This window comes from Saccostrea cucullata, unplaced genomic scaffold (genome assembly GCF_032062105.1).
Source record: "Saccostrea cucullata isolate Sc308-1 unplaced genomic scaffold, CSIRO_AGI_Scuc_v1 ctg2540, whole genome shotgun sequence".
Lineage (NCBI taxonomy): Eukaryota > Metazoa > Mollusca > Bivalvia > Ostreida > Ostreidae > Saccostrea > Saccostrea cuccullata.
This window is the reverse complement of record NW_026920853.1, coordinates 40368-112456: the sequence shown is the minus strand read 5'-3', so window position 1 is coordinate 112456 and position 72089 is coordinate 40368. Positions and strand designations below refer to the sequence as shown.

Genomic DNA, 72089 nt, shown 5'->3' with positions numbered 1-72089 from the left:
GAAGATGTGTACATAATAGGGAATACTTGAAATTTATTCCCCCTGAAAATATAATCTTTATATAATAAACAATAATTGGTCCAATCTAATTCTGATTAATCCAGAGAATATTACTGTTTGTTGTAAACATTACGGTTCGAACTCAAGTGTCGCCCGTATACAGGTAAGATAAATAAAGCCCTTAATTAATTACATTGAAATAAATTATTTTATTATTTCACATCTCAAAGAAAAATTAATTAAAATGTTGCAGAAATACATTGCAATTTCATAAATTAATATCAAATAACAGACTGCCTCCTTCCTGCCAGTTATAAAAAGAGGTTTATGTAACCGCAAAACTTTACTCTTTTGAAACAAGACGTTTTATTATACTTAAAGTTTTATAACTTACAACTATAAATAGCAGTAGTACAATAAAATAGAAAGACCAATGTCAAGTGTAAGTAAGCTTAACAAATTTCTGTAAATACTTTTTTATTCGAAAGAACTTTTTTTGTGTGTCTACTTGAAGAAATAATTTCTGCGTATAAAAGTATTATTATTACATATGATATAGAAAAAAAAAACACGAACTCCAGAGAAAATTTCTTTTAAGTACAATATCTCTATCTCACTTTTAAATACAAATCATCCATATCTAAAAAATAAGTTGTCACAGAAAATTTGGCGATTAACAGTAATCACAAAAAAATTATGAAAAAAAGATCAATCGACACAAACACTACATATCTCTGAACAGGACACGAAACACAGACGCCGAGAAACTCCAGGGCAGAATCAGATGCTACAGAGAAGTAAATATCCCCTTTTGACCGGGATACCGGTCACATTTGCCGTGAGCCGTATGTTTTTCCCGATAGTATTCCGGAGGGATTGTTAAAAAAAGCCTATAACTTGGTATAATTATGTCTGCCAAAATAATACCCATTCAAAGGTTATATTTGCTAACAATGCCATTAAAAATACAATAGAACTTTCCAAAACATTCCAATATGAAACAGAAGTGACATATTTTATGGTGTCTTTGATTTCAAGTTCACTAGAATATAGCTAGTCGACATATCAATGAGAGTAAATCACTGATTCTCAAAGTATAGTCTCAATTCGCTTTACAAATTGTACCGTGATTTAAGTTATATAATTTTTCTATTAAATTCTATTTCCGGCTGTCATATAAAACCATTGTTGGTTGTTGATTAAAATACAATAATTGTTTGTTGTAACTTGAATGATTATCTTAGGAGAAAATCGCATTTTAAAGCAGAAATCGATATTTCCCTTACTGTCGCCGTTCATCGTTAAGTTTTTATTTTCAACCAAAAAGAACTTTTAAATCATTTACATATCTTTTTCTAAGTAATGTTGTCCTACATTTGAGCTATATTTTCTGAATATCACACCCTTCACACATATGCGTGTCACAAATTAAAAAAAAAATTAATATATTTATCAAATTTTGATGTCGTCGCAAAATTAATACTTTTCTATTTGGAAATTCAAAAGGACTTGAAGGACTGCTAAACTGACTCAATAGGATGAAGTGTCATTTTATAACATCATGAACACCTCTTCTATTGCATGGAACAGTAAAAAAAACACTGTTTATCTGTATTTATTAAAAAAGCCCCTCTTTTCTAATAATCCATTGGTTAAAAAATTCATCGATATTTACGTGTTACTGTAAAATCACATATTTTCTAGAATGAAGAAATTTTAATTTGTTGTGCATATGAAAATTTACATTTCGTTCCTCATACCACGAAAACAACGAAAATTAAACCCCCACGAAAATTAGTGATTTTGCAGTAGTATTTATTCACAAATTAAGTAAGAGAGTTGCACTGTTTCCTATGGGTTTAAATGCCTTACACTCGCGCACTAGAATATGCTTTTAATTAACATTCATTTGGAATAATCAAACAACAGCATTAAAAGTTACGATAAATCTCAGAAAGATATTTACGTTACCCATACTTCAATGGTACTGAAAATTCAATGTACGTTATATGAATGTAGAATGTAAATTGCTCTTTAGAGCACATGTAATATGCAACTGTGATTATTAACAAACTTTTTTAGGGTGGTGGGAGTAACTTTATTTTGTTTTTGAGATTTGGCGATAAAGTTTTCACAAGCAATTAAGCATTTGAAATAATTAACAGTGGATGGGGGGAGGGGGTTATAAATTAATTGATTGGAAAGTGGGAATAAACCATACAGATAGATCATAACTTGAATTATCAATTCAACCCTTTGTCAATAACACAGATAGGAATATTCATGAAATTCAATAATTTGAAATAGCATAATCATTTTCCACTGAATATACTTTTATTTTTGAATGATATCTTTGTGCGATATTTACGTGTTATTTTACAAACTCTTCGTAACCAGGTTAATGACGAAATATTTTACCTTCTAATTTTTTAAATAATGTGAATTTCATAGAGCAGATTAATTAGAATCAAATAATGAAGAATTTTAGGGAATATTGTCATTACATAGTTCATCTTCAGATTTTATAAAAACTTTTTAAAATAAAAAGAAAATAATTTCATTAAAATGAAAATTGACCCTGTTTTGTCTTTACTAATAATTGAAACAAAGATTTCACATCCCTTTACCTACGTGCTTAAAAGGATTCATAAATGTTGTTTATAGTTAACAAATTTGATGTGTATTATCTTAATTTTGTATTAAAAACTTTCTTTCGTTTCCAAATGTGGCTTTTCAACATTACGTAAATATCTTGTTTGAAATTTGCCCTACAACCGCATTCATTTCGAAGGAGGTCAACAAAACATAGTATGATGTATGTAAATGAATTTGTGATTTTTAATAACTATACTCTTTCAAGTTTCAAATGACATATATCGTGTCAGATTCAGTTCACAAATTTTTTTGACATTTCCCAAAGTCGATTTGGTACTATAAATTGAGAATCCGTAAAATAGTGATAATTGATAATACATCGTCGATATATCTGAATGTTGAACTGAAGGAAACAGCAAGTGCTTTCTTCTTTTTATGTATTTTTTTCATAAATGCTTTAAATTCTATATGATACTATCCCGCTCATTTTTGCCAGCTATATTCAAAGCTAAACTTTACTTTCATTCCATATTTCAGAAATAATGTGAACGCACGTGGTACTGAGAAACCACTGAATCCATTGTCAGAATAAAAACCCAGCATCACATTGTAGTAAGAGTTCAACGATACTGTCCTGACCATATAACTGTGTTATGGACTCTTATTGTATTTATTGCATAAGTTAACGCAAGTATCATTACTTTATAATGACACTTCGACCGTGCTGTACTGTCCATTTTCAAAGGCTATGTAGAGAGGACTGGTTCCCTCCTTGTCACAAAAATTGATGTCTGCCCCGTTGTTCAACAACAAAAAAAAATAACCATGCTGTCATTACCATTGAAACATGCTAGGGACAGCGGACAGCCGTTGCCTTTATTGCATAAATTTACATCAGCACCTGAATTAAATAGAAGTTCGATTGTGCTGCAAGGTGAGTTTTCACAAGCTATCAAAAGAGAACTATTTCCATCTTTTACATATAAATTAATGTCAGCACCGTTGTTCAATAACAGTTGTGCCGTTCTATCATGTCCATTTTGATAAGCTATTTAAAGAGAACTGGCTCAATTTTTTTTTCACATAAATTGATGTCAGCACCGTCGTTCAGTAACAATTATGCCGTGTTATCAAATCTCTTTGACTGAATCCATCACATAACATAAATTGATATCGGCACCGTTTTTAGTAGCAATTGTACCGTGCTATCATGTCCATTTTGACAAGCTATAAAAAGAGGACTGGCTCCATTCTTATTACGTAAATTGATGTCGGCACCATTGTTCATTAACAGTCGTACAGTTCTATCATGTCCCTTAAAACACGCTATGTGAAGAGGACTGAATCCCTCATTATCACATAAATTGATGTCAGCTCCATTGTTCAGTAACAGTTGTACCGTACTTTCATGTCCATTATGACAAGCTATATTAAGAGAGCTGACTCCATTCATCTCACATAAATTGATGTCAGCACCGTTGTTCAGTAACAGTTGTACCGTGCTATCATGTCCATTTTGACAAGCTATATAAAGAGGACTGGCTCCATTCTTGTACATAAATTGATGTCAGCACTGTTGTAGTAACAGTTGTACCGTGCTATCATGTCCATTTTAACAAGCTATATAAAGAGGACTGGCTCCATTCTTGGTACATAAATTGATGTCAGCACCGTTGTTCAGTAACAGTTGTACCGTGCTATCATGTCCATTTTGACAAGCTATATAAAGAGGACTGAATCCATCGTTATCACATAAATTGATGTCGGCACCGTTGTTCAGAAACAGTTGTACCGTGCTATCATGTCCATTTTGACAAGCTATATAAAGAGGACTGAATCCATCGTTATCACATAAATTGATGTCGGCACCATTGTTCAGAAACAGTTGTACCGTGCTATCATGTCCATTATGACAAGCTATATTAAGAGGACTGACTCCATTCATCTCACATAAATTGATGTCGGCACTGTTGTTCAGTAACAGTTGTACCGTGCTATCATGTCCATTTTGACAAGCTATATAAAGAGGACTGGCTCCATTCTTCTTACATAAATTGATGTCGGCACCGTTGTTCAGTAACAGTTGTAAAATGCTATCATGTCCATTTTTACAAGCTATATAAAGAGGACTGGCTCCATTCTTGGTACATAAATTGATGTCAGCACCGTTGTTCAGTAACAGTTGTACCGTGCTATCATGTCCATTTTGACAAGCTATATAAAGAGGACTGAATCCATCGTTATCACATAAATTGATGTCGGCACCGTTGTTCAGTAACAGTTGTACCGTGCTATCATGTCCATTATAACAAGCTTCATGAAGAGGACTGAATCCATTGTTACCACATAAATTGATGTCGGCACCGTTATTCAGTAAAAGTTGTACCGTGCTATCATGTCTATTTTGACAAGCTATCCTAAGAGGACTGAATCCCTCATTATCACATAAATTGATGTCAGCTCCATTGTTCAGTATTAGTTGTACCGTGCTATCATGTCCATTTTGACAAGCTATATGAAGAGGACTGGCTCCATTCATCTTACAGAAATTGACGTCGGCACCGTTGTTCAGTAACAGTTGTACCGTGCTATCATGTCCATTTTGACAAGCTATATAAAGAGGACTGGCTCCATCATTTATACATAAATTGATGTCGGCACCGTTGTTCAGTAACAGTTGTACCGTGCTATCATGTCCATTTTGACAAGCTATATAAAGAGGACTGGCTCCATTCTTTTCACATAAATTGATGTCGGCACCGTTGTTCAGTAATAGTTGTACCATGCTATCATGTCCATCATAACAAGCTATATAAAGAGGACTGGCTCCATCATTTATACATAAATTGTTGTCGACACCGTTGTTCAGTAATAGTTGTACCGTGCTATCATGTCCATTTTGACAAGCTATATAAAGAGGACTGGCTCCATTCTTCTCACAAAAATTGATGTCGGCACCGTTGTTCAATAACAGTTGTACCGTGCTATCATGTCCATTTTGACAAGCTATATAAAGAGGACTGGCTACATTCTTCTTACATAAATTGATGTCGGCACCGTTGTTCAGTAACAGTTGTACCGTGCTATCATGTCCATCATAACAAGCTATATAAAGAGGACTGGATCCATCATTTATACATATATTGATGCCGATGTAACGACGAAAATTGACCCCCGTAGAATAATGACCGGGGGGTCAAATTTCTATGTAGAAAAATGACCCCCGGTCATTATTCTACGGCAAGTAGGGTCATTTTTCGACTGTAGAAAACCCTTCCAGACCATTAATTCTACGACACCACACACGTTGAAAAATGACCCCATAGAAATATGACCCCCTACTTTTTTACCATATTATACAACAATATCTCATGAAATGAGATGTAATACTCAATATGCGTTCATCCCAGGGTTTGTGAGGGTCGGTGAAGATAACCGTGTTTCCTGATTTAAAAAAAATCCTTAAAGGCAGAGATTTTAAGCACCGCCTTCAAAAATACCTGGTCTGGGTAGCCCTGTCAATCAAGTTTATGAAGGTCCATCATTGGATGCTGGAACTTGATTGACACTTACTTACTGGTCCCTGTGTATACCCTGTACACATTGTTTGGGACTCGTGGCGACCTAATGAACTTTTGTTCCTTTGATGTTTTCCGAACATGTTATAGAGAAACTGTATTACCATGAATTTTATTTTTGATTGATAATATATGAATTAAATATACCTTTAGTATCTAAAAGGGTTATTACCGGGTACATACTGGGTAATAGCATTTAAAAAGAATAATCTTTGGTTTCTAAAACATTTTTTTACTGAATGAAATTTCTATATTAATTTTGATATGCTAAATGGTTAACCTAAAGTGTAAATAACAAAGTGCAGAGCAGCACTGTGTAGAGTAATAATTTTTTTTAAAATATCTATAAAATTAATGTTTGATTCTAATGATAGGTCACTTATATTTTTCTTTTTTATTCAGATAAGAGTTTTCATGCAATTTTTATGGTGACAAAGCCTAGGATAATCCTAGATTTTTTTAATATTTTTCCCACGGGAGCAAAGTTTTGAAATCAGACTCTGTTGTCACAATCACCAACAAAGACAGCTGGTAAACGATAAAAAAATAAATAAGAAAGTAAGAATAAGTAAGAATAAAGAAAACGATAGATTTTGAAAGGAATTTGTGAATTGAAAATATGAAGTTTAATTGCTATAGTTTGAGCCCCAAATCGGGTTAGCTAATATTTTCATTAATATAAGAAATCTCGGATTAGCAATAATTAAACTATATACATGCATTAGGTATTCGGATTTGTTCTTCATTCCTTGACACCACCCCCCCTTCCCCAAGAAAATGTTGCATTCGATTGAAATCAGTTATTAAATAACAAGTAATGTTTTATATTTGTGCACACCCAACATCAAATGTTGTAATATTGCTAATCATACACGGAAAAAAAATATTATGTATATTAGACTGGGAAGGTTTTTATGCTGTAAATATTCGGTTTTTCTATTGGTAAATATTATATACCGTATAACTAAAAAGGAAAAAGGCAATATAACTGTGTAAAGACTTCTGTAATTTTTTTGTATATGAAATATTTCTTTTATATGTATCAAATCTTTTTATATAAAATGTCACAATTTCTTTGGGCTTTGGTGGTACTAGCAAACGACAAAAGTTAAAATCAGGATTTAAAAAGGGGGGGGGGTCTCAGAAAAAAAAGCCAAAAAATCATTCTCTGTCCAAATCCTGGAACTTCCTAGTGATCAACCTTAGAGCAAAAAAAAGAGAACGTGTATTGCCGGATGATGGGGAAGGGGGGGCATCTAAAAGAAAATTTACTGTAATAAAATACTAAAAGTCATAACGTAGGGGCGCCCCCCCCCCCCCCCCTCTAACCCTCGCGTTTCATGGTCCTGTGAGTTAAGGTTTTAAGTTAGTTTGTGCTCCTGAGATTGAAGATATTTATGAGATATAATTTTTTTTTTCAACAATTGTCCATTTTTCATGCTTTAATTAACTAGGGTCCAGAAACATAAACTTTTCTTGTAACTTGTGAAGAAAAAAAATCGAGGCTTTTTTGTGAAATTTCGCATATAATTTACCCAAAGTTAAATCAGAGGATTACAATTATTGAAGCTGATCATTTTTTATGGTTGATCTTGAATTTTTTCAAAAATAATAACAAGTGTGGAAATATATTTTATAAATTAAATTTGATAAAACAAATCTAAGAAAGAAGGTATTTTTGCTCTAAAGTCATGGAACTGTTATTCGCTTTCCTTTAATTGGGATAAATCATTTTGTTTTATTAGCTCACTTGAGCCGAAGGCTCAAATGAGATTTTCTGATCAAAATTTGTCCGTTGTTTGTCGTCGTTGTTGTCGTAAACTTTTCACATTTTCATCTTCTTCTCAAGAACCACTGGGCCAATTTTAACCAAATTTGGTACAAAGTATTCTTGGGTGAAGAGGATTCAAGTTTGTTCAAATGAAAGGCCAGGCCTTTTTCCAAATGGAGATAATTATGAATTAGAGAAAAATTAATGGCATTTTTAAAAAAATCTTCTTCTCAAGAACCACTGGGTCAGGAAAGATGAAACTCATGTGGGATCATCCTGAGGTAGTGTTGATTCAAGTTTGTTCAAATCATGACCCCCGGGGCAAGGGTGGGTCCAAAATGGCCGATCAAAGTTTAACATAGGAATATATAGGGAAAATCTTTAAAAATCTTCTTCTCAATAACCACTGGGCCAGGAAAGATGAAACGCATGTAAAATCATCCTCAGGTAGTGTAAATTCAAGTTTGTTCAAATCATGCATGACCCCCGGGGTTAGGGTGGGGCCAAAATGGCCGATCAAAGTTTTACAGAGGGATATATAGAAAAAGAATCTTTAAAAATCTTCTTTTCAAGTACCACTGGCCCAGGAAAGATGAAACACATGTGGAATCATCCTCAGATAGTGTAAAAACATATAGGGAAACCTTTTAAAAGCTTCTTTAAAAGCACTTCAAAGCCAGGCTTCGTTATATTTATAGGGAATCATCCTCAGGTTGTGTAGATTCATGTTTGTTCAAATCATGACCCTCGGGGGGTGTAAAATTCAAGCGCCCCCTCCCCCCAGGGGAAAAAAAAAGATTTTTCAACCTTTTTTTTTTTTAAAAATATTTCATACCTGTTGAGCTTTCAACGACCTCCGGAGGTCATGATTGAAACACATTTAAATCTATACTACCTGAGGACCTGATATAAATATAACTAATTAAAGCTTTGCTATTGTTCAGAAGAAAATTTTTAAATGTTTATCCTTTAAATATCTATGTAAAACTTTGATCCTCTATTTGTTCTTAAACTAATGACCCAGGCAGTAGGGTCATCATTTAAACAAACCAAAATCAACACTTTCTGATGATGCTTCCATACATATCAATATAACTACTAGTAATCTTAGCTTTGCTGTTCTTGAAAGGGTTTTTAAAGTTTTTTTTCATGTGTGGAAAAGAAATTATTGATCCCTATGGGTAGCCTCATCCTAACCCAGTGTCATCATTTCAACAGATTTGAATCTAAGCTATGCGGGGATTCTTCTTTATTAATATGATCAACCACTGCTCTCCTCAGAAGAAGAAATTTCCAGATGTTTTCCTATTTGTTCCTTTATAAAACATTAATTTAACATTAATTGTGGCCTCATCCTAACCCTGGGTTTATCATTTGAACCAATTTAAATGTGCACTATGTAAGTTAAAGTCTTTTGGTCAATGGTTTTTTTAGAAAATAAAATAATAGAAAACAATGATATATCGAAAAATTTAAAACATGTTATGAAAAAAAAAATGTTTTTGTGATGTGATTTTTTTACTTCATAGTATTTTTGCATATCTTCATCAACGAATTGATACACAGGGGTATAAAAGACACATGCCCGTGAAGATGTGTACATAATAGGGAATACTTGAAATTTATTCCCCCTGAAAATATAATCTTTATATAATAAACAATAATTGGTCCAATCTAATTCTGATTAATCCAGAGAATATTACTGTTTGTTGTAAACATTACGGTTCGAACTCAAGTGTCGCCCGTATACAGGTAAGATAAATAAAGCCCTTAATTAATTACATTGAAATAAATTATTTTATTATTTCACATCTCAAAGAAAAATTAATTAAAATGTTGCAGAAATACATTGCAATTTCATAAATTAATATCAAATAACAGACTGCCTCCTTCCTGCCAGTTATAAAAAGAGGTTTATGTAACCGCAAAACTTTACTCTTTTGAAACAAGACGTTTTATTATACTTAAAGTTTTATAACTTACAACTATAAATAGCAGTAGTACAATAAAATAGAAAGACCAATGTCAAGTGTAAGTAAGCTTAACAAATTTCTGTAAATACTTTTTTATTCGAAAGAACTTTTTTTGTGTGTCTACTTGAAGAAATAATTTCTGCGTATAAAAGTATTATTATTATATATGATATAGAAAAAAAAAACACGAACTCCAGAGAAAATTTCTTTTAAGTACAATATCTCTATCTCACTTTTAAATACAAATCATCCATATCTAAAAAATAAGTTGTCACAGAAAATTTGGCGATTAACAGTAATCACAAAAAAATTATGAAAAAAAGATCAATCGACACAAACACTACATATCTCTGAACAGGACACGAAACACAGACGCCGAGAAACTCCAGGGCAGAATCAGATGCTACAGAGAAGTAAATATCCCCTTTTGACCGGGATACCGGTCACATTTGCCGTGAGCCGTATGTTTTTCCCGATAGTATTCCGGAGGGATTGTTAAAAAAAGCCTATAACTTGGTATAATTATGTCTGCCAAAATAATACCCATTCAAAGGTTATATTTGCTAACAATGCCATAAAAAATACAATAGAACTTTCCAAAACATTCCAATATGAAACAGAAGTGACATATTTTATGGTGTCTTTGATTTCAAGTTCACTAGAATATAGCTAGTCGACATATCAATGAGAGTAAATCACTGATTCTCAAAGTATAGTCTCAATTCGCTTTACAAATTGTACCGTGATTTAAGTTATATAATTTTTCTATTAAATTCTATTTCCGGCTGTCATATAAAACCATTGTTGGTTGTTGATTAAAATACAATAATTGTTTGTTGTAACTTGAATGATTATCTTAGGAGAAAATCGCATTTTAAAGCAGAAATCGATATTTCCGTTACTGTCGCCGTTCATCGTTAAGTTTTTATTTTCAACCAAAAAGAACTTTTAAATCATTTACATATCTTTTTCTAAGTAATGTTGTCCTACATTTGAGCATTTGCGTGTCACAAATTAAAAAAAAAATTAATATATTTATCAAATTTTAATGCTATATTTTCTGAATATCACACCCTTCACACATATGCGTGTCAAAAATTAAAAAAAAAATTAATATATTTATCAAATTTTGATGTCGTCGCAAAATTAATACTTTTCTATTTGGAAATTCAAAAGGACTTGAAGGACTGCTAAACTGACTCAATAGGATGAAGTGTCATTTTATAACATCATGAACACCTCTTCTATTGCATGGAACAGTAAAAAAAACACTGTTTATCTGTATTTATTAAAAAAGCCCCTCTTTTCTAATAATCCATTGGTTAAAAAATTCATCGATATTTACGTGTTACTGTAAAATCACATATTTTCTAGAATGAAGAAATTTTAATTTGTTGTGCATATGAAAATTTACATTTCGTTCCTCATACCACGAAAACAACGAAAATTAAACCCCCACGAAAATTAGTGATTTTGCAGTAGTATTTATTCACAAATTAAGTAAGAGAGTTGCACTGTTTCCTATGGGTTTAAATGCCTTACACTCGCGCACTAGAATATGCTTTTAATTAACATTCATTTGGAATAATCAAACAACAGCATTAAAAGTTACGATAAATCTCAGAAAGATATTTACGTTACCCATACTTCAATGGTACTGAAAATTCAATGTACGTTATATGAATGTAGAATGTAAATTGCTCTTTAGAGCACATGTAATATGCAACTGTGATTATTAACAAACTTTTTTAGGGTGGTGGGAGTAACTTTATTTTGTTTTTGAGATTTGGCGATAAAGTTTTCACAAGCAATTAAGCATTTGAAATAATTAACAGTGGATGGGGGGAGGGGGTTATAAATTAATTGATTGGAAAGTGGGAATAAACCATACAGATAGATCATAACTTGAATTATCAATTCAACCCTTTGTCAATAACACAGATAGGAATATTCATGAAATTCAATAATTTGAAATAGCATAATCATTTTCCACTGAATATACTTTTATTTTTGAATGATATCTTTGTGCGATATTTACGTGTTATTTTACAAACTCTTCGTAACCAGGTTAATGACGAAATATTTTACCTTCTAATTTTTTAAATAATGTGCGTTTCTCTGAACAGATTAATAAGAATCAAATAATGAAGAATTTTAGGGATTAATGTCATTATATAGCTCATCTTCAGATTTTATAAAAAAATTTTAAAATAAAAAGAAAATAATTTCATTAAAATGAAAATTGACCCTGTTTTGTCTTTACTAATAATTGAAACAAAGATTTCATATCCCTTTACCTACGTGCTTAAAAGGTTTCATAAATGTTTATAGTTAACAAATTTGATGTGTATTATCTTAATTTTGTATTAAAAACTTTCTTTCGTTTCCAAATGTGGCTTTTCAACATTACGTAAATATCTTGTTTGAAATTTGCCCTACAACCGCATTCATTTCGAAGGAGGTCAACAAAACATAGTATGATGTATGTAAATGAATTTGTGATTTTTAATAACTATACTCTTTCAAGTTTCAAATGACATATATCGTGTCAGATTCAGTTCACAAATTTTTTTGACATTTCCCAAAGTCGATTTGGTACTATAAATTGAGAATCCGTAAAATAGTGATAATTGATAATACATCGTCGATATATCTGAATGTTGAACTGAAGGAAACAGCAAGTGCTTTCTTCTTTTTATGTATTTTTTTCATAAATGCTTTAAATTCTATATGATACTATCCCGCTCATTTTTGCCAGCTATATTCAAAGCTAAACTTTACTTTCATTCCATATTTCAGAAATAATGTGAACGCACGTGGTACTGAGAAACCACTGAATCCATTGTCAGAATAAAAACCCAGCATCACATTGTAGTAAGAGTTCAACGATACTGTCCTGACCATATAACTGTGTTATGGACTCTTATTGTATTTATTGCATAAGTTAACGCAAGTATCATTACTTTATAATGACACTTCGACCGTGCTGTACTGTCCATTTTCAAAGGCTATGTAGAGAGGACTGGTTCCCTCCTTGTCACAAAAATTGATGTCTGCCCCGTTGTTCAACAAAAAAAAATAACCATGCTGTCATGACCATTGAAACCTGCTAGGGACATCGGACAGCCGTTGCCTTTATTGCATAAATTTACATCAGCACCTGAATTAAATAGAAGTTCGATTGTGCTGCAATGTGAGTTTTCACAAGCTATCCAAAGAGAACTATTTCCATCTTTTACACATAAATTAATGTCAACACCGCTGTTCAATAACAGTTGTGCCGTTCTATCATGTCCATTTTGATAAGCTATTTAAAGAGAACTGGCTCAATTTTTTTTTCACATAAATTGATGTCAGCACCGTCGTTCAGTAACAATTATGCCGTGTTATCAAATCTTTTTGACTGAATCCATCACCATAACATAAATTGATATCGGCACCGCTTTTTAGTAGCAATTGAACCGTGCTATCATGTCCATTTTGACAAGCTATAAAAAGAGGACTGGCTCCATTCTTACTACGTAAATTGATGTCGGCACCGTTGTTCATTAACAGTCGTACAGTTCTATCATGTCCCTTAAAACACGCTATGTGAAGAGGACTGAATCCCTCATTATCATATAAATTGATGTCAGCTCCATTGTTCAGTAACAGTTGTACCGTGCTATCATGTCCATTATGACAAGCTATATTAAGAGGACTGACTCCATTCATCTCACATAAATTGATGTCAGCACCGTTGTTCAGTAACAGTTGTACCGTGCTATCATGTCCATTTTGACAAGCTATATAAAGAGGACTGGCTCCATTCTTGTACATAAATTGATGTCGGCACCATTGTTCAGTAACAGTTGTACCGTGTTATCATGTCCATCATGACAAGCTATATAAAGAGGACTGGCTCCATTCGTGTTACATAAACTGATGTCAGCACCGTTGTTCAGTAAAAGTTGTACCGTGCTATCATGTCCATTTTGACAAGCTATATAAAGAGGACTGAATCCATCGTTATCACATAAATTGATGTCGGCACCGTTGTTCAGTAACAGTTGTACCGTGCTATCATGTCCATTTTGACAAGCTATATAAAGAGGACTGAATCCATCGTTATCACATAAATTGATGTCGGCACCGTTGTTCAGTAACAGTTGTACCGTGCTATCATGTCCATTTTGACAAGCTATATTAAGAGGACTGACTCCATTCTTCTCACATAAATTGATGTCGGCACCGTTGTTCAGTAACAGTTGTACCGTGCTATCATGTCCATTTTGACAAGCTATATAAAGAGGACTGGCTCCATTCTTCTTACATAAATTGATGTCGGCACCGTTGTTCAGTAACAGTTGTACCGTGCTATCATGTCCATTTTGACAAGCTATATAAAGAGGACTGTATCCATTCTTATCACATAAATTGATGTCAGCACCGTTGTTCAGTAACAGTTGTACCGTGCTATCATGTCCATTTTGACAAGCTATATAAAGAGGACTGAATCCATCGTTATCACATAAATTGATGTCGGCACCGTTGTTCAGTAACAGTTATACCGTGCTATCATGTCCATTATGACAAGCTATATTAAGAGGACTGGCTCCATTCTTCTCACATCAATTGATGGCGGCACCGTTGTTCAGTAACAGTTGTACCGTGCTATCATGTCCATTTTGACAAGCTATCCTAAGAGGACTGAATCCCTCATTCTCACATAAATTGATGTCGGCACCGTTGTTCAGTAACAGTTGTACCGTGCTATGATGTCCATTTTCACAAGCTATCCAAAGAGGACTGTTACCATTCTTCTTACATAAATTGATGTCGGCACCGTTGTTCAGTAACAGTTGTACCGTGCTATCATGTCCATTTTGACAAGCTATATAAAGAGGACTGGCCCCATTCGTATTACATACATTGATGTCGGCACCGTTGTTCAGTAACAGTTGTACCGTGCTATCATGTCCATTTTGACAAGCTATATAAAGAGGACTGGCTCCATTCTTTTCACATAAATTGATGTCGGCACCGTTGTTCAGTAACAGTTGTACCGTGCTATCATGTCCATTTCGACAAGCTATATAAAGAGGACTGGCTCCATTCGTGCTACATAAATTGATGTCGGCACAGTTGTTCAGTAACAGTTGTACCGTGCTATCATGTCCATTTTGACAAGCTATATAAAGAGGACTGGCTCCATTCTTCTCACATAAATTGATGTCGGCACCGTTGTTCAGTAACAGTTGTACCGTGCTATCATGTCCATTATGACAAGCTATATTAAGAGGACTGACTCCATTCTTCTCACATAAATTGATGTCGGCACCGTTGTTCAGTAACAGTTGTACCGTGCTATCATGTCCATTTTGACAAGCTATATAAAGAGGACTGACTCCATTCTTCTTACATAAATTGATGTCGGCACCGTTGTTCAGTAACAGTTGTACCGTGCTATCATGTCCATTTTGACAAGCTATATAAAGAGGACTGGCTCCATTCTTGGTACATAAATTGATGTCAGCACCGTAGTTCAGTAACAGTTTTACAGTGCTATCATGTCAATTTTGACAAGCTATATCAAGAGGACTGAATCCATCGTTATCACATAAATTGATGTCGGCACCGTTGTTCAGTAACAGTTGTACCGTGCTATCATGTTCATTTTGACAAGCTATATAAAGAGGACTGGCTCCATCATTTATACATAAATTGATGTCGGCACCGTTGTTCAGTAACAGTTGTACCGTGCTATCATGTCCAATATGACAAGCTATGTTAAGAGGACTGACTCCATTCTTCTCAGATAAAATGATGTCGGCACCGTTGTTCAGTAACCGTTGTACCGTGCTATCATGTCCATTTTGACAAGCTACATAAAGAGGACTGGCTCCATTCTTCTCACATAAATTGATGTCGGCACCGTTGTTCAGTAACAGTTGTACCGTGCTATCATGTCCATTTTGACAAGCTATTAAAAGGACTGTACAATATTATAATAAATAATACAACGTGACGTGAAAAACATGTACATATACAGATTGATTCAAGAACATGAAATTATATAACTTTTAGTTTCTACATGTTATAATGAATTTTTCTACATTTTTACGAAAAGTTTGTACAGTTGGTGAGAAACGGATATGCAAAGGTAATTTATTCCATAAATGAACTCCAGTAATGAAAAGAATTTTTAAATTGATTTGTTCGATATTTTGGTAGATGAAGGTCATAGTTCGTTTCAGATCCAAGAACATAATTATTAGAGGAAATAAATTCAAAGGAGTTCTTCAAATATGTTGGTGCCATCATGAAGTGTTTTGTACAGTAATTCATATTTATGAAAATCAATTAACATAAATTGATGTCGGCACCGTTTTTCAAATAGGTAGTACATCATAAGTACATCTGCCCTTTTTTGCCAATTTAAAAACCCTATCTATGCCAGCACCTGGCGCCATTACCCCAAATAGTGACAATAATTCAAAGAAGGCAGAATGTATGCATTATAAAATATTTTTCTCGTGTGTAAGGGAAGAAACTTCTTAATTCATAAAGTATACATTTATAAGTCAAAGATTTACAAACTGAGTCTATGATAATTAAAGCGCAATGAATGGTCAATATGTACTTTTGAAAAGCTTTTCAGATTCAACATTTTCAATTAATTTGTTTGACGCATATAAATTTAGTTCAGTAACAGTTGTCTCTGTTGCTATCCCATGTCATACATTTTGTCTTGTTGGATATTAACACCATTTGATTTTTGGAACACCAATTTTCTTCTGACACAAATTGATGTCGGCATTTTCAATTGTTCACATTTTTATGATATGTTGTACCGTGCTCATCATATCAATATCTGTTCTATTTACATGTAAAGGGAATCATTGATATACAATAAAAATAATAGGGGACCTAAGGGGGCACTCCTGCTGTGACGGGCAAAAAATCAGTATGTACCTATTTTTACACACTGACAATTGAGGTTAAATAAGATTGAAACCATTTAATAGCCATTTGGTCAATGATATGATTGAAGTTTACTTATAAGAATATCATGATTAACCAAATCAAATGATGCTAAAATCGATGAAAGTTATGCCCGTTTCCTTGTTCAGTAACAGTTGTACCGTGCTATCATGTCCATTTTGACAAGCTACATATATTGTGATTTAAATAAGAGATCAAAGAGAGGTAAAGTTACATATCTGATTGGCTATGTGTTTTTCCATTTTGATAATGTTGGAAGAATGGATATCGGTCTGTACATAAATGATGTCGGCGCCGTTTTTCAAAACAGTTGTAACTTTTGCTTGTTTTAAATGCTATCATGTCCATTAGTGATGCAAGTATTTATAAGATGTGTAATAGATTTGCATATAACATTTGCCGAAAGCTTTAGAAGACGATCCAATCAAATCTATACCGGCTGACTTGTTTACATCAAGTTGTATTCAACATATTTAATACTTCAAACTCACTTATATGATTTATACTGAAAACATTTTCTTTCCCTAGTTTAGTTTCTGTAAAACTATTTAATAATTCTGAATCAAAACCTTCTACTTACATATCTGCTAATAATTTACAGGATATTTCAGTAAAGTGTTTGTTAAAAATATCAACAATATCCTGTAAATCTTCGAAATCCGAACCATTTTGTGTTATACGGGTAGGTGTGAATTTTTTTTAATCTGATGCCAGTTGGTTTAAATAACTCCACATTTCTTTAGGACTTGAACTATCTTCAATTGCTGATTTGTAATACTTTGATTTGGGATCTAATAATTGTGTGACTTTATTTCTCCAAAATTTGTAATTTTCTGAATTTCTTTGTACATGGTAAATTAAATGTCTAGCATCATTTATTTCCTGAGTAAGCATTTAGTAATTTCAGTTGTTGACTCTTTTAGTTTTTACTTTGGCAGTTGTTAAGAATATCATTAAATAATTCATAAAATTTACTATCATGTCCATTGTGACAAGCTATCTAAAGAGGACTGATTTTCTCACATAAATTTGATGTTCGGCACTCATTTTCATTGAATTGTTTTAAATCTCGATATTGGAATTTCAGTATGTTTTCCTACCGTATACAATTAGTTTTCCGTGTCAAACATACAGGGTAGTGGTCATAGGGGGTACATATGTTTTCTGGTTTGTTGTATAAAAATGACAGGTACTTGAGCTATTCTAGTAGGAACAGTAACTATCTGTGAAAGTCCAAACTCCTCTAAAGCAGATGCTATTGTGGGGGGTCCATTAGATCAATATTGAAATCACATAAATTGAGTGTCACAGCAGCACCACCTTGTTCAGTAACAGTTGTACCGTGCTATCATGTCCATTTTGCAATAAAATATAGGTTTTGATATAATGTTACTGACTTCTAAATCAGCTCTACGTTTATATGAAATTTCATTTGAAATGTATATTAAGATTCCACCTGCCCTTATAAACGATCTTTTCTTTCAAAGACAAAGCCCTCAATATTCAATTCAGATGTGCTCGGCACATAAACCTAAAATATCTAAAGTTTGTCTGTTTTGTAACAGTTTAATTTGCTATCATGTCCATTGGGGATAACAAGCTATATAAATTTCCGAGGACTGTTTTAACATTCCTTGATTTTTTTGTGTTGTTTGACATATCATTGTTACGTCGAGGACCGTTGTTCTTTAGTAACAGTTGAATACCGTGCTATGACATGTTTGTTTTGACAGTGCTACTTTTAGAATTTGTGATCTTGATTCTTACATTTAACTTGTGGTTCTCTTGTCAATTTAGAATTTGTAGAGTTATAACAGTTATCAGTATTGTCACATAAACATTGAAAGTTATTGCATTCATTACAAATAATGCTACATAAAAAAGTTTTGATGTTTAGTACGGCAACGTTGTTCAGTAACAGTTGTACCGTGCTATCATGTCCATTTTGAATTCAAATCAAGCTATATAAGTCACAGACTGGAAAAACTGGCATCCATTCTTGTTTCCACATTTCCCCGTAAATTGATGTATTAATCCGTCACCGTTGTCTCAGTAACAGTTTCCAATACTGAATGCCCTTTGCCTAATTCACCTTTGTCGCTAAAGAGAGCTCCATACTCATAACAAACATATTTAAGTGGTATTCACATGTCCACATCCCGTTGAAATACATTTGATACGGAGAACGGTGTTTGATGCTGGAGATAACAGCGTCATGTTCAATCATGTCCCGATGAGATGAGGCATCATTTCCCCCAGCTTGGATAATTATGTGCAAGTATTCTGCTAAATTTATTTTGAGAAGCTTAGCTTTGATGTCGGCACCGTTGTTCAGTAACAGTTGTACCGTGCTATCATGTCCATTATAAGACAAGCTATTGGTCATAAAGTATCGGATGGTTCCATCCGTTTCGTGCAGAATCATGTAGACTTTGCGTTCTTTTCCGGTAAAGATGTCGCATTGTTGTTCAGTAACAGTTGTTCACCGTGTACGTCTGTTCCTTGTTTTTCACAACCTTTTGACAAGCTATATTTTTGTCAAGCATTATTGGTTTGTCTGATCCGTTTCTTTTCGACACTTTATTTTTCTTTCAGGTCTTGTAATTCTTTTGCTAAATTATTAATTGCCACAGTTGTAAAGATTGAATTGTACTTGCATGTCCAATTTTGACAACTAGCTACTATACAAAGAGAAGCACTTTTCACTGGTGTTGATGCCATTTGTGGTGTTGATTGTTCAAGAACATTACTAGTATTGTAATGTCCTTACTCTTGATGTCTTGAATGAATTTGTTCAGCTAACAGTTTTTGCTGACGTTGCCTTGATATGTAATTTTCCCACAAGAGTGGCTACAGAATCACAATCAGACTTGAAAATCTGTCCATTTTTTCCTACTTCTTTAATTGTTTTTAATTCTTCTTTCAAATAGTTCAAAATTGTTTCATATTTCTCCACCAGTTATACTGTACAGTAAGATAGTGTGGTATACTCACATCAGTAGCTATCATGTCTCATCAAATGATTGTGTAAGTCCAGAAAATGATTTAAATAAGCTTGAATTAATACTTTGATCCATATATTCATTAGACACAGCCATATATTTTGGCTAGGGAAACTTAACAGAATCACACATGGTAATTTAACAAAGACAACAGGTGAGATCAGAGCTACCCAAAAACACGTCTTATCAGTTCGGCTGCTTATCAGAATCTCCATTATTATCACATAAATTGATGTCGGCACCGTTGTTCAGTAACAGTTGTACCGTGCTATCATGTCCATTTTGACAAGCTATATAAAGAGGACTGGTTCCATTATTATTACATAAATTGATGTCGGCACCGTTGTTCAGTAACAGTTGTACCGTGCTATCATGTCCATTATGACAAGCTACATAAAGAGGACTGAATCCATCGTCATCACATAGATTGATGTCGGCACCGTTGTTCAGTAACAGTTGTACCGTGCTATTATGTCCATTTTGACAAGCTATATAAAGAGGACTGGCTCCATTCTTCTCACATAAATTGATGTCGGCACCGTTGTTCAGTAACAGTTGTACCGTGCTATCATGTCCATTATGACAAGCTATCATGAAGAGGACTGTCCATTCTTTCACATAAATTGATGTCGGCACCGTTGTTCAGTAACAGTTGTACCGTGCTATCATGTCCATTTTGACAAGCTATATAAAGAGGACTGGCTCCATCGTTATCACATAAATTGATGTCGGCACCGTTGTTCAGTAACAGTTGTACCGTGCTATCATGTCCATTTTGACAAGCTATATAAAGAGGACTGGCTCCATTCTTCTCACATAAATTGATGTCGGCACCGTTGTTCAGTAACAGTTGTACCGTGCTATCATGTCCATTTTGACAAGCTATATAAAGAGGACTGGTTCCATCATTATCACATAAATTGATGTCGGCACCGTTGTTCAGTAACAGTTGTACCGTGCTATCATGTCCATTTTGACAAGCTATATAAAGAGGACTGGCTCCATCATTTTCAAATGAATTGATGTCGGCACCGTTGTTCAGTAACAGTTGTACCGTGCTATCATGTCCATTTTGACAAGCTATATAAAGAGGACTGAATCCATCATTATCACATAAATTGATGTCGGCACCGTTGTTCAGTAACAGTTGTACCGTGCTATCATGTCCATTTTGACAAGCTATATAAAGAGGACTGGCTCCATTCTTCTCACATAAATTGATGTCGGCACCGTTGTTCAGTAACAGTTGTACCGTGCTATCATGTCCATTTTGACAAGCTATATAAAGAGGACTGGCTCCATTCTTCTCACATAAATTGATGTCGGCACCGTTGTTCAGTAACAGTTGTACCGTGCTATCATGTCCATTTTGACAAGCTATATAAAGAGGACTGAATCCATCGTTATCACATAAATTGATGTCGGCACCGTTGTTCAGTAACAGTTGTACCGTGCTATCATGTCCATTGTGACAAGCTATATAAAGAGGACTGGCTCCATTTTTATCACATAAATTGATGTCGGCACCGTTGTTCAGTAACAGTTGTACCGTGCTATCATGTCCATTTTGACAAGCTATATAAAGAGGACTGGCTCCATTCTTCTCACATAAATTGATGTCGGCACCGTTGTTCAGTAACAGTTGTACCGTGCTATCATGTCCATTTTGACAAGCTATATAAAGAGGACTGAATCCATTCTTATCACATAAATTGATGTCGGCACCGTTGTTCAGTAACAGTTGTACCGTGCTATCATGTCCATTATGACAAGCTATATTAAGAGGACTGATCCCAACCTTCTTACATAAATTGATGTCGGCACCATTGTTCAGTAACAGTTGTACCGTGCTATCATGTCCATTTTCACAAGCTATATAAAGAGGACTGGTTCCATCATTCGTTTTACATACATTGATGTCGGCACCGTTGTTCAGTAACAGTTGTACCGTGCTATCATGTCCATTTTGACAAGCTATATAAAGAGGACTGGCTCCATTCTTCTCACATAAATTGATGTCGGCACCGTTGTTCAGTAACAGTTGTACCGTGCTATCATGTCCATTTTGACAAGCTACATAAAGAGGACTGGCTCCATTCTTCTCACATAAATTGATGTCGGCACCGTTGTTCAGTAACAGTTGTACCGTGCTATCATGTCCATTTTGACAAGCTATATAAAGAGGACTGGCTCCATTCTTATCACATAAATTGATGTCGGCACCGTTGTTCAGTAACAGTTGTACCGTGCTATCATGTCCATTTTGACAAGCTATATAAAGAGGACTGAATCCATCGTTATCACATAAATTGATGTCGGCACCGTTGTTCAGTAACAGTTGTACCGTGCTATCATGTCCATTTTGACAAGCTATATAAAGAGGACTGGCCCCATTCGCATTACATACATTGATGTCGGCACCGTTGTTCAGTAACCGTTGTACCGTGCTATCATGTCCATTTTGACAAGCTACATAAAGAGGACTGGCTCCATTCTTCTCACATAAATTGATGTCGGCACCGTTGTTCAGTAACAGTTGTACCGTGCTATCATGTCCATTTTGACAAGCTATATAAAGAGGACTGAATCCATCATTATCACATAAATTGATGTCGGCACCGTTGTTCAGTAACAGTTGTACCGTGCTATCATGTCCATTTTGACAAGCTATATAAAGAGGACTGGCTCCATTCTTCTTACATAAATTGATGTCGGCACCGTTGTTCAGTAACAGTTGTACCGTGCTATCATGTCCATTTTGACAAGCTATATAAAGAGGACTGGCTCCATTCTTATTACGTAAATTGTTGTCGGCACCGTTGTTCAGTAACAGTTGTACCGTGCTATCATGTCCATTTTGACAAGCTATATAAAGAGGACTGGCTCCATTCTTCTTACATAAATTGATGTCGGCACCGTTGTTCAGTAACAGTTGTACCGTGCTATCATGTCCATTTTGACAAGCTATATAAAGAGGACTGAATCCATCTTTATCATATAAATTGATGTCGGCACCGTTGTTCAGTAACAGTTGTACCGTGTTATCATGTCCATTATGACAAGCTATATAAAGAGGACTGGCTCCATTCTTTTCATATCAATTGATGTCGGCACCGTTGTTCAGTAACAGTTTTACCGTGCTATCATGTCCATTTTGACAAGCTATATAAAGAGGACTGGCTCCATTCTTCTCACATAAATTGATGTCGGCACCGTTGTTCAGTAACAGTTGTACCGTGCTATCATGTCCATTTTGACAAGCTATATAAAGAGGACTGGCTCCATTCTTCTCACATAAATTGATGTCGGCACCGTTGTTCAGTAACAGTTGTACCGTGCTATCATGTCCATTTTGACAAGCTATATAAAGAGGACTGACTCCATTCTTCTCACATAAATTGATGTCGGCACCGTTGTTCAGTAACAGTTGTACCGTGCTATCATGTCCATTTTGACAAGCTATATAAAGAGGACTTGCTCCATTCTTCTCACATAAATTGATGTCGGCACCGTTGTTCAGTAACAGTTGTACCGTGCTATCATGTCCATTTTGACAAGCTATATAAAGAGGACTGGCTCCATTCTTCTCACATAAATTGATGTCGGCACCGTTGTTCAGTAACAGTTGTACCGTGCTATCATGTCCATTTTGACAAGCTATATTAAGAGGACTGACTCCATTCTTCTCACATAAATTTATTTCAGCACCGTTGTTCAGTAACAGTTGTACCGTGCTATCATGTCCATTTTGACAAGCTATATAAAGAGGACTGGCTCCATTCTTCTCACATAAATTGATGTCGGCACCGTTGCTCAGTAACAGCTGTACCGTGCTATCATGTCCATTTTGACAAGCTATAAAAAGAGGACTGGCTCCATTCTTATTACGTAAATTGATGTCGGCACCATTGTTCAGTAACAGTTGTACCGTGCTATCATGTCCATTTTGACAAGCTATATAAAGAGGACTGAATCCATTCTTCTCACATAAATTGATGTCGGCACCGTTGTTCAGTAACAGTTGTACCGTGCTATCATGTCCATTTTGACAAGCTATATAAAGAGGACTGCATCCATCATTATTACATAAATTGATGTCGGCACCGTTGTTCAGTAACAGTTGTACCGTGCTATCATGTCCATTTTGACAAGCTATATAAAGAGGACTGAATCCATTCTTCTCACATAAATGGATGTCGGCACCGTTGTTCAGTAACAGTTGTACCGTGCTATCATGTCCATTTTGACAAGCTATATAAAGAGGACTGGTTCCATCATTATCACATAAATTGATGTCGGCACCGTTGTTCAGTAACAGTTGTACCGTGCTATCATGTCCATTTTGACAAGCTATATAAAGAGGACTGTCTCCATCATTATCACATAAATTGATGTCGGCACCGTTGTTCAGTAACAGTTGTACCGTGCTATCATGTCCATTTTGACAAGCTATATAAAGAGGACTGTGTCCATCATTATCACATAAATTGATGCCGGCACCGTTGTTCAGTAACAGTTGTACCGTGCTATCATGTCCATTTTGACAAGCTATATAAAGAGGACTGGCTCCATTCTTCTCACATAAATTGATGTCGGCACCGTTGTTCAGTAACAGTTGTACCGTGCTATCATGTCCATTTTGACAAGCTATATAAAGAGGACTGGTTCCATTATTATTACATAAATTGATGTCGGCACCGTTGTTCAGTAACAGTTGTACCGTGCTATCACGTCCCCTATAACAAGCCATAGAAAGAGGACTGTCTCTATTCTCAGTATCATATGAATTGATTTCATCACCGTTGTTCAATAAGCAAATAATTGTGTTCTTACGTCTCTCTCCAGTTTTTGTTTCGATTCCGGCCTCTTTGATATGATCTTCATCATTTGCAGCAGCGAGAGATAACGGACTCCACCAACCTTTTGTTAACTTGTTAACGTCAGCACCAAGTCTTACTAACTCTTCAAGTATTGAAAAATTATGAAAAATCGAAGCAACATGAATTGGTAAAAGGTCATCCCATATTTCCATCATTCCTGATTTTTTATATTCTTCACTGAGAGAATTTAATAGGTTTAAATCACCATTCGCACATATAGCAGAAAATATAGGATGTTCTTTCAACTTTGTTTCAGGTATACTTTTCATGAAAAATAAAGAAATATCAGTATGACAAAATACAATAAATCCGACTAAAGGACATATTTCACTTTTAAATGAATAAAGGAAATCAAGTCTTGTGAAAAAAGATCTTTCAAATAATTTTTGAAATTCCGTTTTGTCTACTTCACATTTAATTTTTACAAGAAGCTTTTCGGACGAATCCACTTTTTCCTTAAAAGAATTGATCACACTCTCTTTCCTTAAGCATGGATTGAGTAGAACATCTACAATATGTTCTGTTTGCATGTCAATGATTAACCTGTCCACAAGATCATCAATGTACTCTTCAGGAAGGTAAACAGTGAAGGGATCGCGATCTTCCTCTTCTGTATCGTCTTCTATCCTTACCCGACGTCTCAGAAAACCACTGTCTGCGTACTGTATTGTCTCTTGTGGACAATCAACACCAAACACCAGAGTCGTTATCTCCATAATAAAGTCGTGAAGGAATTGGAAAGCATTTCCGACACGTTTGACATAAGATCCTTTCAATTCATGTAGAGTACTACGAATGACTGAAATATGTGTGTTTTCTTGTAACTCACACATACCTAAAATTTCTTTGAATTTCATCAAAGAAATATCATTTTTTACAATAGCATCGATTTTCAAATTGTTTTTAAAAGCCACTATCAAGATAAGTGAGCAAAATCTTTTCTTGTCTGTTTTCTTCCAAACTTCAATTTCCTTTTTAATAAATTTGTACGGATTTTTAAAGAAATCGACCCCCTTTTCTTTGTAGTTCGCCTCCCTTGAATAAAGCTTACAAAGCAATGGGAAGTAAGCTTCGTTTTTAATTATTTCAGTAACAACCTCCTCGGATAAATGAAGATTCTGTGAATACTGATTGAAAATCGCTCTTTTCTCTTTAACAGTCAGTCCATTTTTTTCGCTGTCAATTTCTACTGCAGTAGATTCGTCCAATAAGTTACCCTTGACTCTTTTGTCATAAAAGACACATCTTCTACATGATATCAACAATTTATTCTTCTTCAAGCAAATTTCCAGCGTTTTCTCTAAACATTTCCATGAATGATATAAAATTTCATCTAACGATTCCTTACCTAAAGGATCATTGAATACAAATAATATGCGATTTTCTGAGACTCCAGTTGAACAGATCTTTTTAATTTCTTCCACCTTATCCACCGGTAGGACATCCCATCCCTGCTCTTTGAGAATAAGTGCAATATGTTGAATTATTGCAGATTTTCCAGATCCAGAATTTCCAACAACTGTGATTAGGTTGAGGCTTTTAAGCTTTTCTTGAACCGCTTCACTTGCTCTTGTAGGAATGAAGGCAATGTCGTCTTCTCGCCAATTGTCCAGAATCTCTTTTACCAGAGTGTTTTCTGAAAAAGAATTTTTTTTAAGATAATAAGTATAAAAACAGAAAATAAGAAATTGTTAAATCAAATTGTATTTTTTTGTAAAACTGTATAATTGTCCACTAAGATTGTGCTCTTAAATTCATCTGAATCTGAATTAAGTATTGAAAAATACTGTTGCATTGTTTTTTGTGAATGCAACATATATTTACTACAAGAAAGTATGTAATTTAAAGTATTCAGATAAAAGAAAGGAATGTATGTACAGTCTTTAAGTTGTGGTTTATGGTGAAGTACAAATAAAAACTATAAAAAGGATTTTCATGCCATATAACAGAAAAAAAAGAGTATGGGGTTATTATCTAATGCAAACAAAAAAATATAAAATTGGATTGCAGGTAAGTTTTTTGTACGGTAATTCTTACGGTAATTCAAGTGTTTCACATAGAAAGAATGCAGTTAATCAGCCTATTGTTTTACATAGACATAAATGCAGTTACTCGACCTATTATACTTAAAATTTGAATTCACTTTGGAAAAAAAATTGTTAACTTACAAACATGATAAATTTGCTCTTTTTTTACCCTAGTTCATTCAAAAATATACAAGAGAAACGGATAAATGGCTGTCAGGGATTCCACGATTTTTGATGAATGCAACTTTACATAGACAAGTATAAGATTTATCTAGAGTGAATGTTGCACATGTTAAAAAAAGATTATATGAAGTGAAAGACCTACAACGTGGAAAGTCTGACTCTATATCTAGTGGTAGACTAAGTTTTATAAGTATATGAAAATATGCGGAGAAAATCTTCCTCTACGATTACAGCATGGTTCCTAGAAAAAGAGGTCTTCTCAGTTTCAACACTGGCATGTAACGATATATATGCAGGTCTTATGTTTAGTAGTTCGAGTACATCGAGAACTCTCATAGATGGAATTTTAAAAAAATGTTAAGGCTCTATCCCCGATAACAAGGCAGACATTTTTACATTTATTCGATCATAGTTTGCACCGTAGTACTAACGTTTCGTAGGTATCATTGAGATTTTTTTGCTTAGCCAACTTTTGTTCAAAATGAAGAATCTTAAGGAAACATATTCCACATAACTAATATTGAGAAATGTATTTGTCCAATTTATGAGAGCATGAGACATTAGTCTCCGCTATATATCGTATATAACGTATAAGTGGAATTTTTAATCTGACACTAATTTTGCGATTTGTCCTTAAAATATGGAAATTTGTTTAAGCGAGATGTAATTTTAGCGATTTTTAAAAAAACACACTAAAGAAGTTATCACAAATAAAGCACAGTTGCTTATTAGTGATTTTCAATTTCAGCGATCTTGGTACCCTCGCTAACAATGCCAAAATTACATCCTCGTAAAAAATTCTGTTTATACAGTAGTAAATATTTTAATAACAGTATTTATTATAGTCACCTTTGTCTTCAGATTTTCTTTTCAATTCCTGCAAATCCTTTTCCACAGAAGATAACTTTTCCATTAGAGATTGGTTATTCTTGTAATCTTCCCTAAGTTTTTTTAAGACTGTTATTTCGTACTCCTCTTCTAAAGCCTGATATTGAATATTACTCAGTCCAGACATGTAGTCTTTGTTTGTGTACGTTTGCAGTCTTTGGCAGATATCAGTTATGATTGACCACGTGTCGTCAAAATCTGTCTGTGAGGTAGAAGCCGAGCTAATGTGTCCAAACATGCTGTTTCTTATCATCCTGATCCTTTCTACGTCATCGCCGATAGTTATTTCTCCTACTGACGGCATCGTGTTTCCACCCCAACCTTTTGTTGGACAAGGAATCTTTGTACATATATTTCTTATCAGTGTATATAACAACGTAATATCAAATTCTTTATAACCATTAGTTTTTGCGCCTATAAGACGACGTTCTTGCTCGGGACGTATGTTTTTATAAATCGATGATGCCTTCACTTTGTTGTAAACAAGACCAGGAGGTACCTCCATTTCAAAGACATCTCTAGAGGCCTGGGTCAATTCTTCGTTAATTGCCATTCCGAGTTTAGCAAACCTGGAACGGCCGCCAGGGTCTGGTCCAGAAGCCATTCTTTGATTCCTTTCAGTTAATACTCTGAAATGACAGTGCAATGCTGTATTGATTTTCGAAATTAATGACAATCTTTTACGGTACCAATTTTAATGCACCAGTTGCCCATTCAGACAAATTTTGTCTCTTTGCTGATGCTCATGTCGAAACTTTCGAAAACAGATATATCTGAATTTAAAAAGGAAAGCTTTCAAGAACTATACAAATTCAAGGGGGATTCAGCTGATTTTTTTTTGTCAAGGTCAGCTGTTTTTCATTTGGTCTTTTTATAAGATATTGAGATAACAAACAGTATTCTAGCCTTAAATTAAAAAAAACACACACACAACCCACAAATGAGGTAGAGGACAAACTCAGACCCCCAAGAGGAGGAAATGGAGATAACGAAAAGTATTCAATATCAAAGTCCATAAAACAATACACAGCAGGATCAGAGCAAACACGGACCTCCCAAACATCAGACGTCTGATCAGATGCCACGGAGGATTAAGAATCCCCTGCCGACCGGTCACACCCGTCGTGTGCTACTTGTCATAATCGGGAAATAACACGAAAATCCGTCGTCAATTTAATGTACAAATAATCGACTAACAACTGGACTAAGTATGAAATTTGACTTAATGATATATTGTATTTGCTGATTTGATTTTGAATTTTGAATTTTCACAAAGTGAGCAATGCACATAAAATTCATTATTAGAACCAGATGTTATCAAAACTTTAAAAAATACTCTTCAGTATTCAACAATAATGTGCTTAAATACGGAAGGAAATAGGATGAAGTTCTACTCAGTATCAATATACAGGGAAAACACATATAGGATATATCCGTTGGAAATTCAAATTTTAATGACAAGGAAGAAACCCAGTTTAACAGTTTAACCCAGCTTCACAAGCAAACTTTTAATTTGTCTTAGAATACTTATTGGCATGTTTTAGTAATCCTTTCCAAAATAATTTTTTTCAAGCAAAAATCAAGTGTTAACAATATGTTTTACAATTTTTTTTTTAACATTTGCACAATTTGTTTGAAAAGAATCAGGATTTTATCAATATTTTTTTGTTTTCAAATCAGTCAGCAACTTGTGCGTGTATGATAAGATGAAGAAAAGTCTTGTTGTGATATTCAACCAGATATTCAGGTATTATCAATAAATAAAATTCAAGTAGTGGTATAAAAACTTTTAACTTTTCCCTTTGTAAATCCGAAAAAAAATTATGAATTATAAGAAATAACTTAAGATTTTTCACTTAATTGATTGAAATGGTTATAAATAAACCTTTCAATAAATGTATTTAAGGCAGATTACATGTTTAAAACTTTGAATTGTTCACAAATAAAGGAGCTATACTCTTAGAATTCATCATCGAATAAAGGGTCATTGAATACTGTTCGTTATCTCTACATCCTTCATCACAGGTAGCATCAGGTGCCATGGAGGAATGAACATCCCCTGCTGACCGGTCACACCGGAACAGGCTGCTGAAAAATGATTAAATGTTAAAGGAAATTCAACAAACACGTTTAAAGTCAGCATTTCTTCATTTTTATTGTCGGTGTATTGTCTTTGTTAGCAAATATCATTTTTCATATTTTGGCTGAATACTTCATAGCAATTTTTAAATTGATTTAACACTATTTTCAGTACTACTAAAATAATGGAGATCATGGTGATTTTGTGTATGAATACCCAACGCATAAGGAAGGAAATTCATTGTATTCTCAGTTTTACTAAGCTTTCATAAAGAAATCTTTATTTCACATGCATAAAAATCAACTCAGGAAAAGTCATTTCCGGAGCAAATTTTGAGAATTTATGTTTTCAAAGAAGAAAATCAGATGAACTTGGAAATTGTCCTTTTTTATATTTTGAATTATTTTTGTATGATTTTATATGTACAATATTTATTTGAAGTTTTGTAAAAAAAAATGTACAATCAATAAACATCTTTTTAAAAAGCTTAGAAAACGGAGTTCAGGAAATATTAGTTGTGTGGTCGGGTGTCTAAGAGTAATAAGTATCCCAAAGGTTCAGACACACCTGACTTGAGACCTGTGTATTTTTCTTTTTTAGTTTTTTTTTGGATAAACAGAATAATCCTTAATAGAATTGTTCTTAAAAATCAAATCCTATTGCTATGTCTTTTAATTCAACATTTAAATACATCTACGATGCATAGGCGTCGGAACCGGGGGGGGGGGGGGGGGGGGGGGGGGGGGGTTAGCCCCCTATTTTTTTTCCAAACATATACTTAGTATAGACTTACCCCCACTTTTTTCCAAATATATACTTCGTATAGACATTGAACATTGCTTCGTAGGTGTAGCCCCACCCCACTTTCCAGACATGTAGCAGAATAGTTGAAAATAGGGGAAAAGGTAGTGTTTACAAATAAATTTTTTGGCACTGAAGTTGGACCCCCCCCCCCCACGAAAAGGATTTTCGTGATTGGGAAATTGACATTTCCTTTTCTTTTTTTTGTTCCTCATTTTTTCTTGTGAGGTTTGTTTGAGGTGTGTTTTTTTTTTACACCTAGCCCCCCCTTTCAATTTGCTTCCGACGCCAATGATGCATGCCAAAGATAGGGTGTCCCAATAGATTCCTTGCAATATAGTATCAGTGCGTTCGAAACAACACGTAAGCGCATTAATGACAACGCGCTAGCGCGCTAACATGCAAACGCGTCAATATTAATGCGCTTGCATGTTGTTTCTTACAACGCGCCATCGCGTTGTCATTTGAGGGCTAGCGTGAAGTCATAAACGCACTTGCAAGTTTTTTTTTATAAAGCGCTTATATCTTGAAAAGTAAATACAAAGCCAATTTTAACATTTTACACAATGAAAGGTGTATAATAGTGTACTGCTTAAATCTGAAAGATTTTTGAGCATCCTGACCTTTGCAACGGTCCTATCGGGACACCGTACAAAAAGACTTATATATGTTTCATAAATCTAGAAAAATATATACAAGTACAATCTAGCATATCGCATATAAGTTTCCAGTACTTTTCATGTTATGAAAATTTATAATTTCTTAAAAGTGTAGCTTTTTCAACTAGTATTATGTCTATAATATTTTTTTTGCATTTTGATACTTAATTTAGGCATATTTTTAAACCTTCTGTCAAAAATGTTTTGTTTAACGATAAGTATTATTATATTGTGTGATTTATACATGTTTTTATTTTTGAATTTCCCATACAGTATATCCTTTCTATGAAAATGAGTAATAAAATGATTTTTTTTATGAACAATTCATCAATGTGACACCATATTTTTTTTTTTTTACACAGAAACGTTAACACTCAAAAAACAATTGTTTCAACTTCTTGTTCACAAAATCGGCAAAGGTTAGGTTATCTTTGTATAAATCTTGAAAAGTAAATACAAAGCCAATACCTACTCAAAAGTAACATTTTACACACTGAAAGGTGTATAATAGTGTACTGCTTAAATCTGTAGCTTAATATTAGAAAGATTTTTGAGGAAATCTGTACGTGAACCCATGTATTTTCTAAATCCCATCCTGTTTTATTGAAAACTATGAAAGTCATAGTTTTCAAAAGTCTAGGCAGTCAAAATACAGCAAACCAGCCTACAGTTGTCTTCAATAATTTCTGAATACGTAAACTTATAGATTCTTATGATAGATACGCTTATTTAAAATCTTAAGTATTTTGTCAAAAACAAGGAAGTTAATGAAGTTTTGTTTCTATTTTTGTTTCAGCCAATCACAGTGAAGCGCAAGTGTTCTTGATAATTTGACATGATCCCACCTCTTATATTTTTGTTTATATCAATTTTGCTTATATTTTAGCGATTAATGTGTAGCTTGGGCGCTTTGTTCCCTGTGCCTCTTGTCAGGGATTAAAAGTATACTCTAAACGATCAATTTAATGCCTCTATTAAGAAAAAGTGAACTTTTTCGGACCCTTTCGGATGTAATTGTAAAAGTGTTTGTGTTTGGAGGGCGGGGATAATTCAAGTAATTTTTTTAAGCCGTTAGTTTGCACAGCACAAGGGATTTTATCCTTTCTAATGATGATTAGATGTATGCTGAAATGGTTAAAGAGATCTCAAAATACATGTTATTTGACCAGAAGAATTCTATTCACAAGATACCTACCGGTGCCCGATATTTAAGTTTTATGTGTAAAGTTTGACTGCAGAAAAAAGATCTTTTTAAACTCTCACCAAATTGGTTCTTTCAATTTGATATGAAGAGAGAGAGAGAGAGAGAGAGAGAGAGAGAGAGAGAGAGAGAGAGAGAGAGAGAGAGAGAGAGAGAGAGAGAGAGAGAGAGAGAGAGAGAAAGATAAATGATACATTGTACAGTCAATTGGGTATAAAACAAAGACCTTCATTTAATTATGAAACAAGTGAGCCAAAATAGGAGCCAATGACAGGAAGATATAAACACAATAAGCAGGTGATGGTTGAATATCAATCTATAAATAAGGACAGTTGTTCATGAAAAAGCTAGAGTTACTTCGACTGGCATAAAATTCCGTTATGATTTGGCTCTATCATCTGTAAACATTCCAAATTTAAATAGTAAAATGATAAATAAAGTAACTCACCTCAGACTACGATATATGTCTCCTTTGCATCATTATTATATAATGGTATGGCAGATAGCACGTCCATGGGATTCAAAGTAAAATGAATTAAACTATACCGAAGTTAACTTTACCGAACAAAAAAACAACCGCACAACTAAAAACATGAGTATTTTGCTGCGGCAATAAGACTGTGCCTCGATATTTTGATTTTCCTACAACTACATGTATATGTTAAGTACTATTTCCTTGTACTTTGTCACGTGATGTTTTTACTGATTATTGTGCATATGTAGAGTGAAATTATATTTATAGTTGTCTCTCTTAGTCTCTCTTACTTTTGCATCATACCTTTCTTTGTTCTTTACCCCTGACTTTCTTGCCTCTTCAGATGCTAGTGAATATGCACATTCATTCCCTGGATCAAGTCCGAGGAAAGAATCTGTAGGAAATCTTGGACTCCATCCATCATCAAGTAGTGTGGGAAAAAACCTTTTGCGTCACTCTTTGTAGCGTTGTATGCCTGAACCGAGGGAGCAACATGTTGTTTCCAGTCTGTCTTCTGTATGGGATCCAAGGCACCTAGCATCTTCAAGGGTGTTTGGTTTAACCTCTCCACCGATCCATTGCCCATAGGATGGTATAATTGTGTCATACAGGTTTTTCTAATTTCTAACAGCTTATAGAGCTCATTTATAACTCTGGACTCAAAATTCCTGCCCTTGCCACTGTGCAGCTTTTCTGAAAATCCATAATGTAAGAAAAAATTCTCATATAAGGCTTTAGCTGTGACGGTAGCCTTCTGGTTGCAGCATGGTATGGCCTGTGCAAAACGTGTATAATGGTCAGTAATAGCCAATATAGCTTTGGTCCCTCCTTTACTTCTCTCTTGACTCAAAAACTCAATACATAACAATTCCATTGGATGTGAGGTCTCAATGAGAACTAACTAAGCAACGGGCTTTGCTTGAGTCTTACGTCTTATGCACCTAGGGCAATTTTCTATTTTCTCCATTATCTCCCTTTCCAACCCTGGCCAAAAATACCTTTGCCTAGCTAACCACAATGTCTTTTCCTTCCCAGGATGGCCTGTATCTCTGTGAATACCTTGGAAAGCTACCTCTCTATACACCTCAGGTATTACAAGCTGGCTTACCTCTTTGTCATTTATAATTGCCTACCTGTAGAGAATTCCATCTTTAAAGTGAAGTGTTTTCCATTCCCGGAAAAATCTCTGAACTGAATAATGATACTCTTTCTTCATCTTCACTCTATTGGGATAAAATGCATGCTTCTTAATAACTCTGGCTTAATCCTTGTTCTTCTCCAGTTCTCTTCTCCAGTTAATGTCACCAAGATAATGGGATTCTTCATCCTCAAAACTAGCTGAATCTAATAAAGAGTCAACTATAATAGTCTGGCAATATGGAACATCACATAATACCGCCTGACATGTGGCCTTAATAGCATCAGAAGAGAACTGGCTTTCTAGACAACCCATCTGCATCAGCATTCTGCTGACAAGGTCTGTATGCTATAGTAGAATCACAGCCTGCTAAAGCAGCAACCCACCTTTGGCTAGTAGCATCTAGCTTGGCTTTAGAGAGCACATAGGTTAGGGGTTTATTATCAGTGATCACTTGAAAAGAAGTATCATGTCCTTGAAGTAACGCGTTTAATGGAGCTACTATCTTAGCAAAATGTTCAATGAAGCGTCGATAGTATCCCACAAATACATCTTAGGAGTTGTTTGATGTTGGAAGGTGTCGGACAATCACGAACAGCGGATAAATTCTCTTGGTGTGTTTGGATACCACTTTCTGAAATTACATGTCCTAAATAAGTAACAGAAGTTTTGAATAATTCGCATTTTGATGGCTTAAATTTTAATCCATGTTGAGCTAATTTGGTAAACACATTTTTAAGTCTAACACAATGCTCTTAGAAAGTTTTTGAAAATATGAGCAAAAAGATTAAACATTCTTTCAAATGCATATCTCCCATGCACTTCTCCGTCAATCTTTGGAAAGTTGCAGGAGCACATTAATCCAAAGCTTATTCAATTGCACTTATTGAAGCCTAAATTACCTTCCAAAAATGCTGATTTGTGCCGACCTTTCTCCTCAATTTCTACCTGCCAATAGCTTGATCGTAGGTCGAGTTTGTTGAAAAACTTGGCTCCATACAGGGCATCTATGACGTCATCAAACCGAGGAAGCATATAGCAATCCTTGCGCGTTTTTGGAGTTCACCATTCATATGTCAAGACAAAACCGCTATGATCCGTCTGTTTTCCGACACAGTACCACGTTTAAGGAAAAATTGCTATTCGATTTGCTAATAACTCCGGCATCTAACATCTCACGCACGTGTTGGCGGACTTCCTCATACATTCCCGGAGGAATTCTGCGATATTGTTGTTTAAGCGGTTTTGTGTCCTCTGATTCTATCGAATGTTTGACTAGATCAGTTCTACCATGATTTAATAGACCTGTGGAAAATATGTGACTGTACTTTTTTAAAGTATTTCTCACAGTATTGAAATGATCTTCAGTAAGTTCACTTGAGTCAACCTTAATCTACAAGTTCAATAGGGTCACACACTTTAGATTTGGGTTTTAATGCAGGAAAATTATCTACCACCTTAACCTCTTTAAGATTGCAGACTTTAAGTACAGTGCCATGCCTAACTGATATGGGTTTGGCAGATATATTACAAACCTTGACTTGTACTTTAGACTTTTAGTAGGTGTAGAACACTTAACTACCCTTGGACAAACTGTAAACCTGTCCATATTATCACAGTTTTCAGAAACCATTGTCATGTTGTTAACCTGTAAACCTCTAACACGGCCCTTAACTACAGTAGATTCATTAGGTTGTACCATAATAGGTTTCTTACATACTGATTAGACATGGTAACACTTACCCTTCATACTCCTTAATGCTACTCTCCATTCTTTTGGAGCTATTTTCATTTCATTGGAATCTTCACCCAACAAATCTCTACAAATTCTCAACACATTAGTTCCAATGATCACAGGACATGTTCTATTGAAATCAGTGTCTGGTACAATTAAAACAGGGACAAATAACTCTACATCCATAAATGGAATTTTTACAGTACACTCTATATATCCCTTGTATTTCAATAGAGAACCATCTGCGACAGACACCTCTAACCCTAAGTTAGATAAATCCTTTAACTCTGGTTGATTTTTCATGGAATTGTAACCTGAAAATGACAATGAATGTTGTTACCATTGATCCACTGTCAACAAGACCTGTAAAAGAATTATCATTCGTAAAAACAATAGTCTCATTTGACTCACCAATCATTTTGCATTTTAGTTAATGGCCTTCTCTCGTATGAAATTCTGGTCCCCGGTCGGCCTTCATGAAGGATATGGAAATAACGAACAGTATTCAATCTCAACGTCCATTAAACAAATATACAAAATAAGAGCAGAGCAAACACGGACCTCCGAAACATCAGAGGTGGGATCAGGTGCCATGGAGGAGTGAGCATCCCCTGCCGACCGGTCACACCCGCCGTGTGCTCGTTGTCATAATCAGGAAATAACGGAAAAAATCCTTGGTCAATTCAGTGTATAAATAATGGACTATCAATATTAATTGGTGTGAAAAACGTCAGTCAGCATTTCATTCAATGATAAATTGTATTTGCTGACAAGGTCATTGTGTCGACCACAGAGACCTCTAGGCGTTTGGGTTATAATCACCTGTATTTCCTCCTTGACCCCGTCCCTGACCTTGACCTCGACCTGCATTCATCCTTCTGTCATTAGAATTACTTCGATACTGATTCGAGTTGCCTCTCCAAGCTCCACCTCTACATGTGTGTCTGATACATTACTAGTTCTACCATCCGATTTCTCTAGTATCTGGTTGAACTTGTCATTTATCTTATCTTCTAATTTTGTCTCCATGTTGCAGGGGTGGTTTATATGTAGGATGTAATAACAACCCAACTCCTGTCTAAGGGTTCATATATGTTTAATATAGATGTTCATCAAGTAAATGAATGAATGGCCCTATAAAATAAAACAATAACAATGAATATCACATGAAATAATAACAAATGTATACATATATTCTATTTTACCTATTTTGATATACAAAAGATAAATTTAACAGTTAAGAGTTATCTCTCTTAATTTAAATATTTAGCATATAAATGAATCACTGTACAGTTAATCTTTACACACATATTTTACAATCACATTTCAATTAATGCAATGATATAATATTATTACTTTAAAATATATACAAAAGGTAACATATGCTAATTACCTATCTATGGGACAAGGCCCATTCCTTAAAACACCAAAAACTACTGGATGCTTCAGCTTACATATCTAATAAGAAATACTTTAAACTGTACTATATATAATACAATACTCATGATTCTAATAAATATATTCTCTGAGATGATAAACTGAAGATTAAGCTTTAATTCATTATTTATAACTTTCACTCTTCTTTTAAACAGTGATATTAGCTAAATAAAGGTATTATAAAGATAAATAATGTTAATAAAGTAAATACTTACTTCCAGGTCTGTTTTAAAGGTCTCAAGTCATGAAAGTCTTTAAAATTCTTTGTCTAAACAACTTTGTAAATCTACACAGCCAACCTGACCAAAACCTCTGAGTAGTCTAACTAAAGCAACTGAAAACAACTCAGAACCACAACCAATAAAAAGACAGAACCCCAAGAGAATGACCTTGAACTTTATCGCTCACAAGTATTTGTAAAGGGGTGGATCTAAGTTTTATATTAAACTCAATTTCATTTACCTGGTATATCAATAATACACCTATTTATTCCATATTGTATATTTCATAATATATACAATTAAAAACACACTGCTACATTCTTCCCCTCCTCCGAAAAATGACGTCCTCGTCATTCTCATACGAAGAATGTAAAATTAAAAATCATATTAAAATCATGCTGAAATTTACAAATTTAAGTTTTCTTTACAATATCAAGTAAAGTTTTTAAAATCTCACCTCGTTCAAATCCTTCACAGCGCTCGTCCTGCAAGATGTTCTGTAGCAATGTTACTTTCCAATGCGGATCAATAGCCTGTTGTACTCGAACATACTCTCCACTCCTTAACCAATCTGGCTCTCTTCTAGCCCTGGTTGATCTGCGTGGAGCAGCAATAGGTGAACTTATATCATCTGGTTCTGGTTGAACTTCATCTGTTACTTCAGCTTCTCCTGTAGGTTCAACTTTATCATCCTGTTCAGCCTCAGGTTCCGCTTTATCTTCTTGTTCAACAGCTGCTGGTTCAGCTTCAGATTCTGGATTATCTGCTTGTGGTGCAGGTTCCATAGCAGTCTCAGTATCTGTATTCTCTTGCAATACATCTTCTCCAGTCTGATGGGCGTCCCCAACTGTTTGAAGATCTTCATCCAGAATACCACTTTCTGTCTCCACTTCAGGTAACACAATGTTAGGGGCATCAATGTGATGACCTTGTGTTCCACCTGGTATTGTTATAATGACTGCTTCCTCATCATCTGTATCTGACTGGGTATCAACAGTGGACTGTGTGTCCCCGTTTTCCCTCTTATTCTGTCTAGTCCTTGGCTTTGGTGTGGGTTTCCGCATAGCAGGAACTGGCTTCTTTTCTTTGGAATCTATCTTTGGTTTAAATTCTGTAACATGTCCAATGGGTAAAAGTAGATTTCTATGCAGTATCCTTAGTCTACCAACTCCATCTTCCCTCTGGACTTTGTAAACTGGAATCCCTTGGTTAGGTTGACTAATCACTAAATACGGTTCTTCCTCCCATTTGTCTGCGAGTTTGTGTCGGCCATCAAATGCAACTATCTTCACCAGGACTCTATCGCCGACCTCTAGTACAGCTCCTCTGGATCTAAGATCATAGTTATCTTTTTGCTTTTGTTGAGATTTTCTTGCAGCTTCTGATGCCAACTGGTAAGATTTCCTTAAGCGTTCCTTCATGTTGTCAACGTATTTTGTAAGAGTTGATGATTTCTGATTTTCTTTATTTAATCCAAATTCAATATCTATGGGGAGATTTGGTTCTCTTCCGAACATTAGATGATAAGGCGAAAATTTGGTAGTTTCCTGTTTCATGCAATTATAAGCGTGTACAATGGGAGCTATGTAAGATTTCCAGTCTGCTTTCCTCGATTGTTCTAAAGATCCTAACATGTTGATCAAAGTTCTGTTAAAACGTTCACACAATCCATTTCCCATGGGGTGGTATGGTGTAGTCCTTGATTTAGAAATTCCAAAAAGTTGACATAATTCTTTGACAAGTTTACTCTCGAAATTTGCGCCTTGATCAGAATGAATACGTTTGGGGAGTCCATAGTGAACAATGAAGTTGTTGAAAAATGCTTCTGCTGTAGTTCTAGCTGTAGTGTTTCTAGTTGGAATGGCGATGGCAAAGCGAGTAAAGTGATCTGTTATCACAAGCACATTTTCATATCCTCCCTTACTTCTCTCCAAACACAGGAAATCCATACAAACTAATTCGAGTGGCTGCGAGGTGACGATGTTGGTAAGCTCTGCTTTGTCCTGGGCTGGTGTTTTCCTAAGTATACATCTTCTGCATTCTGAAATCCAGTTTTCTACATCTTTGTACTGTCCAGGCCAGAAGAATCTATCTCTAAGTAAACCTAATGTCTTCTCTCTTCCAGGATGTCCCATGTTGTTGTGTAGAGACTTCAGTACATGGCCTACTAAGCTTGATGGTACCACTAGCTGATTGACTTTATTTTCATCCACCTTAACTTCTCTATACAGGATGTTGTTCATAAGCTTTAATTTGTCAAAGTTTCTAAACAAGATGGTGTCTGCAAAGGATCCTGATAAATCACTTTTCTTTGGTTTGTATCCATCATTAATACTCTGTATCCAGGGTAATAGCTCAGGGTCTTCCTGTTGAGCCTTTGCAATATCAAACCTCATCAATCCATGAGGATCCTGTAACTGGGCAGTTGGTTGTTCCGAGATGGAAATTGATTCTATGCAAGGTGTTGTTTGTGACTTGCTGATGGCACTAATAGAATCAGATGAGATGGTGACCATTTCCTTACTCGTTGACTCCAGTCTTGATAATGCATCTGCTGCTGCGTTGTTCTTCCCTGGTCTGTATTTTATGTCGAAATTGTAGGCGGATAATGCTGCAACCCATCTGTGACCTGTCGCGTCTAATTTGGCATTGGAAAGGATGTAGGTTAATGGGTTGTTGTCTGTAATTGCAGTAAATTTGGATCCGTATAAATAATCTTTGAACTTCTCTGTGATGGACCATTTTAAGGCTAAGAACTCAAGCTTATGGGCCGGATAATTCCGTTCTGCAGGTGTAAGTCCTCTGCTCGCATATCCAATGACTCGCTTCATTCCTTGCTGTTCTTGGTAAAGAATGGCACCAAGTCCTCTGGAGCTTGCATCAGTGTGAAGTTCAAATGGCAGTGTCATATCTGGATAACCAAGTATTGGTGGTGATGTCAAATGCTGGCGTAGAACATCAAAAGCCTCTTGTTGATCTTTACCCCATTTCCATTCGACTGATGACTGTTGTTTTCCTCTTTTCTTTGATGATTGTGGACTAGGTGTTAAGTCTGTGAGAGGTCTGGCAATTCTCGAAAAGTTCTGTATAAATTTCCGGTAATAACCAATGAATCCTAAAAATTTGCGTACTTCCTCGGGTGTTCTTGGTACTGGCCATGACTTCACTTTATCCACTTTGTCAGGGTCTGGTGATATTCCCTCGGCTGAAATAATATGTCCGACATATTTAACCTTAGTCTGGAAGAACTGGCATTTAGATGGAGATAGTTTCAATCCAGAATTCCGTATTCTTTGTAGAACTTTGTCGAGCCTTTCAAGATGTTCCTCAAATGTCCTTGAAAACACTATGATGTCGTCCAAGTAGATTAGGCAAATACTGAGGTTAAGGTCTGAAAATATGTCCTCCATCAGTCGTTGGTAGGTCGCGGGGGCATTGGCTAATCCAAATGGCATCCGCTCATACTCAAAGAATCCAAGTGGACCCACGGTAAAGGCTGTGCGCTGCTTGTGCTTTTCCTCTATCTCTATTTGATGATAACCACTCTTCATGTCAAGGACGGTGAAGTATTTGTTTCCATGAAGAGAATCCAGGATGTCATCAATTCTAGGAAGAGCATATGCATCCTTTACTGTCCTTTGGTTTAATTGCCTGTAATCAATGCACATCCTAAGCTGCCCATTTTTCTTTCTCACTAAAACCACATTACTGGCCCATGGCGACTTTGACCTCCTGATGACTCCACTCGTAAGAAGTTGCTGTATGTGGTTCCTCACTTCATCAATCATGTTGATGGGAATTTTTCTATGGCGTTGTTTGAATGGCACTGTATTGGTAAGTTCTATCTGATGTTTCACTCTGGCTGTAAGTCCAATGTCCTCATCATTCTTGGAAAATATATCATTGTAGGTCTTTATGAAATGAATGGCTTTCTGTAGTTCTGTTGCAGCAAGATTAGTGTCATCTATCTTTATCTTTTCCATGATGTCAAAATCAGGCATTTTCTCTCCTTTAAGTTGCTTTTGATTTTCCACTGTTACAGGCTGAAGTTCACATAGTAATGCCTTTGGTGGAACTGTAACTGTCCTAGTTGAAACATTTGTAATATGGATAGGCACTAGTCCAGTCTTTTGGTAATAGTACGACACAAGAGTAGGTGAAATATCCAGATCATCAGGAATGAACGATGAAGTTGTTGGTTGTACAATCGCACACACTGGTTCATAGTTGATTTGCTTATCCAGATAGCCGTTAATCACAACTTCACTGTTGGCAGGTATAGTGATCTTCCTACTCTCTGCTGATCGGATGAGAGCTAGTTTGTCTCTGTTCTTGGCAAGTTCTCTTTCACGCATTACCAAGCATCTCATCGACAGGTACCATGGTGTATGCATGTCTGCTCTCTGTAGAAACTGGTCTCCATACATTTCCTTGGTAGTCTCCATTATGATGCACAGTAGATTAGTCCCAATAAGAATAGGAACCTTTGAATTGTATGCACTCTGTGGAACAACCAGGAACAAACAATCATTCAATAAAGGAAATGATGAAATTCCTAATATCTGTATATCCAGTGAAATGTATCCTGAATATGGAAGTTGTTGTCCATCTGCACACTCTACATTCAATGCAAAGTCTAATGATTGCAATGGAATATCAGGAAAATGTTCCTTGTAAAAAGTTTCACTGATGGTAGATACGGTTGATCCAGTGTCAAGTAGTGCAGTAGTTGCAACGTCAAAAATCTTGACGGACACTTCATTACACTCTCCTATCAATGATGACTTCTTGTTGTAAGTCTGTGAGGATGGTGTATACTGCTGCTGATGAATATATCCTTGATTTGCAGACTTCTGAGTTTGATATGGTTGTCTCCTGTGGTGCATAATCACTCGACATCCAATCGCAATGTGTCCATGTTGTCCACATTTGTAACACACAGATCCATTCTCTGTAGAATATTTCTGACCACCAGTATCATATGGTACATAAGATGTCGATGACACAGTTTCAGTGTTCATTTGTTCATGATCCTGCCTGTTCACTGAAAAATTATCAATATTTGGTTCCGATGAAACCTGCATAGTGATAGAACTCACTTTGTTACTTGTGTCTTTCTTTTTCACAAATTTATGTTTCTTGTGTGAATTCTGTTTCTCATTGGATTCCATAGCATTTCTGTCTTCCTTATGAATATCACTACGAACCAAATGTTCTTGTTCTACTCTCCTTAAAGCTGTTCGAAGTTCATCGAAGCTTTGAATGCTGTCAAACAGATATCCAGTGATATCTTTTAATGGAGAGTTTAGTCCAATCCAAAACATATTGTGCAACATTAAATTCTTTTCACTAGAGTCAATGTCTTTAGTTTGACACACTTTACACATTATGTCCTCTAATCTGCAACTCCATGATGTAATATCTTCATCTGGCTTCTGTCGTGCAGAATAAAAATCAGCAAGTACAGCCTCAGTTCTCTCGATAAATCCATACACACTGTCCAATCTTGCGAGAATGTCTGATAGTGTTGCTTCAACACCTAAGTTCATAACGGTTCTGCTCGCTTCTCCTTTAAGTGAATGTCTAATGGCTTGAAGTATTCTCTCTGTCGGATATCCTTCTTGAATTAAACACTGAACTTCATAGTGCCAAACCTGAAATGAAGCTGCACCTTTTCCTGAAAACAAGGACAATTTAGGAATACCAATAGGCAAAACAGATTGTTCATGATAATCTACCATCCAATCAATAAAACTCTGAGGTGAATCGACATTCGGTTTAACATCTAATTCTCTAAAAGCTGTGACAATATTGTCAATCTCTTTCGCTGAAAACTCCATGATTTTACTGCATGAAAAATCAGTATCACCTGATAGATGGAAACTCAGAGCGTCTACGGTGACATACAAAGTACACAAAATAATTCTGAAAATCTGTGTGAAATACATAAGTGAATAATTTCAGACTCAATCATTTTTCACAACACAATGTACATGATAGGAACACAAGCATACGACATAAAAACTATAAAACATTTGCATTGTCAATGTAAACAAACCCCTTCCTGTAAACAAAGAGTATTTCCGGTATGTAAAGATGCACTTCCGGTTTGCAGAAAATATAAACAAATATGTGCAAATTTCAAAGACAAAATATACTTTCAAAATGCTTGTCAAAGTATATCAAGTATTTAATTCCTGAAATGAAAATAAATCTGCAATAAAAAAAAATACTGAAAGAGAATTTCAATTACATGTTGAACGCGCTAACTCTTAGATAAGAATTGCTTCAAATGATAAACTTTTCAAAAAAATAACACAAACACGTGAAGTTGACGAAGTCTAAATTGTCAACAAGATTTGGTAATTGTACGGACTAAAATTTATTTACACAGTACCAGACGAACAAGCGTGACTACAGTATATGGAGATCAAACTTTACATGATAATTTAAATCAATTTCTTAACCCACTTACTACAGGAAAGGAATAAATATTCCTCTAATTTCTGAAGTTCTTCACAAACCCATGAAAACAAACCGACTTCCGGTTAAATTCTTGAAACGGATCCCGAACCCGATCTCAACACGAAGATGGCGCGGATCTCGGTACTTACTTATTTAATACTACAGTAAATTTAAATACCTATACAATATAATGGGATGTATTAGGGATGATTTTGACGGACAAACACTGATCAGATTCGGGTAACTACATCTATACACAAAATAACTGCAGGACTAGCAAACCATTATGAAAAACAACTAACCAATCAAACTCACTGAATAAACTTGTAACACAAACTATATACACCAGTCAAATGTTACTGTCAATAAAGGTCAGTAAACTGTTTGGTCACATATTAGTGCAAAGAAATAAAGCTAGAAAGAGAACTGGGGAATCTGAATGCTGTGCTCAGGACTTTCTCACATGACTTTCACAAAATTTACCTAACTTTTGATTTATTTAATTCAAATGAAAATTATTTATCTGAGAAAAAAAAAACTAAAATAAAATAAAATATTTACAAAAATCACAAAAAATAGTTAGATGTTTTCAATCAAAAATTAAAAATAAATAGATAAATAAACTGTGGCCAAAATACAGAGATAACCAGTACTGGATTTGATTTAACCAGAAACTTGCATAAAACAAGAAAAATTTACCTTTTACATTTTAGAAATCAATCAAGATCTAAATGAAAAATATTCACTGCTTTTACAAATTAAATAACAGCATTCACATAATTACAAGATCTATGCAAATAATTCAAAAACAACAATATGGCATGCCTGTAAAAATTAAATATGTACCCAGAAAACAGTTTCTATCTGTACGTACACAATACCTCTACTGGCCAGGTTCGAGTTCACAGAACGGTGTGCACACAAGTTCGAATTCACATCTTAGGGAAAGTCACTCTCCAGCGAATCACTCACGGTGTGTTTACCATGCAGTCGTCCTGGTTCCGGTTGAAGGCATCCAGCCCCACGTTGGGCGCCAATGTTGCAGGGGTGGTTTATATGTAGGATGTAATAACAACCCAACTCCTGTCTAAGGGTTCATATATGTTTAATATAGATGTTCATCAAGTAAATGAATGAATGGCCCTATAAAATAAAACAATAACAATGAATATCACATGAAATAATAACAAATGTATACATATATTCTATTTTACCTATTTTGATATACAAAAGATAAATTTAACAGTTAAGAGTTATCTCTCTTAATTTAAATATTTAGCATATAAATGAATCACTGTACAGTTAATCTTTACACACATATTTTACAATCACATTTCAATTAATGCAATGATATAATATTATTACTTTAAAATATATACAAAAGGTAACATATGCTAATTACCTATCTATGGGACAAGGCCCATTCCTTAAAACACCAAAAACTACTGGATGCTTCAGCTTACATATCTAATAAGAAATACTTTAAACTGTACTATATATAATACAATACTCATGATTCTAATAAATATATTCTCTGAGATGATAAACTGAAGATTAAGCTTTAATTCATTATTTATAACTTTCACTCTTCTTTTAAACAGTGATATTAGCTAAATAAAGGTATTATAAAGATAAATAATGTTAATAAAGTAAATACTTACTTCCAGGTCTGTTTTAAAGGTCTCAAGTCATGAAAGTCTTTAAAATTCTTTGTCTAAACAACTTTGTAAATCTACACAGCCAACCTGACCAAAACCTCTGAGTAGTCTAACTAAAGCAACTGAAAACAACTCAGAACCACAACCAATAAAAAGACAGAACCCCAAGAGAATGACCTTGAACTTTATCGCTCACAAGTATTTGTAAAGGGGTGGATCTAAGTTTTATATTAAACTCAATTTCATTTACCTGGTATATCAATAATACACCTATTTATTCCATATTGTATATTTCATAATATATACAATTAAAAACACACTGCTACATCCATGTTCCTCATCTTCTCCGTTAACTTCTCATAGTCTTCAGAACCCGACATTCCATGCCGATGAACTGCTTTTTTTTTCTCTGAAATGCTAGAACTTATCTCTAACAACAACCTGTCATAATTTTCTTCTTAATGAAGTCCAAAACGTGTGCCTTTACAAGTCCCAATACATATATATCATTTGCATCTACCAAAAAAATACCAGCCCAATAGACGCAATATATAGAGTATAATAGATTAGAGGCAAACTGCTCGCCCCATTTTGAATGTTCTTAATATTTGATCCGCCACTCCAGTGTCTGTGTTTATGGCCCGTTTTTTTTTTCGTGGTATTATAATATTTAAATAAGATCGATCACTGTTCATAATCTCCATCCTTCTTCATATTGTCCTCCTGAAATATTTCCTATTTATCATAAAAAGGCATTAATTTTATGACCAATTTTAATGCATTTTTTTAATTGATCAAAAGAAAATATACATATCTCAGATGGAGAATAACCGATCTCTTTGAATTTTTAAAGTATAAATCATAATCTAAAAAAAACTTATCTTATCTTATCTTATCTTAATCCTTTGTCCATGGAGGCCTAACATAAAATAAATAAATTATACAATATAATATAATAATTATAAAAAGTTTAATAAATACTTCGAATAAATTTATATCATCCGGGATTTAAAACGTCTCCCGTTTCAACTTTGGATTATAGACCTATTCGGGGTAACAAAAAAGGAGGTCGCTGGCCTGGTTTTTCACGTGTTTACAAAGTGACAACCGATAAAGGGCCACAGTGAATGAGGTGACGATAAAAAGATGTCAGGAGACGAAAAGACCAGGAGAACTAACTTCATCACGGTAGGTTTTAGTTCCTATCAATCCCTCATAGCAACGCTAGTGTCAACAGCTTAGCTCGAATTTACTCCAGTTATTTTATCACGTGGGTCGGTGGCAGTGCCCCATTTGATTAAAAAAAAAGTACTTTAGTTCAGATATGAAAATGAAGGTGACTTTTTCATTTCTCTGGTCAGCCAACAGCCGAAATTTTAAATATTTTCAATAAGGTTTTTAACTTGGTAAAGAAATTAGATTAAGAAATAGCTTTTAACAGTGTTTATTTTTACAATTTCTACAGGTTAGGAACACATCCCCTTCAGCGAGATAATATCGCTGAATCGCGGTTATCCCTCTGTAGCGGGAGAAAATACATCTCGGAAAACCGAGATTTGTACCCTGATTCAAACTGTAATCGTGTTAACTTCTAAAAAAGGAAAATCCGGGAGTATGTTAACCCATTTGATAAATATTTACTGTCTCGTCTCAATAAATTTGCTTCAAAATATTGCCTTTACAGCTGCAACTCATGGAAATTAGAATAAGTTTATAAACAAAAGCGTGGACTTCCTACGGAGGACCACAGGTGATAATTATCAGTACAACTAACTTCGGTTATACGGTTATTGAAATTGCATGTTTACCTTATTTTTTTTAATACGCCTGCTTGAAAAGCGGAAGTATATACAGCATGATATAGTGATGGGGTGTCCGTCACTCTAGACTTTTTATAGGGCATGACGATCTCGACAAGAAGTCTGTTTGGTGACCCATAAATTCCAAATTGCCTGATTGACTGATATAAAGTCCCACCTTCTTGCTGTAAGAAGCGCACTCATTGGTTTTTTGCTTCACTCGTCAGAGTTTCAAGGATCTTATATTATTAAATTTTTCTGTATTTTACCCGTGAAAATAATAAGTTCAGTGTCACTTTTAAATTCTCGTCCTACGTAAATTAATCAACCCTAAAAATATTTTATCCTTTACTATTGCACTGATTCAAACTTTGCAAGTTAAATTGGAAACATGATATTTCAGACGACTAGAGATGGTAAAAGTAGATGGACCGGAGTGGGGGGGGGGGTACTAGAAACAAAAACAGTAGGTAGGTTGTGCGACTTAATTTCTTTAAATTTCTTTAAATGTGTCATATACATGTTCCATGACTCTTATCATGCATGATAAAAGCTATCGACATAAGCATTTTTAAAATCTTTACAATTTTAATTGAAAGTCTTATCGGTGATCAATTAAGACTGGATCTTCTAATATGGAAGCTATTAAAGGTGACAATAGTCTCTTTCTTACTCAATAAAACATTTACAAAGTATAATAAAATGTAAAATTCGAAGTATTCCATGCAAAGCTCGTAGATATTCTTTCAAAATAAAGAATGTCTTTACCAGTATTCATCTGCCGCCAAAATACGGCTGAAATTTTGCCGACTCCGCAGCACTGTTAAGGCTTACTATGAGAAATCAACGGAAAATGAAAGTGTAAAACAGGGGAATTTTTTTTAAAATTGAATTTATTTTTATTCAGCAATTCTATTATCACAGAACTTAAATACTTATGGAAATAGCATAGGATAACATACTCTGTACTGTGTAAAGATTGGTCCCATCGATGGACAGTCACGTTATGAACGCATAGCAGGTACACGGAATGTAGGTCAATAACAAATTTCAATATCGCAAGGGCATAACCTAATTGAAATTAAAAATTTAAGATATTAATTGTATCTATGTACTTTGTAGTTTCTGAAAAGTGCTGCTGCTTTGAATAGAATTCGCGTTTTAATACTTAAATGTTTAAGTAAATAGCCCAATGTCGAATTATATTAAAATTTTACCAAATATTTTGTGTACTTATAAAATCACGGCCTCGATTTAAAAAAAGCGGCAGTTCTTTTCAAGTTAAGGAATACATCCTTTATCTATATTCAAAAAATGTTTCAGATCTATGAAGTGTATGCCCTTGTGAAAATGCGATTTTATGAGGCACCTCGATATAAAATATACGTACTAACCTATACATAAAACACGACATTATTAATAAAATACATTCTCTTTGTAGTTAATTAACAATCGCACTAAACAAAGGCCATACCTTGGTATTAATCGACTATGTAAAATCTGTAAATAATATTCCGTTTAATAATTAAACACTTTTTTCATTGAAAAACAATGTCTCAATTTGCCTTTCACAGCACACGAAGTACGTCATTTTTATCAGTATGACGTCATGTTTACATGTTCATCGCAATGAGTGCTTAGTTTTTTAGCAGCTACAAGGGATTTAACTAGAAACTTTTTTAATGCATTGATAAGTTATAATGTTGTTTATTATGCTAATACTGTTCAGCATTGCTAATTATTTCATTTACACGCATTATGAGAACTATATAAATGTCATATTTTTGTGTGACGTCATAGTATACTTTTCCCGTATAAATTAGGCCACGCCCCCTTATTCAAGCCTTAACAATGCTGCGTCGGTATTTAATAATAACAATCAACACTTTTAGTATTTTTTTTATTTATTTGATTGGGGGGGGGGGGCATATGTTTCAGAACCCCCGCGCCCCCCCCCCCCCCCCTTTTTTTAAATATGAAAATGCCACCTGGTCTGTGTGCTTTCATGTAGCTTATGTTTTGGAAAGTATCTAGAACTGTTCATTGCCATTGGTTAAAGCATTAAGAATTTATGTCATTTAAATACGAATACCTAGGGAACTTCTTTAAAGTATAATTAACAACACGTGAGTAGCAGCAATTTCAAAATGCAATTTCGCATTTCTGTTTCTTTAATTACATATAGTTATAAAATTTAATTCAAGGTAGCATGTTTACACTTGCAACAGGCACGTTTCTTTGTTAATGAAAAGATGGGTAACTGGTAACCGAAAAAAGTTCAAAGCTACCCCCCCCCCCCCCCCCCCTCTTCTACCTGCACGAAATAGAGTTTTCAGGTTTGGACAATGGTCAAATTCTCCTCTTTTTTTGCATGTCAATTTTTTTAGGTTGAATTTTTTCTTTGAATTACCCCCCCCCCCCTTTCCAATTTGCTTCCGACGCCGTTAAATCATGCTTTCCTGAATTTACAAGTTTACCATGCATCAACATTTGTACGAAGTCAATATCGGTTAGACTCAATATAAACTTTATGTTCATTTTATTTCTTTTCAATAGTCCGTTAAATTAATGCTTTATCCATTTTCTATACACATTTAGATTATATCATGACTTTTCCACAAACGTTACAACACTGTTGCGCTTCCGTACTTCTTTGTGTCAACCAAAGATCAAATATTTAAGCAAATATCATCGGTCTCTAAAGAGCTTTATTTTTAACTTTTGTACAAGAACGGAAAGCTTAGACCCTATCGAATATAATGTGGATACATATATACATATTTTATATGCTTCAAAAACAAATATGACCGTAAATCTTGAAACCTTCGCTAAAAAGGCACGATTTACACGTGGATTTCAGCATCTTATTCTCACACGCAGCAGTGATTGTCTTTAATTTCTGGACAATATTGTCAGTTTTTTGTAGTTAATTCACGCTTGAATGCAGCTTTCTCCTGGATTTTCAATACGCACGAGATTTTTGATTATTTCATAACGAAAACAACAAAATTCCCGTTTATGGTAATGTTTTTTCTCCCGCTACAGATCTCGCTAAAGGGGATGTGTTCCCAACCTGTTCTATGAAGGAATAGCCTACTATAGTCCTTGTTTTCAAGTGAGAGTCGATCTCCAGACTCGCTAGAGGTATAATGAACCTTGAAAATAAAGTAACTTAGCAGAAAAACACCCTTTTGTGTGTGTTTTGGGGGGTGGGGGGGTCTTTTGTCATAAACAATAAGCTACTTTATACACACATGTATTTTCATCATGTGCATATCCGTTTCTTCTTTTCAATTTTCATTTTTTGAAATTAGGTGGGAGGAAGCAGGGTTTAGCTGTCTGTATAGCTCTGGTAGACACATAGTGTTAAAAAGTCTGTCTAAATCACTAAAAACATAAGAACTAGGGGTACTTTGAGCTCACTAAATGATACCCCCTACCTCCCATAATGTCCATGTATTGCTATATATTGTTTTACAGTAATGTGTAAAGAGAAATATTTACATTCGCTGTGCTTTTCTAGTAATCTTACTGTGAAATTGATTTGAAAATCATTTTCGTGTATACTCACGCGTAGAAATATACACGGAGAAACGTGCGTTAACGTGACGTCACAATGAGGCTGCAGCGACGTTAGTAAAAATGCAACGATATAGGGCAGCGAGAAATTCAAATATTGAGCATATTTTAGTTGCTTCCAAACATTTAAAATGTAAATATAAGGAATGTTTTTCAGTTTAGTGTGAATTAATGGTGTACGTGTGAATCACACAGACTTGCACATAGGCATATTTTTCTAGCTAGCGCGCTTCATGAAATATGCCTACGTGACAAGTCTGTGTGATTCACACACCAATAACTCACACAAAACTGTAAAACATTCCTTAAATGACTCGTCCTGTCAAATGTTATCCAGAAGCTTCTATATGTGACGTCATAGGTAAAACATATAATGTAGTGGCAATGTCCATGTTTTGCTATGGGAAATCCAAAATATGTAATAAAGATTCTGCAAAAGTATCATTAAATTTCACTCAGTAGTATAAGAGGAGATGCGGATAAGAGATAAAGCGTAACAGGCAGACAGACCGTGATAATTGGCTGTTCGGGTGATGTGTCTGTCAGTAGTCTTAGGCCGACCTGTCAGAACCACAGTGTCGTTTGGGCTTACATAAGCTGAAAAAAATTGCAGCTGTCGACCTATAATTTTTAGGCTGGGTAGGTAGGTAGGCATTCTTGTTTTTTTTTTTTGGAAAAAAATTTTTTTTAGATTTTTGTTACATGTGTTAGATAGCATAAATTAAAAATTTTTCATAGGAACATTATACATGAATAAGCTTCACTCTTGGTATAACCTACTGATTGATAAATATACTTAAGGAATGAAGCTAATTTCAACTTATGTTATACGATATAACATAACTTGGGGCAGTTTACGCTTTATAAACCACGAAATTAGCTTCATTCCTTATAATTTAATTTCAGTATAGACAATAAGACAATTTTTCCTCCAGAATAAGGCTTCAAATTGAGCATTATTTTAAAAGTAACGTCAAGCGGAGTAATACGTTCTTGACGTACATGTAACTGATTGTGATGTAGGCAAGTTATGTTATCCAAAATATTATATGTTCCTCTGAATGATTCAGCCAATGAAATAGCTTGATACAAGTGAAATTAAATTATTGATTGATAAAGACACAAATTGACAATGAAACACTTTCAATATCCTGAAAACAACTGCAAACAAATAATACTTTATTTTAGACCTTGACTTAAATGTTAATGATGACGTACAGCCAAGGAGTTTGAAATTTTATGATCCAAACTCTGCTGGTTCCACCTTTCTTTGCATGAATCATGACATCACTTCCAAAAGATTTTGTTCATTGATTGACCATGCATCAAAAGTCCAAAACTGTAATTAGATATAATGAATTCTGAGTTGTAATTTCTTTAGAGAAGGACAAGTGCACTTAAGCAATACTTAATGGGCCCTTTTGATGTGACAATTTACTTCAAAATATATTACCAAATGGTTCTCTATTGGTAATAGTTAGATACTATTGGATATTTCTAATTAAAAAAAATATTAAGTGCCACTTAAATCAGCATGGATGTGAAACAATTGAATATTTTGAAAGGCCTATGGATACTCTATAAATCCGGAAAAGTCGTACCGAACCTTCTTTTAGTTTCGTTTATGTAAATCAAGGAATAGATATTTAAATCGATACTTGAACAATCTGATGGTGGATCATAGTCGGGCGCGTTTGCGAAATGATATTTCTTGTGCCAAACCTGTTTTTAAAAATATGGAATGAAGTTGTGTTGTTGCCTGTATCTAAATGATTAAACTAAGAAATTGGTACTCTTGCATTTGAAAAATAACATTAATAGTTTCATTGAATTTGAAAAAGAGTGTTATAGGTGGCTTTCAATACCTGTTTCATTGTCTTGCATGAAAGTTAAAAATGTCCTTACCCTCCCGTGTTCTTAAAAACAAATTCATATACATAAACATCTCTAAGCGACAGGGCTTTGAATTACTGAAACAAAACCTGCCTATGTTTTACAGTGAGCACCTTTGAGGAATGTTTACCTGGGCAGAACTCACGTGACTATCAGTAATTCTAAATAATTTATTCCACACGTGGGTTCAACATGGGTCATACAGGTAAATAGCTCTCACTTGGTATAGGAAAAACAGTGTACTTTTTATAAATTTTTAATATTTTAAGTACGAGCCTAATCGTGTGCAAATTTCATACTTTCAGACAAGTTTTATAAATGTAATATGCGTCTTTTGTCATTCGCACAAGTCTGCACAACGTTAGGCTCATAGTTAACAAAGACTTTGAAATGAATGACCGTTCTCGATTTACTATAGAAAATCGCCAATGTCGGCTGACCCCTTCCACATTGTATAATTATGTTCTTTGTATATTCGTGGATTTCAGCGGTAAAATTTGTTGAATCGTATGGTTTAGATATCAATTAATAATTTGAAATGAAAATTTTTGCTTAATTTGATTATCTATTTTTTCACATTTTATCGGGGCCCATAAGTGCACTCGTTCTTTATACTGACAACCCTTTTTTGGATGACTTCAGGTAGTATATGCCGTGACTTATGTGTTTGCTCTTATTTTTCAATCAGAAAAAGATATACATGATAGATTTATATATGTTAATGATACTGTAAACTCATTAATTTTCTTTGCTGTGTATTGACTGTATTCTTCATGTTCTTTTAGTGGAGAGAAATTTCCACTTCATCTAATGCAATGCTAAATTCTTGTATGTGTATTCATTAATATGAACGTTTAAAATGCACTAAATCAAATCTAATTATGCTTACTTGTTCAAAAATCAATTACCGCCAAATATCATACACAATAAATATAAAACATGATTGAGTTGGACATTAAAATGTTTACCATTATAAAGTGATACACACTTTTAACCTTTGACCTTTTTCAGTTGCCAGATGACACCCCTGGATACAGCCTGGATGAGTTCTGTATCCCTAAACATTACGAAGATGATCTATCCCGGGTCTTAATCCCCGCAGGTCTGATTAATGACAGGTCAGTATAACATTAGGACGAGTCTGATTAATGTTAGGTCAGTATTAAAAGGACGATTTATCCCAGGGTCCTTATTCCTGTGGGTCTAATTAATGACAGGTCACAGGGATTTATCAGTGCCGTCTCAGAGGCCAAAATTCGGCCCCATTCCCAATTGTAAATGAGTTCAATTTTTCCCAATTTGGCAGTATTTTTTCCCATTTGCAGAACATTGCTTTTTTTAATTATCCTTGGAAAAACACAAAGTAAATTAGTCAGATTGTCTGTAATTTACCTCAGTTTAACTCATTTAGCAAAGCTATAGTTGTAACATGTGTATAAAAACATTGCCAACTTTTATTCCGAATTTCCTCAGATTTTTTCTGAAGTAGTAATATTGTGTATTTCTATAGGTTTATTTACTCATTTTGACTTGCTCAATTGATTTACGAGTGAATGATAAGAACTGCAGGCATTATTTCAGATAGAAAAATATATTTTCAATGCATATTTTAGAAAATGTGGTTTCTTATATTTCCCCAGGGACTTAATTATTAGGAGGTCCCTGATCTCCCATGATCTAAATTGGAATTTCATGGCGCAATTAAATATACTACCTTAAGTTGTATAAAATTAATACTCATTGAATTCAAATTTACATAGCACATTTATTAGTCTGTTTTTCATACTTGATCTTGTATTATGATTAATGAAGTTGGATCATATTTAATTGTCTGTTAATTGGTAGCCCACTTTACAGCAGTAAATAAATTGAACCTCAATAGTGAATACATGGTTTAAGCAACATATATATTTTTTCCCAATTTCATCAAAAAGCCGATAACTTTTTCCCAATTTCCAAAAAATGGCGTTTCCCAAAATAGGCTGATAAATCCCTGGGTCAGTATAACATTAGGTTGAGTTCTGTAAACCTAAACATTAGAAGGAAGATTTATCCAGGGTCCTAATTAACACGGGTCTGTTAAATGACAGGTCAGTTTAACAAGGAACATTTATCCTTGGTCCCAATTTCAGCAGGTCTTATCATAGTCCTTTAATGATAGGTCAATATTACGAGAAGGATTTATCCTGGGTCTTAATTCCCATAGGTCTAATTAATGATAGGTCAATATTACGAGAAGGATTTATCCTGGGTCTTAATTCCCATAGGTCTAATTACGCAGTACAGTTAACGCAACACATGAAAAAAATATGGTAATGAAGTCATAATGAGGTCTGACGTCATGACAGTTGCTCCGCCCTGATTGATCCATATAAGGAAATGGTGCTCAAAATAACAATTTACCGATATTTGCAAGAATTTGTAATAAACAGCAATATCTTCATGTTGAAATAGAAAATACTTAGTGATTTTCCCGTATATATAATATCATGTCATTAAAATAATTCTCTTTTTAATGTGTCGTTTGTCTGCATTCGGCTTCAGCCAAGCGCTTGCACTCGGTGACACGGAATGTTGTTTACATCTAAAAACGTGGCGACATCAGCTGAGATTTGCAGTGGATTTAAATGCAATAACCACACAATCTTAAAAGAAAATAGGGATAAAATAAGAGACACGGCATTGCTTCTTCCTTTTACGAGAATATGGTGACATTATTTCGGAAAATAGCAGAAAACTGAGACGATATGCACCAGCTCCGTAGATCGATCACTGCACTGAAATTCCAGGCCAGGTATGTACAGATGTATACGCATATATAGTTACATGTGTAGATCTACAATATGTAGACAATATGTAACCGGAGTTTGCTCATGTTCATTTCACATCATATCACAGTCAGTGAAAAACTGTAATGCAGTGCCTTAATTGTGTGCAACCCCCCCCCCCCTCTCTACTAAGTTGCACACTTTTTAGAATTATTAAAAATTAAGTGTACTAAATATGCACTGAGTTCCTGTCAATTAGCTCATTTTCTTTGAAACCATATGTTTAATAATGGAGGTCATCAGTAACAAAAATTTAATGTAAATTATTAAATGATAATGGATGTTTTCATTGTTTCAGTCAATGATTCACTAGTGCCTAGGCCTATACAAGCTATAATGTCTTTTGACATACAAATATACACAATTTAAAAAAAATATCAGTATCATTGTGTTGAAAACATTGAAGTCCCACTTCAGATCTATGGTTGTAATTATCTAGAATTTCTAAAGTAATGAAAAAATATTCATTTCTGTTGTTTAGATTACATGTACAGTACCTGGCCATAAGTGTGTCATAATTTTATTTTTACACTATATATTTCATTGAAAAACCAATTTTTGTAAAAACTTGTTGTGAAGTCAATTTTGTCTCAATTTTCATGATTTTTTCACTGAAACATGCAGAATAATTCAAATTTTCTTATCTTAAATGATAAAAAAAATGATACTTAAACTATTAAGAATAAATTATGAAATATTGTCAAGACAAAATTTTCTAACCTCAAATTACTATGATTTCTTAACAAATTGAGGTCTAAAAATTTTTGTTTTGCACTTGACCTGTGATTTCATGGTAATGCATAAAGATAAAACTATTTTGAAATAATGTGAAGAAACTACAACAAATTCTGCATTTTATGGTGTTTTAGACATTAAAAAGAAACAACAAATGACACTGCAATAATATTTTAGAAAAATGTGTTTTTCAATGAAATATATAGTGGAAAAAAAAATTATGACACACTTATGTTAAAATGTTTATATAATATTTTTATCATTGTAGCTGTCAAGAGTATCAGGCTTGAAGAATAAATAAATGAAAAATGCATCATTTCTCCACAGGGTATGTGTACTGCTAAAGCAATTCACATTTTTAAAGTTTGTATGTACTTTAAATTTTTTCACTTTGGTAAAGGAGAAACTCATTATTATTTTTTTTAAATAGAAAATATTCTATCATTAACTATTGTAAATGTCAGAAGTTTCACTTTCCCTGAAAAGTTTTGTAACACTTTTTTTTTCCATTTATATGAATTACATAAATTCACTAAAGAATACAATGTAGCATATTTTTTTGTTGTAAAATGTAATGCCATTTTATTCTACAATGTATATTTAGTAATTTCATAGCAAATAACTGCATATTATATTGTGTTGTCGGCATAGCTTTACCCATGGACAAATGGATTCACTCCTGAAGGCAGGAAGTTAATTTAAGGAAAATGGTATGCTCAATATTAGCTGTAAATGATACAAAGTTTTGATAATAAAACTAACAGAAGAATTGAAAACATGTATATACATTCTATGTTAAATGTTCCAATGCATTTTTCAATTTCATTTTTTATAGCACAATTTTTTTTCAATAATGGTATTTCCTATTCTCATATTTTCAGAATTCATTTTATCCACAAGAACATGAAGTGATGGAAATAATTTGCACCTGGCCAGCATTCCTAGACCTACAGTCTATCATTGGATTTGAAAAGAAATGTTTATTAATAAATTTTCTAGATAAATAAAATAATTTGACTTTTTAATTTATTTACTGTTCATGTGTTGAAAGGGCCAATGAGATTTGAAAATCTTAGCTTGCATACTATTTTGTGTGAAGGGTTTTGTGTGTCCATAAAGATTTTATTTCCAGCATGTGCATTGTGTTCATTTTTTTTTTATATAAAATAAAAAAAAAACAGAAGACTATATATCCCCCTAATTGATTAAAAATAGGATAGGGGACCACCATTTGATTCTGAGGGAAAGGGGGTGGGGGTCCAAATCAAATTTTTTTTATTTTCATGTCAATGAAGGACAGATTGATATTTATTTCCGATTAATGAAATGAAGGACAGATTGTTTATTTATTTTCCCCTTCATTGAAAGTCTAACATGAAAAAAAAAATGTTAAAAACTCGGAGATCACTGATCTGCAAGTATTTATTTCCCAAATCCACTAGCCTCCCACCCCCTCGGAATAAATTGGCTGTCTACTTAACAAATACAGGAGTATAACCCAATCTTTTCTAATAAGTTCCTAAAACTTAAAACCTAGTTAATATCCCCTAATTAACAGTAAGCGCTCTGATTGAAAGCGATCGGGGATCATATGCAGAAAGAAAAAAAAATATTAATACAAGTTTGTGTACGATAGGCGTCGGAAGCAAATGAATGGGGGCTAATTGAAAAGGGGAGGGGGCTTACCCAAAAGAAAAAGGTAAATTCCAATGTCTACATTACGTATATAATTTGCAAATAAGTATGGTGGCTAATCCCTAACCCCACCCCCCACCCCACCCCCACCCCAACCCCAACCCGGTTCCGACGCCTATGCGCACAGTAGTGTGAGAGGGGAATAGATATATAATTAATTAATAATGAAGGCTATAATTTGATTAACCATTTGTGTTCTACATAAATATATCTGCAATATTTAGACCTGTTTGTATGTAATACTACATGTATATACACATCTTTGAGGAAATGCGGGAGGTTTGAAAGACATTAAATGTATACAATATATGGAGAACGAATACAAAGAAAAGAAAGAAATGTCAACTATTTTTATGCATACCGTTTGATTAAGTAAAAAAAGAGTCCAGCTCTGTCCGCATGTATATTTATTTAAAATTAACGAGGTAAACAAACTATATCAAGTACTCAAGAGTTATCTCCCATGCTGGGTCAATGATGCGTTTGAAAACTAAAATTAGATTGACTCTTCCAAGATTTCAATTTTTAATCAAAAAGTGCAAGGGCAAGGCGATTATCTAAAAAGTAGGTTTTTATTTTAAATTATTCATTTTATTGTAAAGTTTTCAAAAAGTGATGCTCATTTCTTTGTAATCCTTTAGTTAATTTATAATTTGCGATGAAATTAGGAAAATATCCTATTTTTCATACATTACTGTCTGTTTTAGCTGAATAACTTAATTATATTGAAAAACTAACTGAATGAGCATCTCTTTTGAGAAAGTATAGATACACAGTGACAACATAAAACATTTTGCAATTAATTTTTTGTTTGCCTTGCCCTTGCACTTTTTGGTTAAATTTGACATCTCATTTCTTGACCTAAAATCGGAGCCCACGTGACTTCAGGGGGTCACATGATGTCAAAAAATAACGATGTGAAAAGCGATGGACATACTCTTCAAGATAATAAATAGCTATTTTAACTAGAATGTCTTTCTAAAAAATAAAACTGTTACATATTATATGTATCGGATTCTGTGAGTTTTTATAGAAAATGTTGCCTTAACTGTACTGCGTAATGATAGGTCAATATTATGAGGAGGATTTATCCTGGGTCTTAATTCCAGTGGGTCTTATTAATTGTAGGTCTGTATTACAAGGATGATTAATCCCTTTTCCCTTATTCCCGCAGGTTGATTAATGATAGGTCAGTATAACATTAGGATGATTTAGCCCGGTTCCTTATATTAGCTGGTCTAATTTATGATGGATCAATATTACAGCGAGAATTTATCCCAAGTCCTAATTCCCATTCATCTAATTAATGACCGGTCAGTATAGCATTAGGATGAGTTCTGTATACCTAAACATTTTAGGAGGATTTATCCCAGGTCGTAATTCATGTGGGTCTTATTCCAGAGGATCTGATTAATGATAGATCAGGATAACTGGAGTGATTTATTCCGGGTCTTAATTCCAGTGGGTCTAATTTATGATAAGTCAGTATAACAAGGACAATTTATCCCGGGTCCTTATTCCTCATTTGTTTGTTTAAAATAACTATCCCTCTCAAGATTTTTTTAGCTCACCTGAACCGAAGGCTCAAGTGAGCTATTCTGATCACATTTTGTCCGGCGTCCGTCTGTCTGTCTGTCCATCTGTCTGTCCGTCTGTCTGTAAACTTTTCACATTTTCGACTTCTTTTCAAGACCCGCTGGGCCATTTTCAACCAAACATGCCACAAAGTATCCTTGGTTGAAGGGGATTCAAGTTTGTTCAAATGAAGGGCCACGCCCTTATTCAAGGGGAGATAATTGGGAATTAATGAAAATTTAGTGGTATATTTTAAAAATCTTCTTCTCAAGAACCACTGTGCCAGGAAAGATGAAACTTATGGGAAAACATGCTCAGGTAGTGTAGATTCAAGTTTGTTCAAATCATGACCCCCGGGGGTTGGGCGGGGCCAAAATGGCCGACCAAAGTTTTACATAGAAATATATTGGAAAATTCTTTAAAAATCTTCTTCTCAAGAATGACTTAGCCATAATTCATCATATTTATATGGAAGTATGCTCAGGTAGTGTAGATTCAAGTTTGTTCAAATCATGACCCCCGGGGGTAGGGCGGGGCCAAAATGGACGACCAAAGTTTTACATAGAAATATATAGGAAAATTCTTTAAAAATCTTCTTCTCAAGAATGACCAAGCCATAATTCATCATATTTATATGGAATCATGCTCAGGTAGTGTAGATTCAAGTTTGTTCAAATCATGACCCCAGGGGGTAGGTCGGGGCTCATGACCCCCGGGGGTAGGGCGGGGCCAATATGGCCGACCAAGGTTTTATATGGAGATATATAGGAAAATTGTTTAAAAATCTTTTTCTCAAGAATGACAAAGCAATTATTCATCATATTTTTATGGAAGCATGTTCAGGTAGTGTAGATTCAATTTTGTTCAAATCATGACCCCGGGGATAGGGCGGGGCCAAATGGCCGACCAAGGTTTTAAATAGAAATTTATTTGAAAATTCTTTAAAAATCTTCTTCTCAATCATTTTCTTAAAAATAGCAAATCCATGATTGGTCATTTGACTACTTTTGGATTTAAAATTTACAAAAAAAAGCCATTTCATACTAGTCCTACCCTTGGTGCTCAGGTGAGCGATGTGGCCCATGGGCCTCTTGTCATTTATATGGAGCCACTTCTTGCTGGTGGAGATTGAGCTGCAAATTTTTGTCCTATGCTCGCAGCAGAATTTACAGTAATTTAGTCATAAGGGATCTCAGTACCTACTACAACACAGGACTTTGGTTTATACTGTCTTATCGAAAGGATCAATCTCCTCGTCCCAGGTTGGTACACAAAGTAAGGAACAACCCCTTGCATTGTGACTCCAGAGCAAACACTCAAACCATGTGGGCGACCTGGTTCTTACTTCCAGCAGGTCTAAGTAATTAGGGATAGATCAGACTTAGTACGAGATTTATCTATCTCGGGCCCTAACCTTTACCTCAATGAGACCAAGTTAATTTGACCAAGAATTTTAGATAACTAGGGTAAAATCACAGACCTCCCATGGTACTGGAGATATCGGTGTTCTAGATAACAAAATACAACTGTATAAGCCATAAAAGTGGAACGTGAAGCGGTCACCCATCCATTGGTGAAACAGGCTCTGTTGTTTAACTTGCCTGAAATAGAGGGAGACTCTACCGCATTACCAGACTGCCCACTACACAAAGAAGTTACATTAAATTAACAATAAATGTAATTATTGATGAAAAAATATAAAAATAATGGAAGAATTTCATTTTAACACTATACCTGTTTATAGGGCTATTTAGTGGCATAAATTAAAGAACTATATGCGGTATATTGCATATATTTGCCCCCACTAAAGTCAAATTTTGAAAACTTGAAATGTGCTGAATTAAAAAAATTCTATGAGAAATATAAATTAACAGAAAATATTACAGTGTCAAAGCAGTGTCTTCACAATTTTTGTTTTTATGACGTCACAAACTAGTCTGATTTTATATCCTTTTTCAGAAAGGGGACAAAATGGACAAAATTTCAACAATTTTAGCCTTAATATTCAGAGAGCGCTAGTTTGTTCAGGAACAACATTCAATTTGATATATTTCATTGATATTATCATTCTACACATTATATCAAAATATTGATCCTGAACACACATGCGCTCGGTGACTTTTACTCAAAATATCAACAAAATATGTACATTTTTCTGAAAAATTCATAAAAAACTAAATTTACATCATGTTTGTGAAGTCATTACATACATATGGCATCATTACTTATGAAAATATTCAGTGTTTTGAAGTCAGCATATACTCCCTTGTTTATGAACTTAATTAAATATATCTCCATCAGAGTTTGCTTTCGAGGGCAAATATTGGTTATTACCGAATAAAGTTCTTTATATTGTGATATTTTTGTTTTCATACAGAATTGAGAGACTGGCTCGTGACATTGTGGAGGATTTTGATGAGGATGGGTTGGTGGCTCTATGTGTGTTGAAGGGTGGATACAAATTCTTCACCGACCTCCTGGATAAAATCAAAGGACTAAACAGGAATCTGGGGAGATCTGTCCCTCTGGCTGTGGATTTCATTCGACTTAAAAGTTACGTGGTAAGTTGACCTATGTAAGGGCTTGGAAGTTCCAATTTTTAAATGCACTGTAAGTCACTTTTTTTGCGAAATCTTTATTTTTGCGTAATTATGAGAGCTCGTGAAAATTTCATTCTTACCTACTATAGAATTCCTTAACTTGACTATCTCGTGAAAATAAGTTGTCTTGAAATTCAGTGATTTATGGTATTTTGCACAAGGTAGATGGTGTTTAAGATTGTGTATGGCCACACACCCTCTGTGATTGTTTTCCTCGTGCAGTAATGGTCCTTATTCGATTTTGTGTGTTCCACAATCTTGAATAATAAACTTTTTACTTCCCTTTCAGTAAATTCAAATTGGTAAAATGATGTCTACCCTGGAATGTTGTTTTTAAATCCAGGAAAATCCAGAGATTTCCAGAATAGACAAGTTTTACTGTATCACACTGTGATTTGTACATCCAATTTAAAGTCTTGATTTTTGGGAACATTTTTTCAAAAAAAAATGTAAACTTGAACCCTATTGATATTTGATCATTAATAAATATGAATCAAGGTATTTGTCAAGATCATTTTGAGCAAACCTGTTACAACCACTACAATGATTGCCCATTCAAGTTCAAGTCTGTTTACCCCTTTAATGAGTTTCAAAGGCTCTGGCAATGCAATTTTTTCATATAAAAATAGTGCATTTTTTTTTTTAATTAATTTAACATTATTTTGAACAGAACAGAGAGAAAGCTTGGAGGAAAGTGAGGATTTTGTAACCCAAACACTATGGATACTGCACTGATTTGTTAGAAGGGGGGAGGGCAAGGGGGCCAATAGGGGTGGGACTATTGGAAACTTTTCTACTTGGTGATCTAAGCTTATGATGGATTTCAGTGGATGTCACCATACTGAGAAAAGTTGGTTTGTTGCTGCTTTGTAAATGGGGAGAGGGTGGGGTGTGTGGTGGTGGGGGGGGGGGGGGGTATAAGAGAATAAACAGTTTTAGCCGGGTTCATTTCTCGTAGAGAAATGCCCGGCTATTGCGACGGTGAGCAACAGAAAATGCTGCTTCTTCACCGTCAAATTAAATTTACGAGTTAGAATATAGTACGTCTGCGCAATCACCTTTGAGGCAATACAAACACTGAATTATTTTCATAGTTATCTGAAATTGTTAAAAAATAATTATAATAAAATACTTTATATCTTTTTCGATGATTAATCATTTGGTTAAAATATGCGAAAAATTTTCATCAGGTATCCATGTCTGCGTCATATTCTATAAATAAAGGGTGTACTATCAGGCTTATACAAATGCGGGGAACTTCATTAATGACTTGATGTACGCTTTGATGCAAAACTCCCCGCTGAGGACCCATTTGTGCTTAATTGTTTGGGCTTAAATAATCTTGCTGCATCAGTGTTTATTTACTTCTGTTGGTATGTAAAATCGTAAAACCCCGAAATGATACATGTGACAAATATTTTACGCTTTTGAATTTTAGCTACATTTTAATTAATTTTAAAGCTTTTTAATGCTATATATGACATATTTATACAAATATAATTATATAATCATCTTTTCAATGTCTGAATCAGCTTGTTTTTAAACTGTCATTGCGGTCTTTGTTCATTAATACCATGTAAATGAGCGCGGCTTTCAGTACTTCTGAGTACTTTGATTACTGTTTCCATCTGTGAAACAGTAAAATTATGATAAACTTGGAATTTATTGAAATGTCTTCAGAGTTGCTAATGTGTCAATCATTCATCAAACTGTTAAGTTTTCCCTAATTATTGTCTTAAATCCTGACACCTGCACTCTAAAAATACCCTTTACCTTTCTCACAAAACCTCGGCCAATGCTGGTCCTATTCAGGGATAGATCTTGAATAAAATTTATGTCACATTTAGTAAATTGATTTCATCTTTTCTCCTTAGACAACTAGCCCAAAGTTATTAAGGATGTAAAAATCTCGGATATCTCTCCTTGTGAATAAGTTAATCATTCAGAATTCTAGGGGTAGTACAAGACAACTTCTGATTGCAAAAAGTGCATAAATCGCTGTTATAGTAGTAGTAGTAGATTTATTCAGGTAATAAAATCAATGTATGAAACAGGGTGGTACAAATATAAATAATGCATAAAATGGAAAAACCTAATCACAATAATAAAATTTGAATAAAATTCTAAATACAGGTGTCCTATTCCGAATGTTTAAAATATAAAGCAATTTTTGACATTTATAAATTTTATAAATAAAAATTTGTGCATTATAATCATCGTGGTATCATGACATTAATTAAATAAATATGTGTTCAGATGATGAGATATCAAAATGAAGCTAGCCAGGAAAATTTGAGGCCAGAAAAGGACTTATATACATTAATTATGTCTGTTTACAATTATGTTCTAGGCCTAATAGAAAATGGGATCAGTGGAAGGGTACTTTGTTTTAGAAGTTTTTGTAGACATTATTTAAGACACATTTTTTGGCAGCATAAGCTCTCCTTTTCTAGCCATAAAATCTTATTTGTTTTAAGCATGCATTTATAACAGACAGTTGTTAAACATTATTTTGCAAACTATAAAATGTTATGTTTGAAAATATATACAGAAAAGCAATTTCTAGATTTTAAAATGACAAAAAAAATATTTGGGTTGATGCATAAAATTGTGTTTCCTTGGGCAACCATAAAAAAATATTGTTTAGGCCTTTGTTACATGTTTTAGATGAAGAGTATTAATGACCTACTTTTCTATTTTTAGGATGACCAGTCTTCCGGACAGATTGAGGTCATTGGGGGAGATAATCTGAAAAACCTTAAGGGAAAGGTGAGTTATCCGACCAACAAATTAAGATCCTGTAAACCAACTTTTATTCGTGACGACTTTATTTCGCGATTTACCAGGGGTAAACTAATTCGCAATGATTAATTTTCGCGATCATGCCTATTTAGGTTCTCTTGTTAATAAACACATAGACCAGAATGACTGGTTCGCGGCGGGCAATATTCACGATGAGGAGGGTCTCGCAAACTTCTCGAAAATTTCTCACACGTGAATAAAAGTTGGTTTACAATATTTGACAACCTAACTAGTTATTATTGATCTAGAATTAAAATATGAAGATAATAAACAGTTTATGGAAAGGTGAGTAGTTTGACAAACATTTAAATTATTTGACACAATTTTGAAACATGGCAAGTGTCATTGCCCATGCACTGACCCTGAAATGACATCATCTAGATCTTTAATCATGCTTGATATGTAGTTTTGTGATTAATTTCCATTGATAGAAATTATACATGAACAATAAATGGACTATTAAGTTGTGACAGGATTTGGTTTTACCCTAAAACCAAGGTACCACTCACGGCACCAATGTAACCAGAATTCGCTACTTGGTATCAATGCAATTTAGGAAATTCCACGATACCAGTGTAGCGAAAATGACCTGATGAAAATACCTCTTTAATATCAGTCACTTTCTTTATTCAAAATAGTACTTCGCGTTTTATTCCAATTTCTTACTAACCAATAAACCTCTTGATTTTTAAATAGTCACGAAAGTGACTCTTACTAACCCAAGAATTTTAATAACAAGAGTTTGCAAATTAACAAATATTTATTATAGCAACAATTGTATTTTATTAACAGCACAAAATATTTACATTAACACTTTACAACTTGCTGTACTGTTATGCAACATACACTGAATGTTCACGTCATGAAAACAGAAATTTACCATTTCCCTGCAAGCACCTTTTAGCGTGGTACAAGTTTCTCTAATGTTTAGCGTAAATAATATTATCCTCTATATTTCAACACAAATATAACTTCTCTTATTTGATGAGATTTTTGCAAGCATAAAGTAGAAGGAAATAGTCATTAAAGTAACTATAAAGGATTAAATTAACTTTTTAAAGTGCGTGAAAATGCGTGATTGCGGGGAAACGGTATATGCGTGATTTTGCGTTAGAAATAGGAAATGGTATATGCGTTAAAATGCGTGACTGCGGGGAAGGGGGTTAATATATTTACAACGAAAAATGATGTACTAACGACCTTATAAGCCTCAATAAAAATAAGTGCCTACCTAACAAATGTACGATGTCCAGAGCCCGTCCTACCCAAAGCTAAGTTCGAATGAAAGTGACCCACCCCTGCACGAAAAATCTACTATGCCTAACCTAACCGGTTTACCAAAAATAGAAATAAGGAACTGGAAATGGACGTAAAAATAAGATAACAAAAAGGATAAAGGTGAACGAGATGAACGAAATGATCATTTTGAACGAAACAGAGACAGGGACCCACCCATCTTATCAAAAAGTGAGCTGGTAAGAACCTTTGAGAAGGTTCCAGACCAACTGATCTAAACGTGAAATGCTGGACTTTAAATACACCGCGGACTGAAGGTGTGTCTCTCTTATCCAATCAAAATCTACATTCTATGAATAACCCAGACAAGGACGTTACCCAAATCAATGAATAAAGCTAGAAAGTTTCCAAAAGTAAAACAAACAATCGTAACCAATAGGAATTATCGCTATTTACTTACTATGTACAATCCAATTCTACCACAAAGTACTTTTAAACAGTTGAAGTAAGTTTTCCCTTGTTTTCAGAATGTGTTGGTTGTGGAAGATATCATAGATACAGGGAAAACCATGCAAAAGTTACTGGCCCTGCTACAGAATGTTAAACCTAAGTGTATAAAAGTAGCCAGGTATGTAATGCTACAGAATGTTAAACCTAAGTGTATAAAAGTAGCCAGGTATGTAATACTACAGAATGTTAAACCTAAGTGTATAAAAGTAGCCAGGTATGTACTGTTATAGAATGTACTGGAGGCCCATGACCACATCACTTTCCTCAGCACTGTGGCTTGGAAAGAAGTAGAAATAATATCAGTATTGAAAAGTTTAAATGCAAAAGTGGTCCCTACCCTTAACTAACTAAGGATTCTTGTATATTTCTTGAACTAACTGTGGCTTTTCCCCTTTAAGTTTGATCTTACAATGTGCCCCCCCCCCCCCCCCTGTCCCAATGTTGGTCATAATTGCAACTTATTTGAATCTACCATTACTAATGCTGCTTGTATATTTCTTGGACTGTAACTGTGGCTTTTGCCTTTAAGTTTGATCTTACAATGTGTCCCTTCCCAATGTTGGTCATAATTGCAAAAAACTTGAATCAACATTACCTGAGGATGCTTTTTTTTTTTAATAAACATGACTAGCATGTTCTTGAGAAAAAATAATATTTAAAAAGATTATTCCTATAAATTCCTGTGTGAAATTTTGATTTTCCCATTGTGGCCCTACCATACCCCCGGGGGTTATGATTTTGAACAAACTTGAATCTACACTACCCGAAGATACTTCCATTTAAAAATGACCATTCAGTGATTTTCCTGTTCTTGTAAAAGATTTCCTATGTAAAACATTGCTCATCCATTGTATTGTTTAATATTTTTATTTTCAGTATGCTGGTGAATGATAATAATTGTTTATTTGATTGTAATTAGTTGACATTTATTTTTCAGTATGCTGGTGAATGATAATGATTGATTTCTTTTGTGATTATTGAATACTTTAATTTTCAGGTTAATGATAACGATTGTTAATGTATTACAATATTTAAATTCTTTACTTTTCAGTATGCTGGTGAAGAGAACAACAAGGAGTTCTGGATATAAACCTGATTGTAAGTACAGGTCATCTGATGTCATGTGATCTTGTCACACATCTTATGACATGTGATCTGGTAACATTTAATTATCAAACATCAGTATATCATTTCTTGTTCACATTAGTTACAAATTATTCACACAGTAACATATATGAAAATATGACCTCAATATTATTATTTAAAGAGTGCATTAATTGCAATTGCCTTTATAAATGACCTAATATTCTCTCAATTTGAGTACAACATCAGGGGGAACAATATGTTTATGACACAAGTCATGACTTTGGCAAATATGGTTTGTGGTTCGATATAAATTTTTATCAAATGTGTTTTTATCCTTAAGCCTTTGCAACTGAAATCTTGCATGAATTCAGTGGGAATGACATTTTTATTGTGGGCTATGTTTTAATTTCAGATACTGGGTTTGAAATCCCTGATATTTTCATTGTGGGCTATGCCTTAGACTACAACGAATACTTCAGGGATCTTAATGTAAGTATTTATATCCAGCTATGACAGTAAAAAGTTGAAAACTTTCTTTTAAGGAAAATATTAAAATGATTTCTTTTAAAGATAACGTTATTGTAATTCTGTTTTAGCATATTTTTTTATATTAAAAATTGAAAATATGCATTTGTTGCAGTTCTCTTTCTTTGAATTAAAAGACATGTTTAGGAATCTATTCATTTAATAAACAGATACAATAACATTGTAGTTTTTTTTAATGTATTGTTTATAATTGATATAATTTCTCCTTATAACAGCATGTTTGTGAAATTAATGAAGCAGGCAAGAAGAAATATGCATCCAAATAACGAAAGCCCTGTTCTGTTAATGACTGAATCAAATGATATTAGAACTGGGGATCAGTAAGCCACATTGGAAAATGTCAGCTGAAATAATGATGATTAAACACATATTACATGGTGTAGTAACAGTAACATTTCCTGAGATTATAATACAATGTACATCATAAGGCAGGCAAATCAGAATGAATTAGATTTTCTGTGGTCATACCGTTTACTGATCTTGTTTTTTTCTCTCCAGAAACTGGTATATTATTTTTATGTGATTATCTCACTGTCTGAATTAAAATATTTACAAAGGATGTGCTTCCAAGTTAATCTAAAAATATTAATTTTATTTTAGAATTATTACATGTTTTTTCTTATTTTAAAAACAAGAGAGATTTAAACATAATGCTGAATTTTGTATCTTTTTCTATCTTTATATGACTACTTTACCATACTGTAGATTGGCAAATATTTGCATAGGAATTGCAACTGGTTATTTAAAAAAAAAACATGAAATTTTAACACAGTGAAATTAATATGACTTCCAGTATTTGAAGCAGAAAAAAATATAGCAAGCATTTAAGCATGTTAAGATAAGGTAATATATCTTACAAATTAAAGAAATTGGAAACAAAACTCGGATGAGCTAAATAGGTTAGGGTAAAACATATTATAGGTTGTTCATATTCTCTGTTATTCTGTATAGATTTGACTGTGTTGTACATGTTTGGACCAAAGATATCCAGAACCGTGACTGTTGATTTTTACACAATCTGAATAAAATGATCAGGGAAATCTGAAATAATGTTATTGTGACAGAATGTTTAAAAGATTTAGAAGATTTTATTTACCTTATTTTCTATGAAAATAAATATTTTTCTTAACACATCTTTAGAACTTGAAACTTCTTTTTAAACAGAGAATGAAATGTTTGGATTTGTATAGACTTATTATCTGTATAGTTTAATTGGGTGTACTTCAAAGGTGTGATTGGGAATGAATTCAGGAGGAAAAGGTTTGAATTATTTTGCTTTATAGGTAAAATGCTGACTGACGTTTTTCATACTTATTGTTAGTCCATCATGTATTCACTGCATTGACTTCAGATTTTTCCGTTATTTCCCAATCATGACAGGAGCATGGCGGGTGTGACCATTCGGCAGGGGATGCTTACTCCTCCATGTCACCTGATCTTGTGATGTTTTGGAGGTCCGTATTTGCTCTGCTCTTACTTTGATATTGAATACTGTTCGTTATCTCACTTTATTTCATCATTTCAAATTATACAATAGTAGGTCACATGGACGTAGGCCATCATAATTTTGAATTTTTAAATTATTCATTTTTCAGTGTGTTAAAAATGCACATCTTGAACACTGTGAAGTGTAAGGTCGTGAGATTTGTCATTTCATGTAGACAACGGTGTTGTAAAATTTTTGAAATTTTACAAAGGGAAATAAATCTCAGCCAAAAGAATCTAATTACAATGTAACCTGACGTAAATGTAACTCCCTTTTATATGAAATGTAAAAGTCTTTCTTTTGTAGTTTTCACATAATAGAGAGGTTTAGTTACAAGTGAAGTAACAACGTGTACGCGAAACTTTGACGAATACGTCGAAATTTTACGTATACATATACGTATGCAAATTTTGTGATTGGAGAGTACAGTAAATTGTATTTATTATTTTTAATTTAGACAAATCAATTGTGAATTAGAATATTTATACTTATTCTGGTCATAGATATCATAAACAAAGACAAATTAATATATGTTAATTGTCATCTCACTGCAGTGATGCGCTGTAAATATTTCCTAGTAGATCTACAGGACAAGCTTTTAATTCTATATCACTTTAAATCTGGAAAAAAATCATAGAAATATTTAATTGACGATTAAAAAACGACAAAGTCGGCTTCCTAAGACTTGAGGGTTTGGCATAAAAGACGATCATGGTGACCTTCTTATTGAAGGTTATTGCTGTTCATGTTTAAAACATTTTAAATGTATTTGATACCAAGAGACTTGGGATCATCAAATTTACTCAAATCTTTCATTTATTTCTTAATTTTATAATTATTATAATAAAGTTTTTAACCTCTTTTATTTCAACACTGTGATCTGAGAGATCATGCAAGCCTAATTAAGTGATGCTCTATGGATTTTGGGAGGTATCAATGCAAAAGAAGTCAAAGGATATGATAATAAACAATTATCAAAACAAGTAAGTAGATGTATTTTGGGGCCTTGGAAATAAATTTTCCCGAAAGGAGGTCACAGTCTCCTTCTTTTAAAGTTTTGTATCATTTCATTTCCTCATAAAAATGTAAATACACTTGCTAATTGGGCCATATTGAAAAAAAATATTAATTTTATTTATTTTAAAATATATTAAGTGCATTTTTATACGAATTTAAAAGAAAATGAAGTACGAAAAAATAATATGAGTACATTACTGTATTTTTTTTTAAATCGTCAAGATGTTAAAAAATATCTGTAGTAATTTAAAGTTTGAATTATGACGTGAGAAAATATACAGGTGCACAATACAAAAGAAATTGCTGTAATAATATATCTATTTAAATGTAGCAGGGCCACACCATATCATTATATCAGGTACGGATTTTAAAATACCTGCCTTGTTTCATCATATGTGTCACCCAGAACAATGGGTAAGTTTACGTATTATGAAATCCGAGTGTTGTGTGCAAATTCACGCCTTTCTTGCTGACTTCTGTGCAGTGATGTAAAAGTTGGGTAGGGTTAGACACACTTGATTGCATAAGAATTTATTTCAAAATTGACGATAAAGGTTTCACCGTTAAATAATTAGACTTCATGTTGATTGGATGGATGGCCGTATGAACATTGGGGTACGGAGGGGGGGGGGTGCCCCCACATAATTTGCCGATACATAACATTATTATAGAAAGTATAGTTATTATACGCTGGTGCCCTTTCAATAGAAACGTCTTGATGGCCTTTTATTTGCTTGTCAAGAAAGTTTTGGTACTCGATAATGCCCCCTCAAGTGAAAATGTATTTCCTCTCAAAACCGAAATTGCTTCACACCGGTCTGATAGAGAGTGCATTTACAAAAACAGCTGTTAATATTGTTACTCGTTTGAAATGAAATATTTTGAGATAGCGAACAGAGGGATCTTAAAAGTATCACACAGGTTCTTGAATCTATAGTAATGTAAACATTT

At 34.2% G+C, this 72089-nt stretch overlaps 4 protein-coding genes across 5 annotated transcripts; 1 reads left to right on the top strand and 3 right to left on the bottom strand.

The window, feature by feature from the left end:
* Nucleotides 1–2782: 2782 nt before the first annotated feature.
* On the bottom strand, nucleotides 2783–5758 carry LOC134258498 (ankyrin-3-like; the record flags this gene model as incomplete). Its single annotated transcript, XM_062741066.1, has 2 exons — nucleotides 2783–4048; nucleotides 4214–5758. Coding segments are annotated over 2 exons (1845 nt in total), but the record flags the coding sequence as incomplete, so codon positions are not given.
* Nucleotides 5759–12378: 6620 nt separating this feature from the next.
* LOC134258497 (ankyrin-3-like) lies at nucleotides 12379–16369 on the bottom strand. Its single transcript, XM_062741065.1, is given in 3 exon segments — nucleotides 12379–14471; nucleotides 14559–15879; nucleotides 16360–16369. Coding segments are annotated over 3 exon segments (2100 nt in total). The 3' UTR covers nucleotides 12379–13702.
* A 3632-nt stretch (nucleotides 16370–20001) lies between these two features.
* LOC134258505 (uncharacterized) lies at nucleotides 20002–33283 on the bottom strand. The gene is given in 4 exon segments (XM_062741071.1): nucleotides 20002–20494; nucleotides 20496–26419; nucleotides 27843–28510; nucleotides 33071–33283. Coding segments are annotated over 3 exon segments (6972 nt in total). The 5' UTR covers nucleotides 28486–28510; nucleotides 33071–33283; the 3' UTR covers nucleotides 20002–20089.
* Nucleotides 33284–46772: 13489 nt separating this feature from the next.
* Nucleotides 46773–69769, top strand: LOC134258496 (hypoxanthine-guanine phosphoribosyltransferase-like). Of its 2 annotated transcripts, XM_062741063.1 has the most exons (8): nucleotides 46773–46939; nucleotides 54034–54140; nucleotides 62233–62416; nucleotides 65159–65224; nucleotides 67021–67121; nucleotides 68055–68101; nucleotides 68502–68578; nucleotides 68851–69769. In XM_062741063.1, the coding sequence occupies exons 1-8, from the start codon at nucleotides 46898–46900 to the stop codon at nucleotides 68899–68901; spliced, it is 675 nt and encodes a 224-aa protein (XP_062597047.1). In that variant the 5' UTR covers nucleotides 46773–46897; the 3' UTR covers nucleotides 68902–69769. The 2 variants fall into 2 exon arrangements, with proteins under 2 accessions (XP_062597047.1, XP_062597048.1); XM_062741064.1 differs by lacking the exons at nucleotides 46773–46939; nucleotides 54034–54140 and adding an exon at nucleotides 54209–54239.
* The last annotated feature ends 2320 nt before the right edge of the window (nucleotides 69770–72089 follow it).

Bases quoted from the DNA above. Each gene is read 5' to 3' on its own strand.
- LOC134258496 (XM_062741063.1), top strand. From the start codon at position 46,898: ATGTCAGGAGACGAAAAGACCAGGAGAACTAACTTCATCACG. The intron at 54,141-62,232 runs GTCAGTATAACA...GTTTTCATACAG, and splicing joins GCAGGTCTGATTAATGACAG to AATTGAGAGACTGGCTCGTG. The intron at 62,417-65,158 runs GTAAGTTGACCT...TTCTATTTTTAG, and splicing joins TTCGACTTAAAAGTTACGTG to GATGACCAGTCTTCCGGACA.